At 28.9% G+C, this 72,089-nt stretch overlaps 8 protein-coding genes, 3 long non-coding RNA genes and 2 pseudogenes across 12 annotated transcripts; 5 read left to right on the forward strand and 8 right to left on the reverse strand.

The window, feature by feature from the left end:
* Nucleotides 1-2,590: 2,590 nt before the first annotated feature.
* Nucleotides 2,591-4,405, forward strand: LOC126554104 (zinc finger BED domain-containing protein 4-like). The gene is made up of 3 exons (XM_050209210.1): nucleotides 2,591-2,646; nucleotides 2,974-3,128; nucleotides 3,339-4,405. Exons 1-3 carry the CDS (start codon nucleotides 2,591-2,593, stop codon nucleotides 4,403-4,405), a joined length of 1,278 nt encoding a protein of 425 aa, XP_050065167.1.
* A 1,559-nt stretch (nucleotides 4,406-5,964) lies between these two features.
* Nucleotides 5,965-7,708, forward strand: LOC126554114 (uncharacterized). Its single transcript, XR_007606607.1, has 5 exons — nucleotides 5,965-6,063; nucleotides 6,156-6,276; nucleotides 6,980-7,270; nucleotides 7,400-7,522; nucleotides 7,582-7,708. It is a non-coding gene; the product is annotated as an uncharacterized LOC126554114 (long non-coding RNA).
* Nucleotides 7,709-7,798: 90 nt separating this feature from the next.
* Nucleotides 7,799-8,591, reverse strand: LOC126554112 (uncharacterized). The gene is made up of 3 exons (XM_050209219.1): nucleotides 8,367-8,591; nucleotides 8,101-8,298; nucleotides 7,799-7,999 (listed from the first exon to the last, which is right to left on the reverse strand). The coding sequence occupies exons 1-3, from the start codon at nucleotides 8,589-8,591 to the stop codon at nucleotides 7,799-7,801; spliced, it is 624 nt and encodes a 207-aa protein (XP_050065176.1).
* Nucleotides 8,170-8,821, forward strand: LOC126554113 (uncharacterized). Its single transcript, XR_007606606.1, has 3 exons — nucleotides 8,170-8,313; nucleotides 8,385-8,612; nucleotides 8,692-8,821. It is a non-coding gene; the product is annotated as an uncharacterized LOC126554113 (long non-coding RNA).
* Nucleotides 8,822-19,790: 10,969 nt separating this feature from the next.
* On the reverse strand, nucleotides 19,791-20,405 carry LOC126554103 (uncharacterized; annotated as a pseudogene).
* A 35-nt stretch (nucleotides 20,406-20,440) lies between these two features.
* On the reverse strand, nucleotides 20,441-22,096 carry LOC126554105 (52 kDa repressor of the inhibitor of the protein kinase-like). The gene is made up of 3 exons (XM_050209211.1): nucleotides 22,092-22,096; nucleotides 20,654-21,972; nucleotides 20,441-20,520 (listed from the first exon to the last, which is right to left on the reverse strand). Exons 1-3 carry the CDS (start codon nucleotides 22,094-22,096, stop codon nucleotides 20,441-20,443), a joined length of 1,404 nt encoding a protein of 467 aa, XP_050065168.1.
* A 3,671-nt stretch (nucleotides 22,097-25,767) lies between these two features.
* LOC126554115 (death-associated inhibitor of apoptosis 2-like) lies at nucleotides 25,768-26,259 on the forward strand. The gene has a single exon (XM_050209221.1). It carries the CDS (start codon nucleotides 25,861-25,863, stop codon nucleotides 26,257-26,259), a length of 399 nt encoding a protein of 132 aa, XP_050065178.1. The 5' UTR covers nucleotides 25,768-25,860.
* Nucleotides 26,260-28,239: 1,980 nt separating this feature from the next.
* On the reverse strand, nucleotides 28,240-28,582 carry LOC126554116 (uncharacterized). The gene is made up of 3 exons (XR_007606608.1): nucleotides 28,552-28,582; nucleotides 28,408-28,485; nucleotides 28,240-28,338 (listed from the first exon to the last, which is right to left on the reverse strand). It is a non-coding gene; the product is annotated as an uncharacterized LOC126554116 (long non-coding RNA).
* Nucleotides 28,583-30,685: 2,103 nt separating this feature from the next.
* Nucleotides 30,686-33,653, reverse strand: LOC126554108 (uncharacterized). Its single transcript, XM_050209215.1, has 3 exons — nucleotides 33,566-33,653; nucleotides 33,070-33,355; nucleotides 30,686-33,003 (listed from the first exon to the last, which is right to left on the reverse strand). Coding segments are annotated over exons 1-3 (1,764 nt in total). The 5' UTR covers nucleotides 33,567-33,653; the 3' UTR covers nucleotides 30,686-31,526.
* Nucleotides 33,654-39,974: 6,321 nt separating this feature from the next.
* Nucleotides 39,975-41,961, forward strand: LOC126554109 (uncharacterized). The gene is made up of 2 exons (XM_050209216.1): nucleotides 39,975-40,618; nucleotides 40,857-41,961. The coding sequence occupies exons 1-2, from the start codon at nucleotides 40,399-40,401 to the stop codon at nucleotides 41,624-41,626; spliced, it is 990 nt and encodes a 329-aa protein (XP_050065173.1). The 5' UTR covers nucleotides 39,975-40,398; the 3' UTR covers nucleotides 41,627-41,961.
* A 5,491-nt stretch (nucleotides 41,962-47,452) lies between these two features.
* On the reverse strand, nucleotides 47,453-48,858 carry LOC126554110 (uncharacterized; annotated as a pseudogene).
* Nucleotides 48,859-50,016: 1,158 nt separating this feature from the next.
* LOC114119840 (uncharacterized) lies at nucleotides 50,017-51,150 on the reverse strand. The gene has a single exon (XM_050209212.1). It carries the CDS (start codon nucleotides 51,148-51,150, stop codon nucleotides 50,017-50,019), a length of 1,134 nt encoding a protein of 377 aa, XP_050065169.1.
* A 17,453-nt stretch (nucleotides 51,151-68,603) lies between these two features.
* Nucleotides 68,604-69,258, reverse strand: LOC126554111 (uncharacterized). Of its 2 annotated transcripts, none has more exons than XM_050209217.1 (2): nucleotides 69,012-69,258; nucleotides 68,604-68,951 (listed from the first exon to the last, which is right to left on the reverse strand). In XM_050209217.1, the coding sequence occupies exons 1-2, from the start codon at nucleotides 69,241-69,243 to the stop codon at nucleotides 68,698-68,700; spliced, it is 486 nt and encodes a 161-aa protein (XP_050065174.1). In that variant the 5' UTR covers nucleotides 69,244-69,258; the 3' UTR covers nucleotides 68,604-68,697. The 2 variants fall into 2 exon arrangements, with proteins under 2 accessions (XP_050065174.1, XP_050065175.1); XM_050209218.1 differs by having other exon boundaries at nucleotides 68,604-68,729; nucleotides 68,809-69,258.
* Nucleotides 69,259-72,089: the final 2,831 nt, after the last annotated feature.

Raw genomic sequence — 72,089 nt, forward strand, 5'->3', positions numbered from 1 at the left:
TTAACCAGTTGCATTTTTAATTTACCAATTAATCTATTGGTAAATTTTTCAATATTCACATAAAATGGAAATAACTGTTTCGACTTTGGTTTTTTTCTTTTTACTGTTTTTTTTACTACTTCTTGTACCGTGTTAATACTGCACGGTTCAATAGAAGTACTATTATTACTTTCAACCACGTACTTAGACTGAGTAGAGTCCTGATATTTTTTTTTTCGCATAGCTCGCGCCTTTTGGAGTTTAGTTCAGGGACTGGAACCGAACCGAAAAGAACCGGTTCTGGAACCCAAAAACCCTTAAAATATTGAGAACCGAAACCTCACCGGAACCGAATTTAAATATTTTCAAATAACCGGAACCGGAACCGGAACCCACATTTTTTAATTAAAAAAACGGGTTTTATAAAGATAAATTATTTTGTTTTTTCCTCCGTGGATTATGCTCAATTAATCGGTTATAATGGTTATACCACAGATTGAAATATGACATATATATTGATAAAAAAAATTTAGTTTTGTTTAGAGCTGTTTATTTATTGTGAAAATCATGATAAGGAATGTTATTAACTCTATTTTTGTATGTATATTAAAGTTAAAATATAAATAATCTATAGGTACTAATAAATAATAATTAACACTAGAATATTTTTATTTTATCGACTGTTGTTAATAAATGACAAACGCACACAATGACACAAAATCACAAACGCATAAGTTATTGACGATATAAATATAATAATTAATAAAATAATATTTTATATTATGTGGCTTGAGTTTTGTTCCGAGAACAAGTATCAGCTGCTCGCATGTATTATCAATGTTATCATACCGAATGTTTGAAGTTTATTGTTCTGTGTTTATAATGATTTTTATCTTCTTTTTTTCCAAGACATTGAGTTTATATTTAGAAATTAAAACAATATAATAGATTACAATATTGTAAATTACTCGAATTCACGGTTGACAGTTGACTTTTTGGAAATTTGTCATTTACGTTTACTGTAGTGACTTGTGTACTTGACTGTTGTGTAATTCATTAATTCGAATAAATAAATTGTAATTATGCCTCGAGGATCTAAGTCTGTTGTCAACGAATATTTCGATTACAACAAATTGGAGAAAGTGTCCACATGCAAAAAATGTTTGACCAAAATTAAAGTAAGTACTTGGTTTATTTTATTAGAATATTAAAGAAATTATTTTAAATTTTAAGTTTTTTACATTAATCTAAGTGTAATTTAATTAGTAGTTAGTAGTACAAGTTTACAACACTGATTGTACCTAACTATTTTAAAAGTATCTTTTTTTATTGTAATAATTTCAAGAGGTAGTTAACAGCTATTTTATAACTTTTATTTTAATAAATATAATTATTTTAATGAAAATTTAATTTAATTTGTTAAAAAATAATAAGTACATATTATAGGCATGTATATCATATAATAGTCATTCATAATTTCATATAGGTATTAGATATTTTAAACATTTATAAAATTGACTAATTTAAATTCAATATAATTTAAGGTTTATTCATTATCAAGCTTATTTAAAGTTTAAAGTCAATAAACTTAGGTACTATATATCAATAAATGTTTACAATTTTTAAATAATGTCAATAAGTTTAAGCATTGATTAAATACCATAAAATGGTTCAACCTCTGTATAACTATAGTTTATATAAAAAATTGTTGTTGAATTTTAGGGTAATCATGGAACAAATTTAAAAAAACATTTAAGTACTCATACTGAGTTATACAATGAGTATGAATCTAAAGAAAAAAAAAATATAAGTTTAAGAATTCAAGTCATTGAAAAAAATAAAAACTGTGCATATAAAGAGTCAGAGACCATGTTACAATTTCTACAGCCCACTATAAAAGTTAATCTTGACAGCAAGACAATTATAAACGGATGCATAGAACTTGTAACAGTCAATGGAAGGCCTTACAGTTTATTGGATGATTCAGGATTTAAAAAAATATTAAATCCTGTTTTAAATGGCTTAAGAAAGAAATTAACTATGAACTCAAATACTATTAAGTAAGCATAAATACCTAATTAAAATATATTTTATTTATTAAATATCATAGGTATTATGATCTTTTTTATTTGAATAATCTTATTTTGTTATAGGAAATATGTAAATGAAGAATGTACTCTTTTAAAACATGAAATAAATAAGGAAATCCAAAACAAACTTATTTCATTAAAAATTGACGCCGTTACAAGACTGAATAGATCCTTTTTAGGAATACATTTGCAGTATGTAATTGATGATACTATTAAACTTAGGACTATAGGACTTCTGGAACTAACCGAGTCACATACAGGTATCTATAATATTTAATTACTTGTTCTTCTATTTTATAGTTTCATACTATATAATGTATAACGTAATTTACTTTTATCATTTAGGTGTGTATTTAAAAGATGTGATTCTTAATGTGTTGAATAAATTTAAGATTGAGCCATACCAACTGTACACAATAACATCAGATAACGGTGCAAATATGTTAAAAGCCACTAACCTAATTGAAGAACATATTTTATCTGAAGTGTCTATATCTGATAATGAATCAGAAACTGAACGCATGGACATTGCAGAATCAGAAGCAGGATCAATTATTGAGACTGAAGATGATAATAGGTATAACTTACTAAAGATGATTTTTAAATTAAATAACATTAAAATGAAATAATTAACTTTTGATTAAACCTACATATAAAATTAGGTAACATTTATTTTGTTTTCATTATAATTTCAAATACTGCCGTTATTTGGTTAACACACATGACAACAATTAAAAAATAATTTCTATTTAGTTGTATGAAACTTTTTTTTTATTTCTTATAGTAGGTACCTATTATTTTATTATTTCAATTTTTATTTTTTATTAAATAATTATTTTATTTTATTATAAAAAAATTTAAGATTAGTTATCAGTTATTAATATAAGTAAGCATTTGTTAACAGTGAGTTTGAATTGGACCAAACTGTACTTGATGATGATCAAATAACTAAATTATTAAATGAACATGATGATACTGTTGATAAAGATTATGAACAATCAGAATTTATAATTAATAATTTTGAATCGCAAAGCTTCAGTGATAACTCCATATTTTCTGGTAAGTTTTAGTGAAATGTAAAAATTATTGTATTATTATGAAATATTTGAAAAACTACCTAACACAAATGTTTTATGTAAAAATGCATATTGTAGTTTGACAAAGTTTTCATGAATATTTACTTGTAGTAATTTATATTTATAATTATATCTGAAATTACTAAAATGTAATGTTATTTAAATTAATTAGGTTTTGAATTTTATTTTAAAGGAATCCGTTGTGTAGCTCACACCTTGCAATTAGCAGTCATAGATTGCTTAAAAGATGATGACATCACTAAACTGTTAAATAAAGTTAGATTTTTGGTAAAACGACTGAGAAACCAAACTTATACTTATTTAATTAAAAAAGAAAAATTAAAATTACCAATTCTCGACTGTTTAACTCGTTGGCATTCTACATTGGACATGTTAGAAAGAATATTATATTTAAAAGAATTTATAAAAAACATGTCAGCAAATGACCATAAGCTTAAAAAAGTCAACCTTAATCATTCGGACTGGGAAAAAGTTGAAACATTATCAAAAACACTATTGCCTTCAAAAATATGTACAAAGAAACTACAATATGAACAACTTACATTGACAGACTTCTATGGTGCTTGGATAACATGTAAGCTTCAAACAGATGCATTAAATACATCAATATCTAAAAAATTGCTTCAACACATAGTGGACAGGGAAAAGCATATAATGGACAATAAAGTATTATTAGGAGCAATTTTTTTAGACCCTCGATATAAGATAACTTTAAATGAAGACAAATGTAATACCGCAATAGAACATTTAATCAAAGTTTGGGTTCATTTGAAAGGTGTTGAATTAAAAAATAATATACAAGAAACAACTCCAAACATTGAAGACGGACAAGAAAGTTCTAACTCGTCTACAGATTCTACTGATGAACTAGAAAAATTCCTTCAAAATAAAGATAACAAAAATGATTCAGTATCCTTTGATTTTAACATACCAAACTCACAAACATCTACAATAGCAACAAGAATTGAAACACTTCTCAAATCATATCACATAGATCAAAACAGATTAAATTACAAGGTTAATATCCTACAATTTTGGAAAACTATGGAAGCTTCAAATCCAGAACTATCCCAACTAGCTAAAGTTGTTTTTAGTGTTCCAGCTACGCAAGTAAGCGTTGAACGTCTTTTTTCTGGATTGAAATTTCTATTATCGCCATACCGCAGTAATATTTCCAGCAAGAACTTGGAGAATCAGTTATTAATTCGTACCAACAGATTATTTAATAATAAAAATTAACTGTATTATTGTTATAATATTATATGTTAATAAAATAATAATTCAGTAGCCATTGGTATTTTATTTTATTTTAACAATTTAAGTAGCTATTGGTATTTATATTTTATTTTTTACTATTTAGGTAGCTATTGATATTTATATTTTAATTTATGTTAACTATGTGAATGCGTATAGCTGTTGTTATTTATATTTAATTTTTATGTATAATTACTACTGTTTTAATATTTTAATGTAGGTACCTACCTTTAAAACATTTAATCTGAATTTAATATCATTTTTGGAATCATTTAATACTGGTTTTAACTAGAATCCTAACTTCAACTTTTTAAAATTAATTTCCCAAAACCGGTACCGGAACCGGAACCTCTAAATAAAATAATTAAAAACCCGAATCGGAACCAGAACCTCTGAATAAAATAATTAAGTACCGGAACCGGAATCAGAACCTTTAAAACCAATAGGTACCAGTCCCTGGTTTAGTTACCATTTTTAATGTAGACAAAACACAAGTCACGCCTAACGTGAGACGAAAATAGCAATTTTTAGCCACGTGGACGTGGTGCACTATTATTAATTAATAAAATAATAATAATAATAAAATGTTCAAAGACGGATAATCCAGACGGCCGATTGGCAAATATAAATTATAATGTTTCTGATGCCACGTGCATTGAATAATGTAGACATTGTAGACAAAAGACAACAAGCTCGCGCCTCGTACACCGAACGCGAGACGATTATCGATTATCGTAATATTGTTATCGTCTATCGATAGGCGATAGTGAACCATGTCACAGACTTCATATTGTGTTAGGCCCGGTTTTTCAATTGGCATAATAACTGCTAGTTAGTTAACCATCAGATTAATTTAACTATCGTTTAAAATGGCAGTTAAATACTAAATAGTGCACTGTTTATCAAATTAAATTTATGTGCCAGTTAATTAACTAGAGGTTAATCGTAAAATCAAAATATCTTACGAATGGTCATACTGTAAAATATGTGTTATCTTATTTTGCTTTTGCTATTATCAGCGATCGTGTTTTGAAAATGCCGGTTGTTTTTACTTAATACCATGAACTAAGATATATCTTAGTCCGTGCTTAATACGTTTGTAGTGTTTTAAAAGTAAATTGTTCTAAATCTAAATTCTAGTACGAATTTGAGATTCGTTGCACAAGTTTTCTGGCCCTTCAGGGGGATTCAGGAATGGTGTGACAATATGCATACTGCATAGTGTTGGCATAACCAGAATCTGCCACTATTAAGCTATTTCCCCAGTTTTGAGTAACATGTAAATATCATTATTTATTTCATTTTGTTTTATTATTGAAGTTTGTACCTTTTACCGTTCTACCAAATACGTAATGCCATAGTGAAATCATTATTACAGAGTGGGCATCGCTGTGCTTCTAAAAGCGTTAAGCAGTCCACACATAAAACCCTATGACCACAAGGCACAAGTGCGTGTGTCCTTGGAGCTACTCTGCATACAGTACAAATATTTTGATCATCTGCTTGAGGATACAGTTCATGCAGATTCTGAGGAACTTGAACAAAGGGGGTTTCTTCCTCATCAGAGTCATCCGTCAAAAATTGTTGCCATATATCTATTTCTCTGTCTTCAGGAATGATGAAGTCGGTTTCATCATAATCTAGTAATAATAATAAATGAAAGATATTATTTTGTAGTCAATATTATAAATATTACCTTCTATTATATTGATTTCTGGTTCAATATTAATTTCAGGATCTTGAATTACATTTAAATCATTTACATCTATAACATCTTCAATACCTGGATTATCTACTATTACGGCAGGGATGGCAATCTGTTGATGAACTTGTATTTCTTCTTCAGAGCCTAATAAGTAATACTATATTATAATTTAATCAAACACATCAATGAATTACTAATAGTAACTAGAGCCACTTATTGAATTTAAATATTTACATTTAAACGTTTTTTTTTTTTTTTTTAATATTCATTTCTTAGTTACATTATTCAGTCCGTTATGACTTAAAACAAATTTATAATATTATCTTAGACTATTATGCAGTCATTATTGAACAATATGCAAATGTAACAAGTCCCGAACCCTATGAGTCATGTTACAATGTTTATCAAAATAACATTCATATAGATACATACACATCTATGAGCAGAGCTGGATTAAGACTGAGGGTCTCTGGGCAATGAATATTGGAAATTTAAACAATTAACATGGTGTGTTTATAAATTACATTTTGTATATTACAAAACAAAATTATTAGTATCAGTAGTTTTTAAAAATTTAAAAAAATAATAATAAAAAAAAAAAAAGTAGTTCTCAACTCAGCTCTCATGTTAATTGTTAGGTACACCAAAAAATGCATACATAAAATTGTTTTGGGTATTTAAAAATGTGTACAAGTTCTCTTAATGCCCACTGATTTTTAGAGTATTTTTTTACTGTATAAAAAATTAAATTACAAATTTGTTGCTTTAATTGAACATGCCATGGTAAAGATATATTGAGGATATAATCAAAACATCCTTTCTAACTCTTTATATTTTAAAATTGTTTTGTTTAGGTAACATACTTTCAACTTCATCTTCCCAATTCAACTCTCTTGCTAAATAATGTTCTGTGGCATGAGAGCACTGAAGAAGAAATTCTCTTATTGTAATGGCACCTGTTGTAAATAACGCAGTGGAATTTTTGATTCTCACCGAATTTAAAATATATTTCATTTTAATGGATCGAGTCGTTGGCAAGCCCCTAGCCAGTTGTCCAACAATGATGTGCTGCTTGATAGAAATTTTGTTGAGATGTTCTATATGACAAACATTTTTATTAGTTATTTAACAAAAACAAATGCCTGGTACCTAAACCTAATACTTTAACAAAAATGATAATAAAATATAATGTAAAATAATCAACAGATAACACTTAGGTTTTAAATATAAAACACTTACCAGGTTCTTAACATATTTTCTATTTTTTATTTTAGATTAATCGAAAATCTGTTACATATAGTTACAAATTACAATAAGAAGATGAGTGGAGTGTACGTAGTAGCCAGTAGGTGAACATAGGCATGATTGAAGACGATATTCATTGATTACACTTCGAGGTTTTTAACATAATATTATAGTTACATAATTTGTATAACTAACCTAGAAATATCCACAGGTTTGGATGCTGGACCTGAAAAGTTTGCTTAAGGGACGAATGAAAACTTTCCACATTGTTATTAGTACGGCGTGGTTGGCCATGTACCGAAAAACATTCGGGTCCCTTTCTGATAATCCAAAAGCTATTTAAATTTAAATATAATACTAAGATTAGTAAGATTAAAATATGTTATTCTTCACTTCACATTTTTTTTATATTTAGTACTAACTGTATTTTACCTATAAAAATATGTAAAAAACCTTGGTAGCTGAACATTATTAGCTTGAGCATATGTTTTAATTTCTTCAAAACCTCTTTCTATTTCATGTGATGGTAATAGTGCTAATGCTGCAGTCATTTGTACACACATTTTTGCTGCCATGTTTATTTTTACATGATGTGTGTACCCCAATTTTTTAATATTCTTCTGAAGACTCTAAAAATATTTATGAACATTTAATTTTTCTTTAAAAAACTCATTGCTATAATTATATTTAAAAATGAGTGTGTCACTTCAATAAATTTTAAATTTCAAACCTGTATATAATGAAACCAACAGGACAATATGGTTGCTTCTGGGTATATTGCAATTAAAGCATTTCGAAGGCTAGTCTCAAAATCTATCATAATTGTTGTGGGTCTTACTGTAGGAAATTTAATTTTAAATCGCTCAAACACCTTTTTGTAAGAAGCCTCTGTTTTAGCTTCCATCATTACAAAGCAAACAGGGATGGACTAGGTTAAACAAATGTTGGTAATCATATATTAAATTTTATTTTTTGTTAAAATAAATGTATTCTCACGTGATTTTGTAAAATTAGATGTAAAATGAGAAGTTGTCTGCAGCGTGGATTAGATGGCACAACTTTAAATGTTCCATCTGCGTGTAACTCTGTACCACCCTCATGAAGTACAGAATTTATGAGGTCATTACAAGCAAACATAACATTAAATTTACCATCATTATCGACAATCCATTCCTGGTAAAATGGCTGATTGCTACACTGATATCTGTTAGCCATATTCATTATATTAACCAAACACAATTAGTAAGTGCCAATTACATTAATTGCTATTGATAAATCTTTAATATTACTTGTTAATATTTATGTCTAAATATTCTCCAAGTTCACGTAAAGTGGTTGGTAGAGGTGGAACGTGCTGTCTGCGAGCTTGGCGCATCGAAGATTCTGCGGTAGGCCATGTATAAATTAAAGCAGCATTTGGATTCCTATAATAATATTTTATAAGTACATCAATTAGTATATAAACAAGTAGTTTGTAGTATACAAAAATTATTATTACAAAATTTCATTGTAAGTCATGTTTTAACATGTCATTATTACAACTACAAATTTAAAGAATTATACCGAATTGATTCTTCATCATAAATAGATTTAAGTTGATTAGTTTCCGATTTTGCCCTTTCTACCAAAACACTTCTAAATTGGGTTTTTAACTCATTGTTAATGAAATTTATGTCATTTGCTTCATGAGTGTGTGGCTTTTTTGTTATTATTGTACCATTTTCCAATTGCATTGCTGTCCCTTTGCAATACACATCAGGAGTTGCACATACATAATATCTGAAAATTAATAACAAAATTTTATAATTAAATAGTGATTTTAAGTTACATCCATTTAATGTTAATTTAAAATGTCTTACCGTTTGCCTTCACGTGTACTTTTTGTACATTTGTAATGGAATCCTTCATGATCCATATTAATATTATAATAATAATTACTAATAAAATAATAAAAAAAACTAAGCACAGCACATTAATATAATATTAATCGAGGGTTGTACAAATTTAATAAAAAAACAGATGGCAAGTGATAATTTGTCAACGCATAACACATTTTTTTTTTTTTTTTTTTTTATTAATTTCCCAAAATCTAAAAATAACATTTTGTTTGAGTTATTTGCATAGAACTAAGGTCTATGGTTATGTGAGAACACTAAAATGATAACATTGTTATCAGTAAAAAATTATAATATTATAAATTATAAAGCATCTTTGCACCATTGCATCTATGTTTCAAAAAGTAATTAATAAACTATTGAATATAGGTAATAGCTCAATGTATAAATTAAAGTAAATCATACTTGCGAGCATGAACTAAGATTAATTAATATTAATTAATATTTATATTTATTTATTAATTAATCTTAGTTCATGCTTGCGAGTATAAAACATATTGAATAGATGATACCAAGATTTATATTTTAGACTGAACATAGGTACATAGATAATGTTTCTAAATCATACTTAAAATTATCACCTACAAATTTACTAATGTCTATAGGAAACACTATGGGTATTAATTTTAGTTACCTAATATTAATAATATAAAATCAAGTAACATGTATAAAAAACAAGTTTGTTTGTTTGACTACATTATATTGTTATATTATTTTCATCAATATCGACATATCGTCCATGCAGTTAGTGTGATTGGAAATTAATGATGTAGATGATTTTTTTTTCATTCTTAAATTTTAACAATCACATCTTTTAAATATAGGCATTTATTTCCAGTTATTATAATAAGTACTGCATTTTTTTTGACCCACTTAATTTCATGAAATGCATTTAAAATTATGTACATGTGAAATAATTGTAGAAATGATGAAGCTGGTTTACGTTTTAGATTTAAAAAAAAAAAATTAAGCAAATATTATCATCAGGTTTTAATTTATTTATGCATTTTTTTAAAATTAAAAAAATTATAATAATTTGCCACCTATATATACGGGCTACTTAGCTTGGGGCTCGCGTAAAAACCTGGAATGTTAAAATCTAATCTGGATTAACCTAATCTGGAATTTTAAAATTCCAGATTACTACAGTCCAGATTTTTACGGTGCAGTTTTGTCCAGTTCAGATTTTTACGATTTTCAAATTTTTAAATTCCAGATTTCTACGGTCCAGGTTTTAAAATCCAGATTTTAGCATTCCGGGTTTTTACAGGTCACCCTAAAAGCTTTTGCCTTTATAAAATCTCTTTTCCAATAGACCTCAATTACTACAGTGACTAAGGTGAATTATTATTTTCTATTTTGTTCTGATTAAACTTACGATTACAATTTATAAAGAACATACCTAATAATAATAAATTATATAAATTTATAATTTAAATTAGGTACAAAACAAAAAATCTCCTAATAAATGTTGTTATCACCGATACACGTTACTACGTTGGCCTTGTTGCCGAAATGCAATCACCACTGAACGTCTGAACACCACATCAGAAATTCAGAAACCCAAATAGGTGGGAAATCCGAAATTGTCAATTTAAGTTGATCAATTTTTCGAAAGAAAAAAAAATACGGTTCATAATTATTATTACTTATTTATAATAAATAAACCACCGCATAAAGTTTTGCTTTAAATTTTAATATTAAATGAAAAAATAATCTTGGGAAATGGAATAAACGAAAAAAAAAAACGAAAAAAATGAAAATAGAAATATGGGTTTCGAACCGTCCACCTCTGATTTACTAATTGTCACGCCTTACCCATTGAGCTGTCGTTTTCGGATAAAATACGGTTCGGACGCAATACATTTCGGATGAAATATTTTTCGGCTTAAATACGGTTCGGATGATATATTTTCGACTATAATATTTTTCGGATAAAATACGGTTCGGACGATATATTTTTCGGCTAATTAACGTTTCGGATAAAAAATGTTCGACCAATATATTTTTGGTTTCCTTATTTTCGTGTATAATATTTTCTGATTAAATATTTTTCGTTTATTTTATTTTCGTACTTAATAATTTTCGGATAAAATACATTTCCATTGAAATATTTTTCGGATACTATAATTTTCGTAAATTTATTTTCGGATAAAATATTTTCGTCTGAAATATTTTCGGATGTTATATAGCCCCTCTTTGTATTGTGTGTTTATTTTTTTTTTCTAATAAAACAACGTTTCAAATCGTTTTACTGCATTAACATACCTAGTTATAGTGAGTTAAGTAAATCTTTAATCTTAACAAAATCCATTTTTGGAAATTCCAACTTCTATGGACCGAGAACGATTGTAGACTATAATTATCAGAGACGTATTAAGGAATTTTACGCCAAAGGTAATAAAAAAAACGCATACCGTATTAATCTTATTATATCAAAATGCTCTCCAAAATTCAAAATTCACCACCCAGGATCTAAGCCCCTCTGACCCCTTTAAAATATGTCATTGTAGTAGTTATGTACACGGCATGTTCATTGATCAGGATCTACCTATATCTAATTAATTATCAATTACAGTCGAATACTGCTGTGGTGTTAAATTCAGATAACCCATCTCGACTTTAGTAATGATAATAATAATTATAATGACAACGAAGGATCTCACGAGACTTATTGAATTCCGTCTTGTAAAATTATTTATATCAATATAATTAATTTAAAAATATGGATCTCGTATGGCATTTGTTTTGCCACAGGCCTTTAGTGAATAACTTCAGATATTATTATGTAGGTAAAATACAAATTTGTACAATTTAAAAATTATATTCGTTTGGTACTGTTAAATAGTTGTAGTGAACAGTTGGCAATGGCTACGCGATGACCAATGATTGGTTGGTCGGCAGCGATGACGTTTTATACGACACAATGAGTAATTATCTTATTATAGACGGATCTCGCAAGACTCATTGAATATCGTAACATCATGTCCTTTGATTAATAAACATGGATCTAGTATGTATTCCTATTTGGATAAAAATAAAAATTTTACAATTCAATAATGCTAGGTACTTTTTAAATAATACTATTTAGGTTTTATCGACGGATCTCGTAAGACTCCTAAAATGTTTTATTTTTAGATTTTATAAATAGATTTAATTGAAAAACAAGGATCTTGTATGGAAATACGCTATTATGTTTGTTACAAATTTGTTTTAGATTATTTCTGAGTTTTTTTTATGTATGTAAATAATTGTTGTCTGGATCTCTCGTGGTATTATTAATAAGTAGGCTGTCCGATAAATAAGGTACAAAAATATACTGAATAATGAAAAATCAATTTATTACTTTAAAATTTTTACACAATAAATTAGACATATTTTTCTATTTTTCTACATAGTCATCATTTAAATTGATGCATTTATCCCAACGATGGAGTAATTTGAAAATGCCATCTCGGAAATACGCAGCACATTTTCCATCGAAGTACTCGGTAACTGCGTTCATGACCTCCTCCTCATTTTGAAAATGAGTTCCTCCTAAGTGTTTTTTTAACGGACCAAACAAAAAAAAATCCGAAGGTGCCAGATCAGGACTATATGGTGGATGTTCCAATACTTCCCACTTGTATTTTTCCAGCCAAGCTTTGGTTTTTCCGGCTGAATGTGGGGTTGCATTGTCATGCAGCAGTTTCACATTTCTTGAGCGTAATTGTCCTCTTCTCTTGAAACGAATTTTTTCTTTCAATTTTTTTAACGTTTCAATGTATCGGTCAGCATTTATTGTTTCATTTTTTGATAAAAATTCAATCAGTAAAATTCCTTGTGCATCCCAAAACACTTCTTGCCTCATCTTCCAACACTTTCTCGACCTGAATTAAATTTTGTACACCAAACCGATACACTTTTTCGAGACATTACTTGTGGGCCATTAACTTCGGTTATTTTTCGATGAATTTCAGTCGGAGAAATATTTTGAAAATTAAAAAACCGAATGACGGCGCTGACTTCTTCTTTTGTGCAACATAGATACTGGTTTTCCATGTTTATAATTACGTAGCTGACGGAACACTAAACCATAATAGTTATATCACATAGAATATGTCGTTTTTTACCTAAATTATCAATTCTGGAAATTTCCGGCCGATATAAATGGTTTACGCTAAAAATAACTTTGTACTTTATTTATCGGACAACCTACGTAATATAGTTTTACAAGTGATTTAGTTTTGAATATAATAAACAAACTCTTGAATATAACTGATATAATAATACTTTGTAGTGTATCACATCTGTTGTTACATAGAGTCTATAACCTAACCTATACGTATAATCAAAAAGATACCTATTTAAAAATGATCCTGATCTAATAATTATTATGACGATGAATGTCGATAATAATTTAAAAACCTCAAAGAGTGTGATATTATATTATGGGTACGTGTAATTTTATGAAAATATAGTATAGGATTATAATTTTTAAGTGTGTTGTTAATTTGTTATATTCAATGTTACTGACTACTGTTTATACATACCTTAAGATATCCATAATTCAATACTAGTTATTATAGTTTCATTTAAAAATAGAAGCAATAAAATAAAATCACATACGCACTACACACATTTTTAAATATAGTGGCATATGAGATCCCCATAATTTATAGGACCAAAATTTAACACGTTAAAATATGTTCCGCGTACCTACTACTGTATTGGTGTACGCTATGAGTTCTATAAAGATTAGAAGCAAGTAACACATTTTAAGATCTCACAACGTGTTGATGTTGAACAATTCAACTCAATAATAATTCTAAAAATAAACGGATCTCATATGATGCGATTGTCGATTAATAATTTTTTTTTGTGTAAGGCACAGCGTGTTCCTAAAAATCATGCGGATCTCACAAGCCACTAAATTTAAAGATATTATAATTTGTATTATGTCATGTATGTGTGATTTTATTTTATCGTTTCTATTTTAAAATAATAATATAAGTACCTACTAAAATACTATAATAAGTAAAACAATACATGGAATTGTGGATCTCGTAAAGCGTACATAGAATATACAATGAAATCTTAATACCAAATTTGTATTGATAGCAGTGGCGGTTTTGAGGGTGAGGCAAGTGAGGCGGTACCTCACTTATAATTTTGTAGTAAAAAATACTCTAAAAGTATAATTCTTAGCTCACTGATAGCACACATTTCGCTTACAATTTCAATGTATTTATGGGTTTATTTGAAAAAAATTCTTCATTACGAAATTTAATAATATGAATATATCTTTTATTTTACTATTGTATAATATTATTCCGCGTTTATTACCAAAAATAGTGATAAACCGATAAGAAATGTACGAAATTACGTAAACAAACCCTCAAATTTCAGCCGACAATATTTCAATGACGTCAGAGAGGGAACCGTTTAATATCACCTCTGCATTGTTACTTGTGTACATTAATTACACACACACAAGCGTAAATACACGAATGCACGTGACTAGAGAGCCTAGATAATAAATATTATATAATAATTATTATCTAGGCTCTCTATACGTGACTATTAAATAAGCAAATCGCGCATGCGCAATGATCATCGTGAGGCTCGATTTTTCATCGCCTCTAAGTACTAAAAATAGATGAGTAGGTATTATGGTTAGCCCGCGGCTGTGATAGCGGCACGTTCAACAAAAACACATATAGATATAGATAATCATAAACCATTAGTATTGTCACAGAGCCTAATAAAACCGATTTCAATATTAGTTTAATTGTTGTTATGAAGGGAGGGGAAGTATTGCAAAAGTTGCCTCACTAAAAAAACACAACCAAAACCGCCACTGATTGATAGCGCACACTAGCTAATCATTCTGCTTAATATTTCTATAGTGACAACGAACAAAAATAAAAACTTAAATATTAATTTAATAAAAAAACAAAATCAATGAATTAAAAAAAAAACTATATAGTTTATGTAGACGTAAATATTTTTTGATAAATCTCTTGTATGATTATCAATACAAATTTTACAAGCGATTTAGTAAATTTATAAACATACCTAGGTGCTATAATAAATAAAATTGAACAAAAAATGAATGTATATTTTGCACTTAAAGCAGTGCGTGTTGTTATAGAGCAAACTAAAACATTCAAAAGTAACTAATGACGACCTAATGAAACATTTTTATAATTGCAAAATTATTTAAGTGATGGAGATTTATATGATATAGTTGCTTGTTGCTTCTGAATTGTATGAAGAGTTACTAATTTTTCGTTATACAATGTAAGAAGATTCTACACCTATAGAAGCACTCAGTTTTTTTAAAACAATGTCCGGGGCTTTCACTACTTTTCCTAACAAAGTAATTTCACTCAGAATTTTGTTAACTATACCAATAACCTCAGCGTCGACAGAAAGAGTTTCTCAAAGCCCGAAATAATTAAAAATTACCTCAGAAACACAATATCTCAAAAACGATTGACTAAATTGGCTACGATTGCAATAGAACACGAAAAAGCAAATACCTACATTGGATTTTAAAAAGTAATAGAATTGTTTGCGTCCAAAAAGTCAAGAAAATTTTTAAAATTCATTATTGATTTGTTTTTTTTTTTTGTTTAAATTTATTATTATTGTATTAAAATATGTAATAAATAAAATATGTACCTAAAGAATAATTACCACATTTCTAAATTTATAGTAATTCAATAACTTTGATTAAAATTACAAAAACGATGTAACATACTTTAACTTTAATATATATATTTTGTAATTGTGATAGTTTATAAGTACTAGGTAGTTAATCAATTACTAAGAGGGCGTCCCACCCGCATGTGTTGTATCTGTCTTACAAGTCCGTAACATAGCAAATTTACGCTCAGCAGATCACGTATAACTCCGTCAGTTTAAAAATTAGAATGAATCGACCTATTATGAAACTTGATGGTAAGACAATTATCTGTGTTTGTAATTTGTTTTTTACGATAATTCAATTTTTTTAGCAAGTTATGCGTATATAACATAGCGTAAATTAAAAATGTTCATAACTCACTTAAAAATTTAATAATCGTAAAAAGCCAACATACAAACACAGATAATACCGCTAACAACCGCTTCAAGTTTACAAATACAATTAATTCCATTAAAATGTGTTATGATGAAAACGTCAATGATTATTGCCATAGAGTAGAAAAATTGTATTATTAAATTATATAATGCGTGTACACTTAATAAAGAGGAATCAGAAGCAAAAGTAATTCACGAAACTTTAAGAGAACAAATACTGAATATTTTTATAAAAGGATTAATAAGTCCTATAAGAACAATTGTAAAAGCACGAAATCCTAAGACATTAGAGGTAGCTAAGCAATTGGCAAAAGCAGAAGAAATAGAATATAATTCAGAAAGAGATAATAGGTACAGGAACGATTTTTCTAATAATAGAGATAATTATAATTTTTCACGACTAAATAATAATAATTTTCAACGTACAAATAATACAAGAAATTATAACACGAATAATCATATCAGTAACTTTCAATCAGATAATATATACCAAGGAGGTTGATCAAATATAGAATACCTGTAATAAAGTGGAAACAATAGTACAGGACTTTACGATAAGTTAATAATAAATATAAATAATAAATAATAGAGTAGAATATAATTATGAATTAGGTTAATAAAAAATTTTGGAAATATGGTTTTATTTGAGGGTAATGTAAAAGAAACTATAGGTACACTTTTAGAAGCATAAAAAAGAGTATTATACAGTGACAAAATTACAAAACAATAAAATTTAACATTAGAAATAAAATATGAAATAAAACGTAAGTTAGGAATTAATTTGTTTTTACCGATTAGTAAAGTAATAGGTAATACACTGTATGTAACACAGAGCAATCTTTATATAATATTTCTATTAACATACAAAAATAAATAGTAATGAATAAACTAGGTATGAATGACGAGTTAGAATGTAAAAGTAAGGTCAATGTTACGATACATATTTCGTAAGACTAAAATCAAAATTATAGTTTACACAAATTTAAACCGCAAAAACGTAACGTAGCGGAAGAAGAAGAGAAAGTAACTATACTAAAACAATTTCATGATCTATGAGAATGGATGTAGAATAATATACCAAATATAATATATTTAATCATATTATCATAAAAAAAACAACGATATGAAAACTTAATAAAGCATTTTAAATATTAATATTAATTTTATACCTATGTGTAGAATGTAGATTCAGTTATTCAGTTATTTAATTTGGTATGTGGGTAGAACGTAACATTCGTGTGGTAATATTAATTAATTGTTCACAAATTTATTTTATTATTTTAATTGTATTATTCAAGGTGAAGGAGATTCAAATATTAAAAATATATATATTAATAATATATACTGTACTAACATACTTTATATTGTATTCTTAATTGATTTAAAATTTGATATAACTAATATTATTATTAAGTTACCAATGTAAAACTGAAATTGTAAGTGTAACTGAGTGCATTTAAGAAAAATTGTAAAGATTTCTGTCTTGCAGACACAAACCTTTTTTTTGTGGGGAGGTGTTATGGGCTACGAGATATCTATAAGATATCTACGAGACTACAAGGCTAAGTTAGTATGACCATGCCTCGTGTCAAGGGTAATGCGGATGCTACTATGACCATGACACGTGTCGGGATAGTAAGCGCACCAATAATTACAGTGCACTAATGATGCATTTGAGATGTTATTGCACATTCTCAAATTCGTGTCCGAATTTGCAACAACAACAACAAGGACACCTGGTTTTACCCAGAAGGCGAAAACACGACGTAAACAAGAGACGCACCACAATATATAAGGGAGCCCGAAGACCAGCAACGGCAGATGTACCAAAGCTATCAACAACTGAGCACTTTCACGTCACTCAGCCACTTATTTAATTTGTTACATGTATTTTGTTTGTATGCAATAAAACATATTACGTTATTAAGTTTAACTTTTATTCAAATTAACCATTTGGATTCAAATCTGATACTGGCACGCAACAGTATAAATCTTAATTATTAAAAAAAGTCAAAGTTCATCTTGCATCTGCAGATCTCATAAAGTACGATCGTGTTATGCGTGTTGAGTTTCGGTCACTTATTATTATTCCGATTTCACATGGCTCCAAAATTACTGATTTGTGTCTCGTGTGTTTTTGCGGGTTAGATATTTGTGTAGATTAGACGATGCTTGTCGCACAATGGTCTTGGACGACACATACACGCTTGACACCCGGCTGTCTATTGTAAAGTTATTTTTATTTTTGTTTGAAATTGTAATTGTACCCTCCCACCAAATCTCCAATAAATATTAGACGTCCTAAGAGATGCAGTGTTAAATTATTTTTATTTGATGATAGTTGCGATCTGGGAGTAAAGCCACTTATCGATAAAGATAATGCTGAACATGAAAAAGATGAATTAATTCTTAAGTAATGTATTGTTGTTGTTGATTTTAGTTGATTCTTCTGAAGCCTTTTGTGAACAAGACAATTCATCTCCACTATGCTGCTCAATTAAAAACCTGTTCATTATTTATGTAGGGTTATTAAAATAAAACCTACTAGATAGTATGAACATGTTTTAGATTTTGAGGATCTACAATGTAATATGAAGCACTATATTTTTTACACTTTCATATTTTAAATTCAGTTTTTAATATTTTTACATTTAATTTTAATTTTTTTATTCACACTACAATATAAATTTTTGTTAATTTCTAAGATCTATGAGTTGGCAGTGATGTTTTGGTTTTATTTTTATAATTTGTTATTTACCCAACAATTACAAAAATAAAAATATGCTTTTCATGTTTGTATGCTTTAATTTTTTTTTATAATATATATCTTTTTTTCTTATGGTACCGAGGACGGAGAAGGAACTATGTTTCCAATTCTCCTCCGGCCCCTATCATTTATTAAAACAAATCAAATACAACAATAATTAGCAGTGGTGGGCCAATCTCCCACTCACTACTATTAAAACTCATAATTAACTATTATATAATATGGTAAATTATATATATGTATGTATAACTCTAATTCGTAGTATAATGAAATAAACTGAATGTGTTTTATTTATTTATTTAAAATTAATACAACAGATATAATAGAATGCTAAGAATGTTTTGTATTAGTACTAGTTTTAATATTTGTTTTTTTTTTTATTTGTATGACACTAAATAAACTAATACTTTATATGTTTTTACACTGTGTTTCAGTGGCGTAGCCAGGTTTTTTTTTCGGGGGGGGGGGGGGGGGGGGGGGGGGGGGGCTTATCAATTTTTTACACAGCGGTGGTTTAGTAATATACAATAAATTATTTATTTAAAAAAAAACATTAAAAATAGTAATCAATTTTCTTTTCAATTGGACATAATTTAGTAAAATAACATTTTATATAATAAAACAAATTCGAATTTATAAACATGAATATAATATGATGAATAAAAAAAATTAATAATATTTATTTACAAAAAATTAAAGTGACAATTTTAACCTTCGAGCCTTTCCGCTGTTAGCAAATTTGTCCAATATTTGATCATTTGAAATGTCAATATCTCTATGAATGTCTATGTAGTGCGAGTCCGACAAGTCTTGACTCTGAAGTTGAATTTCTAAGGTAAGTTTTTAGTCTTCTCAAAGAAGAAAAACTCCTTTCTGCAGTAGAAGTCGATAAGTCGATACAGGTAGTACTGATATTAACTTTAGGAGTTGATACATGTTTGGAAACATATTGCTGTCACAGTTGGTTAAGGTTTCGATTGCATTTAATGGTCTGAACTTTGGTCCAACTGTTTTCCACTTGGACTGCCATAATGTAAATTCAGCTTCAATAATATCTTGATAACCTGGTAAATCGTCTTCATAAAATTGAACAGCCGGTTTTAAACACAAAAATGGGTTATCAACAGCCAAAGACGGAAATACATACTGTAATGATTTTATAGTATCTTTATGAGATAGAAAACGTTGTTTTAATGAGCAAAGCAAATCATCTAAGTATGGAATAAATATTGTGCGTCTGTAAAATTCTTCAATATCTTTAAAAGGTACATTATTTCGATTTTTTTGTCCAACACAAATACGTGGCATAGTTTCATTAACATTTAACAAAACTGAAATACTTTTTACTCCCTCATAAATTTCATGAAACTCGACATTTGAATTTTCTCTAATATCTTGAAATTTCTTGGAGACTTTGGATACACTTTCAAATGCGTTTACTAAATCTATATTCTTAGCTTGTAAATACTCAGATAAATTGTAAGTAAAACTCAATAATTTATTTGAAATATAGATACCTACTAAGAAATTGAAATTGCAGATATTATTCAAAAGACTGTGTGCTCGTTTTATTGATTCCTTATTTTTTGAACCATTTTCAATTTGCTCTAAAGCAGGAACTATTGGCTGCAAAAATGCTTTAAAAATCATTATAGCCTCGTGACGCAAAACCCATCTAGTTTCGCACAGTGATTTAAGTTTATGTGCCTGAGTTTTTGGATTAATTTCTAAAACTTTTTCTTTTAAAATGTGGGTTCTTTTTGCGGAGTAGTGAAAAAATGCACAACATTCTGATACAGTTCCAAAAGCATTTCGAATATCTTGAGCCTTAGAAGCATCAGACAAACAAAGATTCAAAGAATGTGATATGCAATGAGTGTATAACGCTTGAGGATATTTTTTTCTCACAATTGCCTGTACACCATTAAAAGCACCCGACATGGTCACCGCCCCATCATAGCCTTGACCACGCATTTTTTCTAAATTTAAACCAAGATTTTTCAATGTTTCTAGTAAAGTGTTAGCTAAACCTTCTCCTGTTACATCCTGAACAGGAATAAATGCTAAAAAGTTTTCCCGAACTATCATTGATTCTTCATCTAGGTATCTTATGCATACTGAAAATTGTTCAATTTGACTAATATCAGTTGTCTCGTCGGCAAGAACAGAAAAAAAACTGGATTTTGATATTTGTTTAACTATTTCAGATTGAATTAGTTCTCCAAAAATAGTAATTATTTCATTTTGGATTTGAGGACTTGTATACATAGCATTCAAATCACTCATTTCTAGATGCTCTTTTAAAACTATATCACCATTATTGGCTCTAAATCTTAGGAGACAACGAAAATTTCCATCATTCTCAGTAGGTTCATTAATTTCAATTCGTCCAGAGTCTGCATGCCCTCTTAATGCAATCTGTTGCCTTCCGCACAATCGAATAGTCTGAATAATAGGTTTCAAAGATGAACGATTTTTTAAAATGTCTTGCTTTTCCTTAGTATTTAATTGCACATATACATTATCCTGTTCCTTGTTATGTATTTTAATTACATTATCGGCATTTAACATTGCAGTTTTATGGAAATTGAAGTTGGCATGATTTTTTAAAGATTCTAATGCATCTTTTAATTTAATAAGAGGTTTGGTTACAAGTTTTCCTAGTTCTACGTGAGAACCTTTACCAACATTTGTTTGATGCAAGAAAAGTACACAATACATACAAAAGGCCCCTTCTTTCAGTTTTGAATAAGCCAACCAATTAAATGCATTAAGCCATTTCAACTGAAAAGTACGTTTAAACTTGCCATTATCTTGAGCTGGAAATTTATAATTTACATCAGGCACCCATAAATTATGTAAAATTGAATTTTTTCTGTATTGTTAGAGGTTTTGAACAATTGATATAAAGACCAATATCAAATTTAGAATCAGATTCTGATTCTGATTTATCAATCTGTTTTTTTCTTCAAAAACTACAATATTCTGCGTTACCTCATTTCTTCAATGATAGGATCACTGCAAGTTGACTAATATAAAAAAATATTTATTTAAATTAATAAATATTTAAAAATTATTTATTTATTTTCATATTGGATTAAGTGGTTTAATATTTATAGGTAATCATTTATTTTGGACAATATTATAATATTATATAATTCACGATACCAAAGATTATGATCGTAGATTAACATAAATTTATTAACATAAACATAAACTTATACTATGTAATGAATAATTACTAATGAGTCTGGGTGTGTATATGCGCGCGCGCGGGTTGACCGGTAAATTTATTTCGATTTGCTGTGTGTGCGTAATGTTATAACTTATATTGTTATAAAGTCGACGCGACGGAGGAGTATGCAGTCTTAAAAATGCATTAAAATAAATTTTAAAATAATATGTACAGTCCAGTAAATTGTTTTTTTCTTAATATTTATATGAACCTACAACGTATCTTCTAATACAAATTAAACATTTTACTTACATTTTTTGTTTTTTTTGTGAAAAAATTCAACAAAGTTTGATTTTTTCTTTTTTCTGCCATTTTCTCTGAGTACTCTAGTTGAAAAATTTAAATCCTATATCAAAATGACAAAATAATACGTTCTGCATTCACTGCGATACTGCCCGACTGCCTATCGGTTATAATATTTTCAGTCGCCCGTTTGTGTATATTTATTATTTATACATCTATTACATTATACGATTAGTGTAAAGTCATAAAGATAAGAACAGTCGTCGCCCGTCGGGTGTCTATCGCTAATCGCTTACAAATATTTATTTATAGATTTTGCACAATGTTATATAGTAATATATGCATTAAATACCTACTAGCACGGCCGTAGCTATAGAAAACTAACTAAATAAAGATGACAATTTAAAATTAATAAAATGTAATTTAAGACTTTTTGATCGAATATCATAGATTAAATTTTCTTAACTTTTCGGGGGGGGGCTGCAGCCCCCTCAGCCCCCCCCCTGGCTACGCCACTGCTGTGTTTACATAACTTATTTATACCTATTCAGTTCTAAGTACAATTTGAACAAGTTAAATATTATTTTATTTAGATTGAAAAATGAGATAGAGAATTGTAAAAAAGACAATTATGATTTAAAACAATATATTTCTTTGGAAAATTTCCGTTTTGAAAATCGGTTTTTTGAAATTCTTTCAAAATATTTTACACCAACTCAGGTTAATATGTTTCTTTACCCTACAAAAAAAGTGTACCGGTGGACACCTGAAGATATTTCAAGTGCCATTACATTAAGGAGTGTTTCTCCAAAGGCATACCGATATTTGAGAGTCAAAAAAAATTTTCCGCTACCAGGTTAATAAAATGGTTTAGTTTCTTACTTAAATTTTAAATTGATTTACATATTTACATATAACATAAAGAATAATATTTTAAGGCCTGTCTACGCTAAGAACGTGGGCTGCAAGATTTTGTATTGAAGATGGAATACTTTTTAGTGTTCTATCCTTAATGAAAGCAAAGGTAATAATATATTAACTTAAGTATTTATAATAATAAATTATTCATTTTTTCTTACTGATTAAAATTTTTAATGTGTAATATTAAAATACACACCATTTTAATATTTTAACTGAATTACTAAATACATTTTAAGGAGAATTCATGAATGAAACTGAAAAATTATCAGTTATATGTTTCGATGAAACCTATATTTCAAATAGAATATGTTTCGATAAGAAACATGAACGTGTTATTGAACCTCACAAATGTATTCAAACTGTTGTTCGTGGTATATATAACATTTCAATACTTCATCATAAATAGATGATCATATATTTTTATTACTAAGATACTATACATTTTATTTCTTTAATAGGGTTAGTTAATAATTGGAAACAGCCAATATTTTACGGCTATGATCAAAAAATGACAAAAGAGTTACTATTACAAATTATAGAACTATTGCATAATGTTGGGTTTAATGTGATTTCTATCGTTAGGGACATGGGTTCAACTAACATGAGATTATGGAATAGTTTAAATATATCTGTAGATAATACCTCATTTGAACATCCTTTTACCAAAAATCAAGTGTATGTCTTGCATTGCAGATGTACCACATTTGCTCAAATTAGCAAGGAATCATTTACTTGATAAGTATGAAGTTAATTTTAAGTCAGTAAATTTAATCATTAAATATCTAAACGCTAATATTTATTCAGAGGTTTTATTCTTCCTAATGGTAAATATATTGGGAAAAATATATTTGAAGAATTAATAAACCTTACTCTGGACATGACTATAAATTAGCTCATAAAGTTACTAGTCGCCATTTATTGGTTGAGGGAACAGGTCGGATGAACGTGAAACTTTCAACGTTGCTTTCAAATACTGTAGCTAAAGCAATAACATTTTGTGGAGACAGGGGAGATTTAAATACATATAATGGAGAGATGTGAGTATTATGATTTTTTGATTGGGTAACAATGTTTTTTGTGGATTAAGGGAAAGCTTAAGCTCATACATAGAACAGTATAAGTATTATCATACTATACACTAAATACTAAATTAGTTTGCTTACCTATTAATGTTTATAATATGAAATAGGCTGCAAATATCATTTCATTATTTAATCAATGGTTTGATTTATTAAATACTCAAAATAAGTATGATAAAGGGGTAGAGAGTTATGGCCTTAATGAACAAACTAAAAATGAGCTAATTAAAAAAAGGAACAATTTCATTAAACATATGCGAGTTCATGGCAAAAAATCACTACTTCCATTCCAAAAGGGTAATATTATTTTTTATAATTTATACCTAATAATTTATAATTAATTATATATTTTTATTTGTTAACCCTGATATTATCCATTATACTTGAAGGAATTTTAGTTAGCAACATATCCCTCAAAAATTTGATGAAAGACTTAAAAAATTTATATGGAGTTCAATATGTCTTAACAAGAAAGCTAAATCAAGATATTTTAGAAAACTTGTTTAGCTTTTTAAAGGGAATGGCCGGGAGTGCCAGTAACAATATAACCGTTTTAGATTTTAAATACTGGTAAATACTTACATTATGTAACAAATTTAAGTAAAAATATAGGTATAATTATGACAGTAGTATAAATATGGGGCGTCTGGCTCCATTTTTCAGCGGAGATGAAAAAAGTTTGAGGGGGTATGGTCCCCTTGCAGTGTAAGAAATTCCCGCTGTAAAATGGAGTCAGACGCCCCATGGTTTTTCTGAAAAAAAAACCTAGGTAAGTAATTCTCCCTTCCACACGTTATTTGGTTTTATTTCACATGCATTTCAATTTTTTTAATATAATCAGTTTAGTATATAACTATACATGCACAAGTAATATACTTAGTTTATAAATATGCGTTGAAACGATCATATCTGTGTAAATAGCATCTGTGTTTCACGTTTATTTAAGTAATTACATTTATTTCTATTCGTGTTTAATTTAAAACATTTAGTTTGTTACTAACGGTTGAACAATAAAGTCGTGTTATATTTTTTTTATTATTTCTCTGATAAATTAGCTTATTGATTTGTTTTTTTAAGTATTTATCTTGATATACATCTTAATTAAGTCTTGTTATATTTTTTTATTATTTCTCTGGTAAATTAGCTTATTGATTTGTTTTTTTTTAAGTATTTATCTTGATATACATCTTAATTAAGTATTGTTATATTTTTTTTATTATTTCTCTGGTAAATTAGCTTATTGATTTGTTTTTTTAAAGTATTTATCTTAAGCTTTATTGTAACCATGAATTTACAGAAATTTTCCAACGATTTTCCATCTTTAGTTTATTTAGTGCGAAATAATTCATATCCAGTACATTCAGATTATACCACATTTATGTCAAGATTAAAAACATATAACTCATATCCATCTACTTCATGTCAAAATAAATATTCGTTAGCTGAATCTGGTTTAAAATATACCGGTGTAGGTGATATAGTTGAATGTTTTTTCTGTGGACTTGTCTTACAAAAATGGTCAAACGATGATATACCATGGGTCGAACACGCAAAATGGAATCCTAAATGTATATTTGTATTACTATGTAAAGGAAATGAATTTATAGAAAATGTAAAAAACGAATATGTAAAAGCTAGCCATGTTTGTGATTGTAAGTCTAAATCAAATGATATTACTTGTTAGTTTACTTTGATGTTTCTTATTACTTTTATAATTTATTTGTATTTCAAAATAAATATTGAATTAATCAACTTAAATGTGTTAATATTTGATTTTATACCTCGTGAACTTGTTGTCAAGTAAGATAACGCGTCTAATTATAATTAAATATATTAGATTTAAAAAAATTGCAGTTTCGGGTTCGACAGATCAGGTAAGTAATTCTCCCTTCCACACGTTATTTGATTTGATTTCACGTTCACTTCAATTTTTTTTAATGTGATCAGTTTAGTATATAACCATACATGTACAAGTAATACACTTAGTTTATAAATATGTGTTGTAACGATCATATATGTGTAAATAACATCTGTGTTTTACGTTTATTTCAGTTATTACATTTATTTCTATTCGTTTTTGAAAATTATCATCAGAAATCGTCTGTATCAAAAAGATCACGTCGTCATACAATATGATTTCATCAATTGTTGTCGCAAAATCAATATTCAGTATTAGACCTTTTAACAAGAAAAGTGTAACGGTTGGATTTTTGGTTAATAAAACGATTTCTGTTATTGCAATACTAGAATGTAATGTTACTAAAAAATTGTTAACCTTCGATTTACTTCAGTGGTGTACACTAATGTGTGATAGCAATTATAGTTCAATAACTAATAATCTACATACTAATTGTAAACGTGTGAAAATAACTGATAACATATATTATTCAGTCAATTTAAATCAGTTAACTATTAAATTGCATGTTAATGATCATTTTATTACCTTATCATATACTGATTTACATCGTTTAAAACAATTACAACACAATGTATCGATTCACATATTGTAGAAAAGCAGAAAAAGTTGGTTTCATATCAGTTAACTTTTGATACCGTATATTCATTAATTAGAGCAGACATCAATATTCTACCATCATCTGTCAGCGAAATGATTTTACTAATCAGTATATTCAAAATTTTGACTTTAGCATGTGTTGTATACAGAACGATGATTCTTGTTTTATATATGAAATACTTCAATTCCACAATAATTCACTATCAGATATGATATTATATGATTTAATGTCGATTTAAAATAAAATTTGTATTGAACTTTATACCATTATAATTGTTATAATTACTCTAAGAATTGATTTCAATATTATAGTAAAAGAATAAGATTAATTAATTTTATCAATTTTAATAATTTTATTAAATGTCATAATTTATACTACCAATAAAAATTTTTACAAAATAATATATTTGCATTTTTATTTTTTACTGTTTTTCACAATCTTCCGTTTCGGATCCGATGAACATCGATTTAAAATTGTGCGAATAAGTTCATTTATTTTGATCGATATTTCGTTATCAGCAGGAAAGTTATTGCTGGTGTACAACTTTACATTAGCTTCAGAATGTTTTCATCTATTATAAAAAATCATTATTTAATAATATTCGTAATATGTTTTATTATTTAATCATGTTATAGTTAAATATCAACGATAAAATCCTCAATCTTATTATTTTAATTAGAATTTAATAATTTATTTGTGTTGAATAATAATAGGTAACGGTCAAATTAAAAAAATAATCTGGTGATCAATAAATGATTGTATCGCTGTTGTTTAACTATAGTTCATCATTTAATCATTGTTTTTTTTTATTATGGTTTTTACCTTTCAAGTGACGGAATGTCCTTTATAACACTAGTTTTATAATGTTGAATGACGTAGTAGTCATCGCATTTTGGCGCTACTGGACACTGAATCGTATACGTGTAATTTCCTTCCGTCAATGTTATTGAGTTAGAAACGTTATCTTCAATATTTCCATCGAAATTACACTAGCTAAGGCATCCTTGTACGTCTCTATTGATTCTGTTCGCTGCTATACATTCATATATATTTATATTAAAAATGAAATGTGTGGTTGTGTGTGGGTGTGTGTGTAATATTTAAAAAAATAATACAATACAAATTATTACCTTTCCAGCCTTAGACATTTTAACAACTTTTGGTTCAGTATCATTTTTTCTTTTTTTATTCTGCATTTTTACCGGTTTTAAAGAAGATGATAGTGTTGATAGCATACTACTTTCATTCTATTATTTAATAATAATATATTAATATCATACACACACATACATAAACAAATAGGTATAGGTACTTACATCATCATTTGAAGAGCTTTCGCCTGCAGATACATTAGTATAGTACGACATATTATTTTTTATATATATTAAATATACCTTAAATAAAAATGATAATCAGTAAGTTTAATTTTTAATATAACAGATTGTTTAAAAAACATTTACCTGATCAAATTGTGTTACTTGGTTGTTATCGACTTGTAGCAAACGTATATTACGGTATGAAACGACGAAACATAAAATTTATAGACAATGTTGAGATTTAAACTAACTATAATCAATGTCTACTGATCACTATATACAGATTTGTAAGGTTGTGGTATCATATGGTGTGATCATAGTTTTACCTAATCTATAAAAAATTACTGTAGTCAAAGTTTAATATAGCGTGATCATATTTTTACCTAATCTATAAAAATATCTGTGATCAAAGTGAAATATGGCGTGATCACATATCACACCACTGGATCAGACTATAAATCTGGTTCATAATCATTCAATGTTTTTAGACTTATAGTCATTTACAAAGTGCTCTTGAGTAGGTTATAGTCTATTATCCTCAGTCTTTCAGTACTTGTGTAAGTCGCTGACTTTATTACAAACTATCATCAAGCAAGGTTTTTGATATTAGTTAAGTTTTATAAAATTAATCTAAATTAAATACAATATTAATTTGAAGAAACAGTTTGATTCTTAATTCATTTTTAATTGATAAACTAAAACCTACTTATTCAACGCAACAACATGGACCGAGGTATTCATCAAACTATGCAGCAAAACAATAAGTAAGATAAAATACAAATATAATTAATTATAAATAAATATGTTTTAATAATTTACAAAATGTCAGTGAAATAAAAAATCAGATGAATAATGAAATATTTTAAATATAAATTAATACATACGTATAATATGAAAATATAAATAAAATGAATAAAATATAAAAAAATAAAATTGGTTGAATTCAAATTCAATATTTAATATATATAATAAAAGTTGTAAAACACGATCAGATTAAAAAATATATGATATAAAATCAAAGTTAAAAATTATTATTTTATTTGAATATTGTTTGTGTCATTATAGATTAATTAAGCTGCATGGTGAATCTGCTAGTCTTAGTGAATAAATATAAAAGATATGATTGTTTTTATTTTTTTATATATTTTTTAAAAAATAATAAGTTATGTGACTATAAAATATTTATATTATTGATTATAAAAAAAATATGTTTTAATATTTTTCAAAATTTCAGTGAAATAAAATCAGATGAAGAATGAAATATTTAATATCAAATAAATTCATATTACGCATAAATAAAAAAATAAATCAATAAAATATTTAAAGTACATTCAATAATCTAAATTTTATATAAAATAAAAAATTATGAAATCAGTATTTTATTTTTATTAAAATATATTTTAGTAACATAGATAAAAATAATACTATGACACTATTAATTGATGTTGTTTAATTACAGGCAAAAACCAAAAATAAAATAATTATAATTGATTTTGAATTCAGCAACTATCAACGTACAGATTTAATACTTATTTCTGCAGCTATATCACAGACTCACGTAAAATCTGAAATTATTCGTCTACGAGGTCGACCTTTAATAATATCACCTGATGGAAGAATAAGATTAATGAATAATTATTCATATATAAAAACTAGAGATTTGCTACTAAAAATTTTTGAAAAGAAACCAGATCAGCTTCAAGTTATATTAAACGAATTACATTTAGCTATGAAATCAAAAACGTCGAACCTAACTACAAGCTTTTTAAAAAACTATCTTATTTTTAATAACCAAAATGCAATTATTTTACTATGGAATGGTAATTCAGATAAAAATATTTTACAAAGATTAGGTTTTAATACAAATATAATGTTGAATATGACTGCATACGATACTGATAATAATAGAGTATTTTATTTAAAATTAATTAATTTTAAAAGTAATGAAATTATATTAAACCATAAATTAGGTTATATAATTAAAAATGGTAGATTTTTATCGTTGAAGGAAACTCATGATTCAATTTGTAATCAAAACCATGATATAACTTATATACACGACGCAGTTAGTGATGTAAAATTAACGAAATGTATTTTCAACTATTTATGTATAAAAAACAATTATCAGTTTATATTAAGTAAAATAATAAAATAATATAAGTTCTTACATTATACTAATATTGAAAAATTAACCTCATCCGTTAAAAATAATTACAATCGATTTTCATTTTAACAAATTAACATGTCGATTTAATACCGTAAATTGGGGTGACATTGATAAAGTTTGTTGATTTTTTTTCTTCTTTTTCGCATAGTTTTTTTAATACTCATGCTACAGATCTAAAAATAATGTCGTCGTATCAAGTACTATTTTACCAACATTCCTAATTTTTTTTTTTTTTTTCTAATGAATAGTTTTTTTTAAAAATTTTTTTTTAAGTAGCTATCAAAGTCAAACGGAATTTGGGGTGACTTTGATACCCCTATTTTTTTTATTATTAAACTATTGGTAATGGTATGAAAGTTAAAAATCTCAAATTATTTTAAATTTGGTCAAATAGTTTTTGAGTTATAACATAAAATGTGGTATGGGGTGAGATTGACATGAATATTTAATTTGTATAAATAAAAAAATACATAAAATAGCATTTAAGTGAATAACAATTTATTAAGTTGACCAACTCAGTCTTGTGAAACAGTAAAAATCTTATAATAGTTTCAAAATTAAAAACAAAATAAAACAAAGTATTAAAATATTAAAATATAAATAAATTCATTTAAATACATTTATATTGGCTTGACTAGTTACTAGGAGTCTTGAGGTTAGGTACAATACTTTGTAACCTGTCTGAACACACAGGATAATATAACAATTTTTAAATAAAAATACAAAACAAAACCAAGTATATATAAATATTAGTCTTAACAAGTATAACAGTTTAAACATAATAATTTCTAAGTAAAAAACAAAACAAAATAAAATAATAAATATGTACATCCATTTAAATATGTTTAAATTGACTTAGCTAGGAACTTACTAGGCAGTCTTGAGTTTATAATATATTGGTAGGTAACAGACTGAACGTACAGTTTAACAGTTCAGTCATAATAGTCTTCAGTTACAATGCCTCTCTGACATCAGAGAGTGGCTGTGAAAAAATATAATTTGCTTCTTTTGTCAGTTTTGGTGTTTTTAAAATTGCAATAATATGCATTATATCAACATCAAATACATCATCGTTTTGGATTTTAAAAGTTTGTTTTATGCCATCTAATGATTTAAGACCATTGAGTGTATATACATTGTTCACAATATTCTTGATAACAGCTGCATATACATAAATGGTCTTTTTTCGTTTTCCTAACTGAACGTTCACTAACACAAAATTACCAATGCTTAGAGTCTCTTTAGTTGGTGTTTGATAATCTGGAACCTCATCTTCATTTTCTAGCTCATGTTCAGAATCTGTGTCTATATATGGGATAACTGCATTTGGTGAATCATCATCACTATCTGCCTTATTTAAAATGGCCGAGGTCACACTCTGCCCTGGAACAACATTAATTTTTTTTCTTTTTCTGTTTTTGTCTGTTTTTTCAAATCGTTTATCTTTTAAATAATTAACAACAATATCATTAATATTAGGATCATCTTCTTTTGGTAACTTTTGTAAAATAGCATTACGATCTAATGGAAAAATTCCAGTGGCACGAAATGCAGATTTTAAATTGTTTGATATGCTTCCAACATCATTTATTCGTTGAAGACAACTACTTACCAATGCTGGAAACGATGACTTTGGAATAGATTGCATACTTGTATTACGGTTTTTCCATTCGTTCAAACAAAATCTCCAACTTTGTTTTAAAGGCCGGAAAAAACACACATCTAGTGGTTGAGTTAAATGTGTTGCATTTTTGGGTAAACATACAAAGTCAATACCAGATTCCTCACACTGTTGTATTACTTCAGGATTAAAATGAGATGCAAGGTTGTCTCCAATTAATACTTTTCGCCCATTTAAACGGTTTGCGTGAGGCAAAAATAAGGTGAAAAACCATTCTTTGAATGTGATACCATCCACCCATCCGTGTGATGTACAATTATATCTGGTTCCTTTTGAGCAGCAAGGACTCTCACAGCATGGAGATCCTTTGGGTCCTTCATTAGTCCAAGACTCCCACAAACTTTTAGACTTATAAATTATATATGGTGGTAATAGAATACCACTTGCTGACCCACATACCATTATTGTGGTGGCACTTTTAGAGTGGTTTTGAACTTGTATGGGATATTTTGTACCACGCTTGAATAAAAACTTTTTTTTACCTGGGTCATCCTGGAGGTTGGTCTCATCGTAATTGAAAATATTATCAGCAGGTATATCTTTTAATACTGAAGACAAATTATCAAAATATGAATTTATTGTAGCAGGGGAGACTTCAGCGCGACATCGAGAAATGTTTGTAGTGATTCTTTGAGTCATTGTATTGTGTCGTTTTAACAAACTCCTTGCCCAATCATCACCAGGAAGGTTATCCTTAAATTTTTGAACTATTATCCCTCTTTTGTCTAGTGACAATTTTGCGATTAATCTAAAACAAGATAATTTTAATTAATTTTAAGACTAATTGTAATACAGGCAAACTGTGCATATTTACCTTAAATCCATTAAAGTTAAAGGGAATCCCCAATCACCACATTTTGATACAGCTGCTATCATATTTTTTTCATCCTCATCACTAAATATTGCCTGTCCTCCAGGTTTTTTACCATGTTTCCCATTAAAACGATTGTATAATGTGCCATAAGGAATTTTATAAATTTTACTTGCTCTTAAAATTGAAAGTTCCCCATCAGCAACTTTTTGAAGAGCTTCTTCCACAACTTCATCTGTATTATTAGCATATGGGCGACTGCCCACTTTTTTTTTGTACACACGAACCACTAAAATAATTTAAATACATGAAATATAAACATAAATAAGATTATCAAAGTCACCCCAACAATACTATCAATGTCACCCTAAGACAATAAACACTTAATTGTTTGCAACATAATGAACGAAAATCGTATAACATAGTATGATTTGAATCATGATGATATGTATATATAAATTAACTTACAAAATTATAATTAAATAACATTTGTACTTACTTTGCGCAGCTAATTTTAAAACGTTGTTATTTTACATTTCAAATAACGTTGAGATTGAAGATAACACACGTTTAAAATAATTGGTGATAAATCGTATCATAACCGTTATCATTATAAGACTATATTTCTTTAGGAGCGTCTAAACCATGAAGACTAGAGATAAGGAGGCCAAACTCTACCACAAAAAACGTCCCGTAAAACATAGCGCACTAATTTCTCCACCAGTCTGCGTGGCGGTCAAATCCGAGGCTGGCTCGGAGTATAATTAACCCGTATTAGATTGGGACATACTCGACTTTATTACATTTAAAAAATTATAATTAAAAAAATAATAATCGTATTTAAATTAGAATTACACCATCGTATTCAGCGCAAATTTATCTTTAAGAATTTTATATATTTACGTAATATATGTACATATAAATAGTAAAAAAAAATTTTTAAAAAATGTAAACTGTCACGTTTACATAATTATTATATATAATTAGGTATTTTACAATATAATTTATACATATTTACATTTATACTGGTGCATATTATTTTCTATTTTGACGATACCGATTGATTACATCAAATTGAGGAATTATTGATAAAAAGCTTAAAATAACTATAAGCACTTAAAGTTTTCGATATTTTTACGTGTTATGTTCTTCATTTTTTAAAATTAAATTAAGTTTTAGATATTAAAATAGATAAAAATGAGTCGAAATTGTTATGCCCCTGGGTGTTCAACTGGCAATTCTAAAGAAAAAAAATATAATTTGTTAAATGGCATTCGAAATAAAAGTATATTTAAAGCACCAAAGGTAAGTAATTGTATTATTTATACAAATACCCATAATAATATCCATATTATTTTTAGGACCCTGAGCTTTTAAATAAATGGGCCAAAGCGATCCCAAGAAAAGATAAGGTACTTACCCCAAATTGTGGAGTATGTGAATTACATTTTTTAGAAGGTGATATTGAAAAATATTATGAAATAAAGCTCCCTTGTGGTAAGGTTGATAAAATAGAAAAAGGAAAGCCTACGTTAAAATATAAAGCTATACCTACAATCTTTCCCAATCTACCATCTTATTTATCTACTGCCCCAGCAAATAAAAGAAAGTCCCCACAAAAAAAACCTGATAATTTTATTTGTTCAAAGAGACCCAAGCTCCAATTGTTGGCTATAGATTCTACCAAAGCAACAGGAAATACTCAGGTACAATATTCTGAAACATCACGTTTAAACTTTAAGTTACTACTGGACCTTAGAGATAAAATACATAAACCTGACAATAAATGGACATGTGGCTTACTACCAAACCACATTTATTATGTACGTTGGGAATTAGGGTCAGAAAAAAAAATTACTATAGATGAAAATTTAAAAATCCAGGTAATATTTTTAAAAAATACTGTACCTTATTAATTTTTAATTAATTAATCATTCTGATGACTATATTTAGTCATACCTGTATATCTACATATTAAGTATACATATTTGATTGCTAATGCTAGTTATGTAGTAATATTATTAATGGTGGGTTGAACTGCTTCGACATTTAGATTTTAAGTTCGACCCACCTTTAAAAATAATAGATCCCTATTATGTTTAATCCAACATTTTTGTTTTGTCCAACAGATTTTTTTAAACAATAGTGAAATCTCTTTACAATCTTTAAATTTTGATGAAATAACATGTATAAAAGATTTAAATGCATGTATTAAAAAAGTTCACGATTTTATTATTTGTCAAGGGACGTTAATGCTTCCAAATAATATGATTGGGTAATTTAACTAATATTTATATTTTTTAGTAAATACCTACATTCAATTAAAATTGTGATTAAAATTACCATTTGTAGAAAATCCAATTTATGCAAAGGTTACATCATAAGACAAGATGGCCAACGTGGCTTTCTTAGTAAAAGTTGTTTTGAATGTAGATTAGATAGGAAAAGAATGGCTGATAAATACCGTAACAAGATTTTGAAACCATATTTTAAAAAAAATAAACAAAACCAAAATACAGCTAAGTCCCTGAAAAGAAAAAATGCAAGACTTAGAATAAAAGTAATTACAATAATAATATTATTTATTATTATTATTATTTAATTGTTCAAATGGCATACTTCAATCACTATAGACATTAATAATGTTTCATCATATAATAATAAGGTATTAAATGTTTGTGTCTTATGAATGTGTACTTTTTCAGGTAAACCAAATGAGGTCTAATGTAGACTATCTGAAAAAAGAATGTGCAACTAAAAATCTTGAACCAATAATGGAAGCAATTAAACTATTACCAAATAGTCAACAAGAAGCTGTAAAGGCATGTTTAGATGCATCAAAAGTTTCTAGAGCTAATGGAAGAAGGTACACTTTGAATTGGATTTATGAATGTATTCTAATAAGAATTAAAAGTAGAAAAACATACGAACACCTAAGAATTCATGGCATTCTACCATTACCTACCATAGAAACTTTACAAAAATATTTATTGCACACAAAAGGTGTTTATGGATTTCAGTCTAGCACTTTTGCTTCTCTAAAAGAAAAATCTTTCCACATGAAGCCTGAAGAAAGAAGAGGTAACTACTAATTGTGTTTTACTTATAAGTTGTAGGTAGTTATATTTTATAAATTATAATCTTTTTTTGAATGTATGCATTATAATTTGTAAAATGTTAGTTCTTATTATTTTATTATAGGAACATTACTCTTAGATGAAATGAAAGTATCAGAACAATTGGTGTTTGACAAAAAAACATTGAAAATAAATGGTTTTACTGATCTTGGAAAGCACACACCAGAACACCAAAAAAATGTTAGAGGAGATCATGCATTAGTCATCATGTTTCAACCTTTTCGAGGGACGTGGGTTCAAGCTGTGGCATGCTTCCTAAGTAAAGGTGCAGCAAATAGTTCTGTTTTACATCAAATCATTATAGAAGCCATCGTTCTTCTTGAGAAGTCTGGTTTTTTCGTTGATGTTGTTACCACAGATGGAGCTCAATGGAACAGAAGTATGTGGAATAAATTTGGTATAACAGAAAGTATTGTAAGCTGTGAACATATCTGTGATGAAAAAAGAAGATTGTGGTTTATGTCTGATTTCCCACATTTGATAAAAAATTTTAGAAATTCTCTTATAAAACGAAGAGAAACTTGGGTAAATATTTAAATTATGTGCACAACTATCAGTGTTTGAAATTAACATGATCATTTTTTTTGAATGCGTACATTTAATTTACAATCATTGATTATAATTTAAAAATAAGACTATTTAATATGAAGTAGGTATAAACTAATAAATAATATAAATAATCTTAATATAATATTAGACACCAGAAGGAGGCATTAAAATCAAACATTGGGAAGCAGTAGTTGATGAAGAAAAGTTGTTTGATTATTCACTAAAAGTGTCAAAATTACAACATGAAGACATACATCCAAAATTTTATCAAAAAATGAATGTTGGTCGAGCATTTCGCGTAATAAGTTTAGATTACACAATTGCAATAAAAAGTATTTATAAGTACAATAGTATTTCAATCTTAATATTCTTTAGTTTTTCAGTAATGATACAGCTATAGCTATGGAGCTATATAGTGCAACAAATGTAAATCTAAAAGACTGTAATAATAGCATAGTTTTAATTAATAAAGTAAACACATTAATCAAAGCAATGAACTCTCGCACTCCCAGACAAGCACTAAAAATAAATTCAATAGAAGAAAAGGTAAAATAATTAGATAATATTATATTGTATAAATTGTAATTTCCTATTAAATAATTGGGAAAAATGAATATTCTTCAATATTTTAGTGCATTAAAGATTTCTATATCTACTTGACGGATTGGGAAACTAGAGCCAAAAGTTTAAATTATGAATTTATTACTGATAATACATGTTATGGACTTAAAGTTTCTTTAAAAGCGTCATTGGAGTTATTACAGTTTTTGGTCAATGAATGTGGGTATACATATCTTATGACTTCTCGCTTGAACCAAGATGCTCTTGAGGTACCTAATAATTTAATATTTTATTCTGTTATTCTTAAAAGTTTAAATGCTGTCTACTGCAAAGTTTATTTTTGTTTTTAGAGATTTTTTGGTATGATGAGAAGTGCTTGTGGTTCAAATGATCATCCGGATTCTGTCTTATTTATTCAAATGTTTCGTCTCATCAGCACATACTCATTAATTAAACCACCAAAAAATAGTAATGTAACTGGTGGAGAAATGATTGAAACATTAATAAATATTCAAGATTTATCAAATGTGAATGTAACAAAAGATACACTAGAAGGAGAGTTAGATTCAATTATAGACAAAGGCCAGTTTGAAGAACTTCCTGACGTTATAGCATTAATGCATGACCATGATTATAGGTCTACCAGTACTTCAAGTCAAGTATTATCATACTTAGCAGGTTATATAGCTAGAAAGGCAAACCGATTTACTAAGTGTAAAAAATGTCTCTCTAGTTTAAGAAACGATTGTTTGTCTTCATCTAGAGACAAACTTATAGACATGCGATCAAAGGGCAACTTAATACATTCATCAAATAATCTATTTAGTTTAATTTCTACTTTAGAAAAATCGACACTAGAAGCATTAAAAAATGAAGAACTTAATATGAATACTTTACTAACTATTACGGAAATGATTGAACAAGGGGATTCAATCCAATTGGTCGGTTGTGTAGATCATAAAGAAGAATTTTCTAAAGCCATTGTGCGATTTTTTTTAATAATGCGCATGTGTTTTATTGTCAAAAGAGCCAATTATAAAGATACGATGACTAGCAAAGAAAAAACAAAAAAAAACAGGAAAGTATCTAAACTGTAAATAATAATAAAAATTATATTGTAAAATAATTATGTAAACGTGACGGTTTACATTTTTTTTAAATTTTTTTTTACTATTTATATGTACATATATTACGTAAATATAGAACATTCTTAAAGATAAATTTGCGCTGAATACGATGGTGTAATTCTAATTTAAATACGATTATTATTTTTTTAATTATAATTTTTTAAATGTAATAAAGTCGAGTATGTCCCTATCTTATACGGGTTAATTATACTCCGAGCCAGCCTCGGATTTGACCGCCACGCAGACTGGTGGAGAAATTAGTGTGCGATGTTTTATAGAACCAATTTTTGTGCAGGCGGCCAGCAGTGTTTGGCCTCCTTATCTCTAGTCTTCATGGTCTAAACACAGGAATGCACCTCACGCATTCTGCTCATGCGCGTAATTTATTCACCACTATCATTATGTTAGACTGTTATCAATATATCATATCAAATCATTATAATACGATAATAATTAATAATATGAATTATGAATCAATATATCAAAAAGTTAATAATTTTGAATTTGAATGGAATGACGAAAATCCAAATGTTATTTAGAATGAAAGTTACAACTTAATGAATAATGTTTTTATTACGAATAAATAAAGTACATGTAACTAATATAATAAGTGGTTGAGTGTCGTGAGAGTTCTCAGGTTTGATAGTTATCTGCCGTTGCTAGTCTTTGAGCTTCCTTATATATTGTGTGGCGTCTCTTGTTTGCATCTCCATCGTCACGTTGGGAGACACATTGATATCTCGTCGCCCATAACAATATTTTACTGTAGAAAATATTATTGTAAGTACTACGTCTCATATATATAATATAATACAATAATGACAATTAAAGTGTTAAAATAATTATATAATTTTTTTTTTAGCATTATATTATAGGAGATGTTCAGTTTCAACACTAGTTGGTTTTGATAATTCAAACTTGTCTACAATGGAAATATGAAATCCGACTGCTCAACAATTTGAATTATGGTTACCTATATTTTATGTAGTTTAAGTATTTACAATTAAGATAATACCATTTATATAAATATTAGATAATATTGAATTTGTATGTTTAAGATGTTTGTGAATTGTATTGTTAATACTCAATAAAACATTTAGTAAATAGTCTTTTGGTAATAAATTTTGATAAAATCTGGTTTATGACATGTTCAAATAGGTAATTGGGTAAAATGTAGATATAAATAAACATTATTAAAAGCCATCTCAGTATATTAGATAGTTATTGGTGTTAATGACAAATATAAAGTGTAATGATTTTTCGTTTTATATAATATTTGACTACAATTATTTTAAATACAATAAAAAATGGAATTTAACTGTGATATTTGCAAAAGTCAATTTTCTACTAAGTTTACACTTACAAGGCATTTGAAAAATAACATGATATAACAATGAAGTAAAACAAAAATCATCTAAATGTATTACTTGTCCTAATTTAACATTTTCTAAAAAAGTATTATTAATTAATCATTTAAATGATCATCATGGAACATGTATTGAAAAAGAAATTATTAACTTTTCAAATGTATCTGGTATGTATAATGGTTTAGTTAGTAAAATTATGCTTTTAATCATTTTTAATAATATACAATTCATTAAAATCTAGAATTTAACAGCTGGTTAAAAGAGTATGAATCAAACAATAAATGTGAATATGTCCTTCAGACGGGGAAAAAAAAGTCAAAAGATGGCCATAGGAGTTATTATGAGTGTGGTCGATCAGGTGTTCATAAAGAAATTGATAGTTCTAAAAGATCAATAAAATCACAAGGCAGTAAAAAAATTAATATCAACTGTACAAGTCACATAATATTATTTGAGCATTTAAATAAAAGTAGTTGTGATGTAATATTTTATAAATATCACTATGGCCACCAAGAAAGTGAACTTCAACATATTAGTTTACCAATTACAAAAAAGCATGAAATTGCAACTAAATTATCACAAGGTGTGACAATGGAAAGAATATTGGATGATTTCAGAGGCAATATAGGGAGTAACTTAAAAAGAGAAGATCTTATTACACGAGCCGATTTGCACAATGTCAAACAAAAGTACAATATCACTATACAGGATGGTCAATTACATAAAAATGATGCCACAAGTGTTGATATTTGGGTAGAACAGATGAAACAAGAAGGAGAAAATAATCCAGTTATATATTACAAAAAACAAGGTTAATAATATAACAATAATTTATTTTAATATTTTAATACATAACATATAATTTATATATTTTTAATTATAATAAAATATATAGGTAATTTAATTATATGTTGTAAGTAGATACAAGTAGATATTATTTAAAACAAATAGATGTAGGAAGGGGGACTTTTTATAGTTTTGCACACAGGCCTATCTTTAGGATAAACCACCATTGAATATTAAAGTAGTTTTTTAATTTTTTATAATAGGTGAAGTAGATGGAAACAACATATTGGACTTAAAAGACTTTTGCATTATATTAATGGACCCTAGTCAAATGCATATGTTAAAACAATTTGGGAATGGAAAAATAGTATGTATTGATGGTACACATGGTCTTAATGCTTATGATTTTGAGTTGGTTACATTATTAGTGATTGATGATTTTGGTTCTGGATTTCCATGTTGTTTTATGTTCACAAATTTAAAGGATACAAAAATTTACACAGTTATGTTTTCAACTATAAAAAATAAAGTAGGTATAATAAGTCCAGATACTTTTATGACTGATATAGTTGAGACGTTTTATTCGGCTTGGGAAAATGCAATGGGCTCAGTTCCCCATCGTTTATTATGTTCATGGCATGTAGATAGAGCTTGGAGACAAAACATTTGTAAGATAACTGGACCTACACGAAAGGAAAAACAAGAAACTATATATAAATCTCTAAAAGTTCTTCAATCAATGTGTGATGAAAATGAATTTAACAATGCTTTAAAAGAATTTAACCATGAGCTAATGAATGATCCAGACACTAGAGACTTTGGTATATATTTTGATCGCATGTATGGAAATAGAGTTGGTTTGTGGGCATATTGTCATCGGAAAAATCTAGGTGTAAATTGTAATATGCATCTAGAATCTATGCACAAAACAATAAAATATCACTATTTAAATGGTTGCAAAGTTGGGCGGTTAGATAAAAGTGTAACAACTATTAGAGATATACCCGTGATAAAAAAGTTGAAAGAATTATAAAATTAACTAAGGGAAAAACAAGTACAAGGATACAAGAAATAAAAAAAAGACACAATAAGAGTACATTACTTGACCTTACAATCAATCAGGATAGTGCTAATAACTGGAGTGTTGAAAGTGAATATACACCAAGTCAGTTTTATAAAATAAAAAAAAATAATGATGATGTATGTTGTCCAATGATGTGTTCTAATTGTAAGGTATGTATCCACACATTTCAATGTTCTTGTCCTGATTATCAGATAAAGTCTATGATATGTAAGCACATACATTATGTTGCTCTAAAGACAATGTCAACAGAAAATTCTGTAGATATTACTATTTTGTCAACAGCAGGTATAGAAAATAATAATTTTGATGCAACTTCAAATAAAGATGATGAAATACAAGTTCATATTAAGACATTGGAGAATAAAAAAACAATTAATATGCAAGAACAATTTAAAGAAAAGGCCATTAGCCTAGCCAATAAAATAAACAATATAAAAAATAGTGAACATCTTAAACAAGCATTAAAACAATTAAACTCTATAGAAGCATTCATTGATGCAACATCAAATGACGAGACACTTGAAGATTTTAGTAAGACAATAAATGAACCACCAAATAAAAAACTTAAAACACAAGACACATTCTTCTCTACAAAAAAAAAAAAACAAGAAAAACTAAATGAATTATCAAAACCAACTAGAGTTGAAACTGAACATCTCAATAATATATTACTACAAAAAAAAAATTATATTCTAAGTTGTGACGAAACTGAACATTCTTATTTTAAGAAGTAAAATTAATTGAAACTTTTTGGTTATTATTATTATTATTATACTTTATACATTTAACATGTTTTTAACAACTAAAATGGAATGACAAACTGTTAATTATTTTAACACTTTAATTATTACTATTTTATTATACTTTATACATTTAACATGTTTTTATCAACTAAAATGGAATGACAAACTGTAAATTATTTTAACACTTTAATTATTATTATTTTATTATATTATATATTATATGAGACATAGTACTTACAATAATATTTTCTACAGGAAAATATTTTGATATATTGATTCATAATTCATATTATTAATTATTATCGTATTATAGTGATTTGATATGATATATTGATAACAGCCTAATATAATGATAGTGGTGAATAAATTACGCGCATGCGCAGAATGCGTGAGGTGCATTCCTGTGTTTAGACGCTCCTTATTTCTTTATCAATATATACAATAAAAATTATTTTTTTCCGAACAGTGTAGCCATAGTGTACAATTTAATGAAAAAAAACAACATTATCAAAGTCACCCGTCATTATCAATGTCACCCCAATTTACGGTACTTAATTTCTACAGCTATATCGCAGACTTACATTAAATCTAAAATTAAACGACATTGAGAACGACCTTTCATAATATCATTTGATGGATGAATAAGATTAATGAATATAATATATATATATATATATATACAAACCAGAGATTTGATACTACACAAAATTTTGAAAAAAAAAACCAGATCAGCTTAAAGTTATAGCCTACTAAGTTAATTATTTATGTATAAAAAAGCAATATTATCAGTTCATATTAAATAAAATAATGAAATAATATTGACTTATCTTTAATAACAAAAGATCGTAATTAGTAACACAGTAATATTTTAAAAATTAACCTCGATCGTTCAATGGTCAACGCTATTGATTGTAATAATAATAAATAATGACTTAATAAGCATAAATGGTTAATACGTTTTTTTTATTTAGTAATAATAATTTATTTATTGTTATTTAATGGTAAATTTTATATTATTATTATTATTATTATGTATTTATTTTTAATTACAGTAAAATACAACGAAATGTAATATCAAAAAGAACACGTATGAACGTAATTAGAAGCGGACTTATTCAATTAAATCGATTTAAAAAATGTTCAAAAACGTTTGTTTTAAAAAACGATTATAATTTCATAGACTTTAATCAATTTTTTGACTACGGTTTTGAAATGATTGTTTGTAAATTAAAAAAAATGACACAACAAACTAGTATTAAATTTAACTTATATCTCGACTGTGTTTATGTACATGTGTTAACACAGGAATACCGAGATATTTCATTTAAAACAGTGAATGTGTTGGCATATACAAATTCAAATTTCGAAAATTTATTAAAAAAAATGTTTGATAAAATTAACAAAGAGGAAAGTAATTTTGTAACTAAAGGAAGTGGTTGGAGTTTATATTCAATTGATGCATTACAATTAAGAATCAATATTGTAAACCCTTTAACCGGATCTTCTTATGTAATTTTACCAGAATGTATAAGGAATAAGAAAGCTGTTATAAATGTAAAAAATAATGATAACAAATGTTTCAAATATGCAATTTTAACAAAATATAATACTCGTTCAGATAAAACTAAATTAGTAATCAATATTTTAAAATACTTGAAAAAAAAGTAGATTAAATTTTCATTGTATCGATTTTCCGACACCAGTTAATCAAATTAAATCATTTGAACGTTTAAATAATGTATCAGTTAATGTTTTTAGTTTAGATAATAAAAGTGTTGTTTTCCCATTATATATGAATAATGTGGAAAGTAAAAACCATTTCGATCTGCTTTTAATTAATAATGGTATAACGTCACATTATTGTTTTATTAATGATTTTTGTAGACTTATTCGTAATCTAAAGACGAAACATAAATCTAAATTAATTATATGTAAAAGATGTTTTACAGTTTTTAGTAATATTCCTTGTAAATTCAAACTATGGGGTATTGATGGGTTAAAAAAACATAAAAAAATTTGTGGAAAACATAAACTTGGAAGACCTGTAATGTTTGATAACGGTGATGACGAATGACGATACTATTTATTTTAAAAATTTTAAAAGATCTCAACGAATACCTATAGTAATTTATTCTGATTTCGAATGTTATTTAAAACCTATAATAAACAATCAAGACATTAAAACTAAGACATTGATAACTCATAAACATAAACCTATAAGTTATGCATTTTACGTAAAAATAGATTATGACATTAGGTATACCTAAATATTTAATAAAAAAATATAAAATTCCAACAAAACTTCATGTTTATAGAAATCGTAATGCAGCAAAACATTTCATAAAGACAATGATAGATATAGGTTCAAAAGTGTGAATCTTTATAAGATAAATATACCCATGGACAAATTAACTGTTGATGAAGAGCATAAATTTCAAAATGCTAGATTATGTGAATGCTGCTTCAAATCATTTAAAAACGATAATTTATTTAAAGTAAGAGATCATAATCATTTTACAGGACGTTTTAGATCAGCTGTTTGTTTAAATTGTAATTTTGAATTAACTAATGTTTCATTTATTCCAATATACTTTCATAACTTAGTCTATGACAGTCATTTTATTGTTCGTGAACTTGGTTGTAATGAAAATGATATTCATGTAATACCTAATTCATCAGAAAAATATATATCATTTAGTAAAAATATTCAAGATAAATTCAATATAAAATGTATTGATACATTTCGTTTTATGTCAGAGTCTCTTAGTTCACTAGCTGATAATTTATCTGAAGACAAAACTAGATTTAGAGAAACATTAAAAATATTTTCTTTGTCGACATTAAATTTAGTTACACGAAAAGGTGTGTTTCCTTATGAATATATTGACCATCCTAATAAATTAAATGAAACTTGTTTACCACCAAAACAGTTTTTTTATAATTCATTAAAAGATGAAGATATTAGTGATGAAAATTATGCGCATGCTCATAAGGTTTGGAAAAAGTTTAATATAAAAACATTAGGAGAATATAGTGACTTATACTTAGCAACAGATGTATGTTTACTTTCTGATGTTTTTGAAAATTTTAGAGATCTTTGTTTACAAACACTTAAACTCGATGCTTCACATTTTATGACCACTCCAGGATTTGCATTCGATTGTATGTTAAAACATACTAATGTTAAATTAGAACGTCTTAAACAGTATGATTTTCAAATTTTTCTGGAGAACGGATTACGTGGTGGAATTTGTCATTCAGTTAAAAGACATGTAAAAGCTAACATTCCTAATATTCAAAATATTAATTATGATTCAAACAAACCTGTAACGTGGTTAGCTTACTTGGACTGTGTAAATCTATATGGAAAATCAATGCTATCTGCTTTACCTCATAAAAATTTTGAATGGTTTAACGATTTGACAATAGATATAACACAAATTGAAGATGATGCTGAATATGGTTATATTTTAGAAGTAGATGTTATTTATCCAAAACAATTACATGACAATCATAATGATTTCCCATTTTTACCTGAGAATAAATGTCCTCCCAATTTAAAAGTAAAAAAACTATTAACAACATTAGAATCGAAATTTAATTATGTAGTTCACTATAGAAATTTGAAACAGGCCATCGTTAATGGTGTAACGTGCCACGTACAATCAGTTGAATGATGTCGATTTGGAAAAGGTTTTGTGAAATAATTGAACTCTCGAAATTATTCTAAGTGTTTTTTATTTAAAATTGTTCTAAGTCCAATTAATTAATTTAATAAAACTTGTGAAAAATATTCTAAGTCCAGGAGACATAAAATATTAAACTGGGTGACGTGAAGGTGCTTGCGCTAACTCTGGTGGATCACGTCTGAATTGTGCCTAATCTGGGCCCCCTTATATATCGTCCAGGGACTCCCGCGGTACCTTCAGATCCCTGATGGTCATCTGCACCTGCATCCGCTTCTTCCCACGCTTTGCATTATCTGAACGACGACGTGCGTCATTTTGACATCTATATTATTCTATCGGGTGGTAATTATATTTCTATATTATCCTACCGGGTGGCAAGCGTACGTGCGATGATCTGCCTTTGACCCTGCACGATGCCGCCGCATAATATAATTGTTATAATATAATATTTTCGTTGCGGCTAGCGTTCTCACGCCGTTCCGCCGCCGCTGATGATCGACAATTCCTACGTTAATGTGTTAATCGTTCACGGTTAGGAAAATCTGTACTTGATATCACCTGCTCACTTTTAGAATCCAATTATAAGAATAATTGTTACACCCTCATCAAAAAGTGTCTGTTGCACCCCCAATGTTAGATTATTGTCGGCTACAGAATGTAATTTATATATTATATTTAATATAAGTATCAGAGCACGTTGCACCTCCCCACGAAAAAAAAGGTTTATGTCTCAAAGACAGAAATCTTTCAAAGTTCAGTACAAAATAGTTAAATTACAAATTATTACAATATTATAGTGTTTACAATAATCGATTACAAGTCATTGATATAAGACATACATTACAATCCTCTGTATGCTTTTACATTTAAAGTATTTTCGTTATATAATATGAATATATGATGTATATGTTGTATATATAATTTTGATTAAATATGGGTTGATTACACTTACAAATGGTTAAATAGTTTGATTAAATATTCTGATTATAATATAATTAATGATTATATGGTTGGATTAAATATTTTTAAATATGTTGGTTAGTTTTCTTATAATTTATAATTGTGATTACAATAAAATATAGTGTTAGTAAATAGTACAATATAGTGATTATAATTGATTTGATAATTCCAATAAAATATGTGGTTAGTATAATGTGTTGATTACAATAGTTTCTTATATGGTAAATTAATTAATATAAATAATATTTTTTTTTTTTTTTACTTATTATAATATATTAGTAGTACAAAATCTATAAAGTTCCCCACAATTCAAATTTATTTCCATATCCCAATAGTAACTTATTCGTACAGTATGTTTTCTTAAATCTAAGTATATATATATATATTTATTATCATTCCAGTTTGTATGTTTTTTTTTTTATTTTATTTACTCAATCAAGATTCGCTGCCCATGGAATGACATACTAATCATTTGAAGTACGTCGTCCACATTGACAACAACCCTAATTGATTAATACGTTTACTTGATCACTCTTTACTCATTGGGGATGCCATAGAATCCACCCCATCGATCATATGTCAAATGTTATGTCGATAGGTGTTTCGTACAGCCCCAACCACTTCGTTTTACCTGATCAATTCATTCTAGACATACATTTATCTACTGTAATTCAATATATCTCGTGGATTCTGTATTATTTCGAGGTAATAGTTTAATTCATAACAGTATGGTTCACCAAATTCTCTGTCTAACGCCATATCATACAAAAATCTTTTGGCTGCCTCAATCATTTCCAATATAGTTTCATCCTCGTAAGGTACGAGTATATTTTCATTAGCGGTAACTATATGAAAATCAAAACAAGCTGTGTAATTATGCCATTCTCCCTGTGTTGGATTAATATGAAATTGCGTTTCTATGGTAAACGATATTGCCGAAGCTAATTGCTCCATTCTATCCATTATTGGTTATTATTTATTTCGTAGAGTTGATTTGTAATTTATAGAATTATGAATTTCTGAAAAAGAAATTTTACGTTCGTATTTCGATTATTAATGTAACCGTTGTTTTTGTTTTATTACTACTTTTATTGTTATTGTTTATATATTTTTTTTTAGAAATGTTTTATTAGATTTTCATATCGCTGTTTCCGTATCACATAATCAAATATACATTTAGTATACTTGACATCCATTCTCGGATCATGCGCATACGTAGTATGGTGTTTCTTTTTACATATTATATCATGGGTCTCTACTAAATTAAGTAGCCTTCCTGTTTTATTATATGTACCGATATCTACTTCGAAAATTATTTCTTTATTGCCTAATTTTTCAAACTGATATAGAAATTTTTATTAAAATACTTATCGTAGCACGTTATGTTTAACATTGGATAATGGTCTAAATCTAATCTTTTTAAAATATTTTTGTCCGAATGTCCGTTCCATACTACTATCACATTCTCTTTATTACCTCTACGTATATAACTGTCAATATATCCTCGTGTTAAATTATTTTTCGTCGAATTCAAACTCTGCTTCATTTGGTCCAGACAAGCATCTCTCAGATCAGTTTTTACTCTGAACACTCTTTTTATCTCTCTTATTGCCACCTGAAGCTCCGTCTCACCATAGGTCGAGCTTCTTCGTTAAGTGGTAGCAAAAGAGGTCGTCCCTCCAGTTTCCTAATCTTAAAACGGTCTAAGCTATTGGATATAGCTCCGGAGATGACAACCATGCTTGTCTTGTTCACCATTGAGAACTCGAAGTCCATAATTATGAATTTATGTGTCTCTTTTCTGTATAATTAAACATTTTGTATTAGTGATTGTTTAGTGCTCTTGCGTCGCATAACAGCGATAACATCACGGCCGACCAAACTCACACACACACACACACACACATCACATAATTAATGTTTTTATTTTTGTATAATTGTATTGTGAATTATTATATAATATGCAGATTAAATCGCTATCGCACGCCGCCGGATCGGCTGGCGACTATTATTTATTAACGCGGCCGGCGAAATTATAAGGATTCAGGCCGGCCCAGTCGTAATATAATATTATAAAAGTCTAGTCTTTTCTCCAGCGTTGTCGCAATAACGTTCACCCGTGCGTTAATCGTCTTAGGCGAAATTGTATTTTGTAGGTGCAAATCGCCACTTTTACTATTTCATTGTTGTGAGCGCGAATCGCCACCTTTTTTATATATATAATTTGTGAGCGCGAATCGCCACTTTTATTATTTTATTGTTTGGCGCTAATCGCTGAATTTTTTATTATATTTTATTGGCGCTAATCGCTGCAAGTGTTACCATTTATTTATTAATTTTGTTATTTATATTCTTGTTGTGTATTATTTCAATTATTATTTTTGTGTTGTGTGTGTTAATTTTTCATAGGTTAGTTTAGGTAGCGGCTGGCCAGCAGTGCTCCACAAATTGTGAGTTTTTTTATTTATTTATTATTATTCTTCGTATTAATTTATTATTGGTATTTATTTTGTCACAATTATTTTATTATTTATATTGGTTGCGCCAAGCCGGCAAGCTTTAAATTAATTATATTTTTACGTGTTGGGCCAGAAGGGCCGTAATTATTATCTCTTTGTTTATCAAATTATTATTTTATATTTACATGTTGCTGTGAATTTTTTACATATACTTATATCAATTATTATCCTAATACAGCAACGCCAGTTACCACATTTTGTTTACCATTTTATTATATTATTAGTTACCCCTTTTCCTTTAGTATTAAGTACACACACCCACAATCATACACACCTACACACACCACCGCACACTAGCACTCTTTGGTCTTGCTCGGCGACCCCGTCCACTTCCTTAGAGTCGCTATACCTACACGCACACACTTACACAGGTCGGTCGGTGTGTGAGTGCAACGGCAAGCATTTTGGTGACCGGGCGCCACGGCCTATTATTGTCCGTACCCGGCCCGTACATTTTGGTGACCTCGACGTGATTCTCGAACCAACGTTAATCTGTTACTCACTGTTGCAGCCTTGAACTTGTCACACCTAAACAATTGATGACTACCCGAGCATTGCGGACATCTAACACTTCCTTCCGTTACAGCCAAACTTTTTTTTGTGCTAAAAGATTTTTTTGAAGCATCATTACTGCTGGGAACAATTATTGATTTCCTCATACACGCCTCTGAATTCTCAAACGCATTAACACGAATTGAAAGAAACCTTTCGAGGTCTTCGTATTTTGGTAAGTCATTATTGATTCTTCGTAATTCCCAATCCTGTGCAGTCGCACCATCCATGCATGAAGCAATAATGGTCACCAGCCAAGCATCCCATTGTTCGACGGGTTGATGTAATGCCTGGAGTGCAGCAACGTGGGTACACACATGAGCATGGAGTGCTTGAAGTGCTTTGGCTGACGGTGCTTCTACCTTTGGACTGTTTAATAATTCCCTTATGTGGGCCTGTATCACAAGACTTCGATTATCATACCTTTGTTTTAATCGCTCTATGACAACCTTATAATTGCTATCGCTTATAGGAATTGATTGCACCAGTTCCGATGCTGGTCCCTTCAAACATGAACGCAAATACATAAGTTTCTGCGCTGGTGAGTACATATCCTCATCGTGCACCATAACGCGATATACGTCATAAAATGATACCCAATGCTTTATATCACCATTAAAACTCGGCAATGCGATGGGCGCTAAATTTGGCTTATTACTTCCAGTGGTTCTGAAGGAAGAATTTAGCGCCGTCGAGCTCTGAGGCTTGGCTGCATTTATAATTTCTTGGATCCTTGAACGAAGGTCAAAGTATTCTGTCTCAAAACAATCACGTTCTTCTTCCTCCTTCTCGGCATCCTCGGCGATAAGCTCTAACTGCGCTTGTATATCTTCGAATTTCTTACAAATACGAGGAAGCTCCTCCTGACGAAACTCTAACAGGGATAGAGCTTGCTCCAATGGATTAAAATTATCCACGAACTTCCGCACGCGCGTGAGAGACGCCTTCACTACACCTCGCGACCTTCGAAGCTCTGATAGCACTCTTTGCGTAGACTCGTCTAACACCATCTTCCTATTAGCAACTCAACGACGAAAGAAAAAACAAGCTCAAAAAAAAAAAAAAAAAAAAAAAAAAAAAAAATGTACGGGCCGGGTACGGACAATAATAGGCCGTGGCGCCCGGTCACCAAAATGCTTGCCGTTGCACTCACACACCGACCGACCTGTGTAAGTGTGTGCGTGTAGGTATAGCGACTCTAAGGAAGTGGACGGGGTCGCCGAGCAAGACCAAAGAGTGCTAGTGTGCGGTGGTGTGTGTAGGTGTGTATGATTGTGGGTGTGTGTACTTAATACTAAAGGAAAAGGGGTAACTAATAATATAATAAAATGGTAAACAAAATGTGGTAACTGGCGTTGCTGTATTAGGATAATAATTGATATAAGTATATGTAAAAAATTCACAGCAACATGTAAATATAAAATAATAATTTGATAAACAAAGAGATAATAATTACGGCCCTTCTGGCCCAACACGTAAAAATATAATTAATTTAAAGCTTGCCGGCTTGGCGCAACCAATATAAATAATAAAATAATTGTGACAAAATAAATACCAATAATAAATTAATACGAAGAATAATAATAATAAATAAAAAAACTCACAATTTGTGGAGCACTGCTGGCCAGCCGCTACCTAAACTAACCTATGAAAAATTAACACACACAACACAAAAATAATAATTGAAATAATACACAACAAGAATATAAATAACAAAATTAATAAATAAATGGTAACACTTGCAGCGATTAGCGCCAATAAAATATAATAAAAAATTCAGCGATTAGCGCCAAACAATAAAATAATAAAAGTGGCGATTCGCGCTCACAAATTATATATATAAAAAAGGTGGCGATTCGCGCTCACAACAATGAAATAGTAAAAGTGGCGATTTGCACCTACAAAATACAATTTCGCCTAAGACGATTAACGCACGGGTGAACGTTATTGCGACAACGCTGGAGAAAAGACTAGACTTTTATAATATTATATTACGACTGGGCCGGCCTGAATCCTTATAATTTCGCCGGCCGCGTTAATAAATAATAGTCGCCAGCCGATCCGGCGGCGTGCGATAGCGATTTAATCTGCATATTATATAATAATTCACAATACAATTATACAAAAATAAAAACATTAATTATGTGATGTGTGTGTGTGTGTGTGTGTGTGTGTGAGTTTGGTCGGCCGTGATGTTATCGCTGTTATGCGACGCAAGAGCACTAAACATTCTCCCCCCGTTGAAGATTCTTATTTTCAACCACTATGCTGTCGGCTTCCGTTGGCAGGACGCACAATTTTACAACGGGCCTTTTCATCTGAACCCCCGCTGCATTCCTAAGAGTGACTACTCTAATTTCTCCGTCTTTTCCTGGATGCACGTCAACCACGACGCCCAACTTCCATCTCATCGGTGGTGCAGCTTCATCCTTTATTATAACTACATTTCCAATTTGTATAGGTGCTGTTCTTGAGACCCACTTTCCTCGTACCTGAAATTGAGGCAAATACTCCGATTGCCACCTCCTCCAAAATGTTTGCATTAGCAGCTGTACATATTTCCACCTTCGTACCTGACTAAGGCTCTCGTTGGCTAAGCACGGCTCCGGCGGAAGGGACATTGCTCTGCCAATCAAAAAATGAGCGGGGGTCAGTGCCTCTGCATCCGATGGATCACTGCTCATTGGCGTTATCGGACGGGAGTTGAGACATGCCTCGATCTGACACAGTAATGTACTTAACTCACTCAAAGTTAGCTTTGCCTCTCCCATCATTCTCGTTAGATGATATTTAGCACTCTTTACTGCGCTTTCCCACAAACCGCCGAAATGCGGCGCGGATGGGGGGTTGAAGCGCCATTCAATTCCTTCCTGAGCCATTAAGCTTCCAACACCCTGGACATAAGAACTCAGCTCTCTTTGAGCTCCAACAAAATTAGTGCCATTATCGCTATAAATAGTCTTACAATGTCCTCTTCTAGACATAAAGCGACGCAGGGCTGCAATGAAAGCCTTGCTGGTGAGATCTTCTACCGTCTCCAAATGAATGGCTCGTGTTACAAAACACACAAACACCGCTATCCATGCCTTGATTCCCACCACCCGGCGAACACCACTACGAATTATTAATGGTCCGGCGAAATCGACTCCAGTAACAGCAAATGGGTATGTGCCTTGCACCCTTTGCTTCGGCAGAGGAGCCATGATTGGCTCTGTGAACCGTGGTCTTGAGCGCACGCATCTTACACATTTTAATACGATAGAACGAGCAACCGCTCGCCCTCGTAACGGCCAATACTGTCTCCGTACTTCAGCTAACAACGCTTGAGGACCGCAATGTAACTGTTCCGCATGCTTTTGCCTAAAGATTAGCTGCGTGACCTTGTGCTCAGCTGGTAACACTATCGGATGCTTATACGTCTCCGGAGCCTCGGCCTATTATTGTCCGTACCCGGCCCGTACAGTGATTGTATTTTCATATTTATTTTTTTTATACATTTAATACATACTTATACTTTTATGTGATTGTTAATAACTTATATTATTACTTTTAAGTTATATTATATTATTAATATTATTCCTTATTATATCTAAATATCTATATATTTAATTTATACATTTTATTGTTCTTTTAGTAAGGGCGGCATATTACTTAGGGCTAGCCTATCTGGTGTGTCACCTAGTAGCTTTTCCTTAACCCCATTCCCTTTTGCCGATGACGTCATATGTATGACTTCTCTGTCTCTATTCGATATGTCGTTATCCGTAGTTCTTGCTCGATGGCCTATGGCCCTCATAGTGGTCAGTTTGCATTTATAACTTATGTATATGAATGCCAAAAGAAACATGGAGAATACTAACAATGCTATAATTGCATACATCATTAATGAGTGGTTATTACTTTGTACTTCCACTCCGGACTGTCTGAGTATTTCCTCGTCTATCATTCTTTCTACATCGTCTAGTGAGTGGGCCATTTCGTGTATGTTATCGAGTTTGCGTGCGTCGAACTTATGTCTATACTTTTCTATTTTAATGCCCTTGATACTGTTATTGATCTTATACGATATACTCCCTACTCCGATTTTAGGTATGAAATTTGTGAAATACTTTGTTTTGATCTCCCTTGTCGGATTTAGCACTACGTGTTCTGCATAAGCTCTACATTCCTGATTTAATTTAATTATCCCTTGATTTTTAATTTTTTCAATATATGGTTCTTGTATTCCCTGACACGTAATTGTTAATGTATCTTTCTTTTTTGTTGTATATCCATGTGTTGGCATACTTAAGTTTGTGGTATATATTTTAGAAATAATGATTACTCCTGATTCACAATTTTGTGGTAACTGGTCTGGATTTTTAAATAATGAACTTCACACGGTTGTTCTTTTGATTCGTGTTGTATTGGTTGGAATTCCGGGCAAATAGTAAAAGTTTCTGTCTCGGTACAGTGTAATAATTCTGTTTCAGTAAACGTTGTAAATTGTCTACGATTTTTAGTTATCCCTACATATTGGTATTCTGGTTTCAATACAATACTATGTGATTTGTTATCCGGTCGATCAATGTCTACAGGATGTGGTATAGGTATGATTTTAAATAAAGTTAATTGAGTTTCCGTTATCAACGGTATTTTAATCAGAAATACTATTTGATCACCACTATAAAATACTGCAATTTTAGTTATTTTTGTAAATTCGTGTATTTCGCTTGGCAATGTTCCCATTGGTAAATTCAAGTTAAGTGGTAGGTTTAATTTTACTTCTACTAGTTGTGCTGCAAGTTCTCGCGGTGTTACTAAGCTTGGGTGTAAAACACCTGTCCTAGCCGCAGTTATTATGGCGCTTTAAGTTTGGGTTTCGTAAGAGTATTGTGTCATTAACGCTGTAAATATACTAAAAATTCTATTTGACAGTAACAAGGTTTCTAAAGTATACATATTGTTTATTAAAGCTTTTATGTTTGTTTCTAAACTTAGTTGCTTTTGTTTTAACTCGTCATATAACTGGTTTAGTTTAGTTGAAGCACTGTTTATTCCTACTATTGAAGATTTGACTACAGTGGTCTGGGCTTTTATAACATGTATCATGCGTTCATTGGTACCTTCGACTTTGTCTATGTGTCGTAAAGTTTCCTCCGCACATTCCTCATCACAAACTCCGAATAACGTTTTCATTGCCGAACCTATCATATTTACTAACCCTCTTTTCATTCTAGCACTACGTAGGGTGGTGTGTTCCCCTGGTGACAAATATCTACCAATAGATTCATACATTTGTTTCCGTTGGACGGATATTTCATTAAAAGTTGTTTTTAATACATTATCGTATTTTGAGCACATCTCCCGATCGGTCATATTTCCCTTACAATGCTCGTCCATATTTCTTATTTCTAACTCTAATTGATAATGTCTTAAATCATAATCGCTTAACGGTATATAAGTTACGAGCTCCCAATGAGTCCTATTATTCTGATTTCACCTTGGTTTTCATAAAATATACTTGTTTCATTTTTAAATTCTTCTATGGTGTATGGCGACTGTCCTTGCACCATCATTATACACAAAAACCTATATAATAATATGCTAATTAGACATATATTTACCTTAATTAATTTAATAGGTCATGTTACGTTATTATTATTTTATTACTTAAACATAAATTATCTTATTAATTCTAACTAAATACTACTAGCAATTATTTTTCATTTATTTTGTTAAAAAATTTCCTCCGACGTTGTCCTCAGAATTTCTCTCTTTCATGATCCAGCACATAGGTCTTGTATAGGGCTCATCGCTTTGTATGATTCTCAAGAGGTCTGATCTCAAAGTTGCAATAGATTGCTCTATTACGTGAGGACTTAACGGATAAGGCAAAAGTGCTGCCGCAGAGTGCACATGGTGGTCAAAGCAGGCGGGGATTTCCCTGTCCCCCACTAAAAACAGTTTTTGGCGTTTTATTTTTCTACCCAAATTTTTAAGGAATCCGATTTTTAATTCCCATCTGCTAGCAAAAAAGCTCACGCTTTCCAACAAGTTCATGGTAGGCAACCACATGTGCGGCCTTCCATACGTTATCGGTGTCAAATGTATCCTTCGGTTCCTTCACATCGGAAGTGTCCAAAATACATTGGCAGAGTACCGATTCCTCTGACAGCGTTTCATGTGGTTCATGCCAATCCCAGCAGATTTCGTTATGTGCACCATATATGTGCGAGTACACAGGGTTTCTTTCAAACTCCATGCACCCCAGATACGTGTACAACTGCATTTCCCCAACATTTCATCTCCCTTATTTAACCGGAGAGTCACCAGACGTCCTCCTGCTGTTTCTTTTATTTCCAACCCGAATTCAGGAACTACGTCTAATTGTGCATTTTCCACCAATGGCACTATGCGCCTATGCCCTTCCGTTGTCAGATATATTACTTCAATTTGTCGGCTCCTATAATATAGTTTAACTCTTATAGTACGTTTTGGTTATTAGTGTAAAATTTGAAACTAACTACATTTGTATCTTAATACTAAAATAAATCTAATTTACTATCTTTATTCATGTTTTTTTTTTCTCTTTTTTTTTTTTATTTTCTTATATTTTTCTTATATACTAGTCTCCCTCATCGTGTTTAACTCTGTTCCTTGTTCGTGTATTAAGTTTACTACATATCTGTATCTGTATCTGTTCACACATTTAAAATTATGGTGTATACTAATAATTAGTAGTACAATGGTCATTATTAGAATGCTTACTCCTACACATATTATAAAATTATAATAATGTATTTAAATTTAGGATTTTCTAGTTTTGTTACGATTGTGTGCTGGTGTTATTAATAATTATTTTACTAGTTATATTTGTTCTATCCTCTATTCCTTCTGTAGTATCTGACGTGATATCGCCATAGTCAAACTCATTTACTACATTTGTGGAGTCTATCATTGTTAAGTTTGCTGTGTAATCATTTGCGATATTATTTCGTAATGGGTATTATTTGTATTTTTGTTATACTCGAAATTATTCAGTGTAGTTAAATTATAGTCATGCTCACTTGTCATGATAGGTTTATTGTAGTTGAAATTGTCTGCAATGTTGGATTAGTTATGTTGGTTTTATGTAGTAACTTTGAATGTATTACACTTAGGTGTCTAACATTTTTCGGAAATAATATGAATTTTTCATTGTCTAATCCTATGTTTTCAATGTTAATTCACACGTTTTTTCGATAGTAAATTTTTTAAAGTGTTATTTAATACAATAGTCGTAGGTTTTATGGAGAATATACACCCTAGGTTCATATGTACCCGTGTGTTGTTCTCATCATTCAAAGCTAAAGTTATACGTTCCGTTGTTCCCCAAGTCGTTCGTTGAAGTTCAACACGACTATTGTTACTTCATAAAAAACTATTGTTTCTTCATGGCTCGTTACTCCCTTTACCGTCATAATGATTAACCTATAATTTCATTACTTATTACTTATATTATTTATTATTCTATTACTATTACACATTATGCTCTAATCTATACTTAATATATTTTTTTTTTTTTATTATATTATTATTATTTTTTTATATCTATTTCTGTTCATACATTTTCAACAATTGGTCCATTCTGTCGCTTCTTTTACGACTTACCATCACCTTCGTTTCATTTCTTTTCTATTTTTTTCCTGTCGTGCTCTAACATTTCGTCAGCCTCCGGCATTACGTCTAACCAATCGTTTATTACTATACAAAATTGTTCTCTCAAGTCGTTTTTTTCATAAACGTCATGTATATAAACCGTAATGTTTTCGTAAATATCTCTAATTCCGATTGCGAATATGGTTCGCTCATTTCTTATTAGCATTTTCCATATGTGACTTTAAACAACTAGGTGCTTCGTCCTTCTTAAGAAAGTAGTAACGTTATGTTTTTCCCGTTTGATCATGTCGTATAGATAATTATGAATTTGGTTTCTTTTCCCTAAAATAAATACTTAATCTTAAACTACACTCTAAGTCTTATTACCTTATTTATTAATACTTATTTAATTATATTTAATTTCTACCTAAACTTTCGTATCGGATTTCTAATCATCCTTGTCTAGTTTGCTTTTTCGTAATATTTTTTACATCATTTTTATGTACAGTCACCTTCCTTCTACCTCTCTGTATTACTACATTTTCGGTATCCAAAACCTCTAAAATTTCAAAAGGTCCTTTCCATAACGGACTTAATTTGTTTCTGGGTTTTGTCTTTCAGTAATACCAAATCTTTCACATCTAAATCTTCGCTAAATTCCTTTTATCATACTGTTTTTTAGATTTTATCTTCTTATTAATTAATCTTTCTCTGGCAATTTTATGTGACTCCTGCATTTTTTGTTTTAAATCGAATATATAATCATCGTAATTATACCTAGGTTCAGGGCTACATTTAACTTGACTGGTATGTCCAATTCTTTTCCATATAATAACGCGTAAGGTTGGTAATTAGTCGAACTATGTTCCGTTGAATTATACGAATAATGCATATGGTAATAGTTGATCCCAATTATTTAAAAATCTTTGTCTACATAGTGTCTCAAATATTCGGCTAAAGTTCTATGTGATCTTTCTAAGCTACCGTTAGTTGCGGGGATGATAAGGACTCGTATTTATTTTATTAATCTTTAGTAGTTTACACACTTCTGTGAAAATCTTACTAAGAAAGTCTGTACCTTGATCAGTTAATATAGTTTCAGGTATACCGTGCACACATACGAAATTTACTACAAACGCCTGGGCGATAGTGTTTGCCGTATGATCTGGTAACGGAACACCTAATGAATATTTCGTTAGATCGTCCTGCATAGTCAATATATATGTGTTGCCTATTGCAGTAGGTATTAGAGGTCCTACTATATCCATAAATATTTTTTCAAACGGTCTAGAACTTGTCGTAGTTATAATCATCGGACTACGGTGATGCCTATTAGTTGTTTTATTCGTTTGACACGACGGACAGTTTTTTATATTCCTTACTTCTTGTTTTAACCCTGGCCAGTTGAATTGTCGTTTAATTTTCTTAACCGTTCTATTTAATCCAGCATGACCCCTAGTAATGAGTCATGAAATTGCTTGAAAATAATTAATTTTTCCTCATTAGTGTACTCTAATTTAGTACAGATTATTTTTCTATATCTGTATTTCGAAATATATACCTAATCATTGATCTTGTTTTTGTCCAGTCCAACCCGTCTTTCTTTCCTAACTGGTTCATGGCTAACTTATTCAAGGAATTTTTAATGCAAAAGTACTTTAAATTTAATAATGCAAAATGCATATTTTCACTTGTGGTTAATGTTTTTCTTTACTTTTAGTTATCAAAAATATTATGTATCTTTCTTCGTAATTAAAATATACTACGTCGCCTATTTGTTTATTTGATTCTAGCATTTTATTCGTTCCAAATTTTCGTTTTAATTCGTAGTTTATTCCCGATTTAAAGTTATAATATTTTCTATTTCTGATACAATATGATATTCGGGGTGATTCTAGTATTCACCGTTCACCTCTTTTCACATTACTATTCGTTATTATTGTTGTTTCCGATTTTTCTAGAAAGCTCGTATAACTTTCGTCCTTAATTTCTTTTATACTATACATTCTACTTAAAGCATCTACGTTCGAATTTTGTACTCCGGTTTTATTTTATTTCGTAATCGTATTCCTCAAGCTGTATGCGCCATCTCGCCAACTTTGATAACGGATCTTTTAAGTTAAATAACCAAGATAATGGTCTATGGTCAGTGAGTATCACGAATTTTCTACCGTAAAGATAGGGCCTAAATTGTTTAACCCCGTATACAATCGCTAAACATTCTAGTTCAGTAGTTGAGTAATTCATTTCACTTTTATTCAAAGTTCTAGATGCGTACGCTATTGGTAGGTCGCTACCTATCGTTCCTTGGGATAGTATAGCTCCTAGAGCCTTACCACTAGCGTCGGTTGTAAGTATAAATTGTTTCGTAAAATCTGGATATTGTAAAATCGGTTCTGCACAGAGTGCGTTTTTAATTTGTCGAAAGCTACCTGACAATTTTCGTCCCAATTAAATTTAACATCCTTTTTTAATAAGTGTGTCATTGGTTTAGCTAAACATACTATATCCCTGTATAAATTTCCTGTAGTACCCCGATAAACCTAAAAATGATTTTATTTGCTTTACAGTTTTAGGCACCGGAAATTCTAATACTGATGTTATCTTTTTCGGATCTGGTTTTATTCCGTGTTCCGAAATTATGTGTCCCAAATATAAACATTCGCGTTTTAGAAATTCGCATTTATCTGGTTGTATTTTTAAATTATGGGTACGTAGACGTTCGAATACGTCTATCAGTTATTGTTATGATCGCTCAAATTTTTCGCATAAATAATAATATCGTCTAAATATACTAAACATTTAATGCCTATTATCCCCGACAATACGTTATTCATTAATCGCTGAAATGTAGCGGGACTTGTTTTCATTCCCATAGTCATACGTTTAAAATGGTAATGACCTTGACCGGTCGAAAACGCTGTCATTTCGCGAGATTCCTTCGCTAAAGGTATTTGATAAAAACCATTTGCTAAATCTAAAATGGTAAAAAGCTGACATTGTCCCAATTGATCTAATATTTCCGTAATATTAGGAACGGATGAAATTCATTTAAAGTTACTTCATTGAGTGCCCTAAATCAATTACTATTCGAAATTTATCTTTACCAGATGAATCTGATTTCTTTTTTACTAACAACAAAGGGCATTAAAAGGTGACATAGATCGTTCTATGATATCGTTTTGTTCCATTTTAATTAATTGTTGTTCAATTTCCTTTTGCTGTGCCTGTGGCAATCTATATGGTCTTTTATATATAGGCGGTTGATTGGCGGGTAATCTTATTACGTGTCCGCGGCGGTTAGTAAATGTTAAATAATCGTTTTCCAAATGAAATACATCGGAAAAATGTTCGCATATTCTAATATTGTTTTACGTTCCTCGTTATTTAAATGGTCACTACGTATTAAAACTTTTATTTTATTTACGCGATCGTTATTGTCATTTACTACAGGTTATTTCGTGTAATTTATATTCTATGTCATTGTCGTATAATATTTTATTAATTGGTCCTCATAAAGGTTTGGTGGTAATTCAGAAATATTCAGTATACTATCACAGTGTTTCCATTCTTTACCGTGTTATTATATTAGCGCAATATACGTCCTGTATTAATTCTTGTTTCTGTATTAAAATATTTTTATTTTCCATTATGGATCAGCTATTGGGATAGATATTATTGTTTCCGTTCGCGGTTTTAATGTGTAACATATTTTATCTTATTTAATTCGCACGGAGTGTTATCATTTATAGTTAATATATTATTGCAACATCTATTATTGCGTTAGTTGTAACAGGAAATGGTGACCTAGAATTCCATCTCGCGGTATTGGAAATTCCTTATCGACCACATGAAATCCGTTTTTATTTTATTATTATTTAATATTAATATTATGTGTAATTTGCCTATGGTAGTTACTATTTTATCATTAAATGCTTTTAAATATTTTTTCTTTTTCGTTACTAATGTTTCGCCTGTAATTTATTTATTTTTATTAAATTGATTTCACTACCGGTTGTCTAAGAGATTTGCTGTATTGTTTTAAAGTTAGGTGATTGAAATGTAACATGATTTTCATTAATTAACTGATAAGATGGGTTGAAACATCGTTGGGTGATAACCTCCGTACGGCCGTTATTTGGTTGATCGAACGGACGCCGTTCCGTTCGACACTTGACCGTTTCCCGTCCGGTTTGCATTATTTACGCTCATCCCGTTGCCTACTATAACAACTAACACTATCGTGTCCTATCTTATTGCAATAACTACAAGTTATTGGTGCCAATTATTGTTTTAAAATTATTATTAGTATTTTGTCGTGCGTTTATTTTGATTTTGTGCGGTTGCTGATTATTATTACTATTCCGACGCGCAACTTGTGTAACATTACCACGACAATCGCGAGCGACATGATTAGTTCTGCCGCAAATATAACATCCGGGATCGTTTTGCTGTCTCCGATTATTATTATTATTGACCGTTATTATTACGCGGATAGTTATTATTATTATTACTATTATTATTGCGACCGAAATTATTAAAATTATTATTACGATTAACGTTATTATAATTATTAGGACCTTGTCTATTCTGACCACGATTATATTTTGCTTATAACCGAATTTCTGTCCATTTGGGTTATTTCCCTGATAGTTATTTGACCAACGATTTCCGTTATTATTTTTATTTCCGTTTTGATTTACTTTAGTCTCGTTATTTTGTAATTCTTTGTTAAAACTAAATTCGATTTCTAACTGCCTAGCCATTTGCATTGCCAGTTCTAAAGTTTCTGGGTTCCTAGCTCGTAATATCGTCTGTAAATCCATTTTTAACCGGTTATATAAATTGCTAGTGCCTGATCCTTTAGAGTTTGCCTTAAAATTCTCGCCTCTTCGGGCGTTTTATTTGCCAATGTTGCATTACACAAATTATAATATAACTGTTCTACGCGACCCGTATAAGTTAATACATCTTCGTCATTTTTCATACGAACTGAATTTAACCCTATTTGTAATGTTTGTGGTGACAATTGCTGTTCAAAAGCCCCCCTTAATATTTTTTTAATGGTTTCCCAATCACTGGTTTCCCTATACCGACATACTTCTAACGCCTTGCCAGTAATCCTAGTATTAATAAATTTCACTAATAAGGGTATAGTTTCTTTATCTACGGCCTCACATGCATAATCGCATGCCCGTATGAACGAACAAACGTCTTTTGCATCGGCACAAATTGGTATCATAGCAGTGACCTGCTCAATTGTAGCCTTTACACTAGACATTTTTGTTCTTTGCTTCCTCTTTACTGGTCCTAATTCTGAGTGGACTAAATTGGTGACTACGTAACCCTATTAATCTTTGTTCTAATCCGGTATTTGAGTCTTCTCTAACAGTAGTATCTAACAAACTTTTCCCTGTTGTTTTTTCCTTATTAATTCCCTGTGTAGAGTCGCTACCCTCTTTCGTATTTATACTTATGTTTACTAATTTATTTACTTCAATATTTTTATTTAACTCTACTTGAGTTCCGATTTCTTTTGTTGTATCTGTTTCCTCTTCCGAACTATTACTATCGTTTTCACTATAACTATTTTCTTCTTTTTCCTTATTCATACGTTTATTTATATATTCATTTATTATAACTTAAATTAAATACGCTTTATTTCTTAAAATAATTTTTTTTTTTATTTTTTTTTTCAATTATTAATCAAACATTAATTTCTTTAAAAATATTTATCAATATTATTTTATTATAAAATTCTCGTAATATTTTTATTATTCCCCCAATTATTTCTATCTATATTTTTTTTATTTTTTTTTTTTCTCTAGGATTTTTTTTCATCCTCTCTAAAATTCACAATATACGTCAAGTAATTTTTTTTTTCAACACGATAGGACTTTCTCGCCTATAAAATTCACAATTATCTTTTAATTATAACACGGCTTATTTCTGCCTAATAAAATCTCCGATTATTAAAATCGCTAAATACGGCTCTTCTCGGCCTAAATAAATTCACAATTATTTTTTCACAAAATACGGCTCTTTTTGGCCCAATAAAATTCACAATTATTTTTCAATATACGGCTCTACTCGGCCCAATAAAATTCACAATTATTTTTCAATATACGGCTCTACTCGGCCCAATAAAATTCACAATTATTTTTCAATATACGGCTCTACTCGGCCCAATAAAATTCACAATTATTTAATTCACAATATATATGGCTCAAATCCGCCCCAAAATAATTCCTTTCATCAACTTTTAAAATATGGCACTTTTTCAGCCTAAATAAATTCAATACTTTTAATTCTCAATATATGGCTCAAATCCGCCCCAAAATAATTCCTTTCATCAACTTTTAAAATATGGCACTTTTTCAGCCTTAATAAATTCAATATATATAAGGACTTATTACTTGCCTTCCCAATAATTCAATAAATAAGGTCTTAACTGCCTTCAATAAAATTTTCAATTAATATTCTTTTTAATTCACAAAATAAACTCTTTCTTTTTTTTTTCTTGCGTGTTCCTTGACGTATAATTCACTAATAATTTTTTTATTCAATAAATATTTATTTCCGTATTCTGCACGTATAATTCTCTCTAAATAAAATATTTTCCCCTTAATTATAAATTTTTTATTTAACAATATATTCCCTTTTTTTTTTTGTATTATTTTTTTAAAATAAATTTATTTATACTATTCTTACGATATTTATCTTAAATAATTTTTCGCATAAAAAAAAAAATTTTCTTGTAAAATATTTAATTTTAATAAAATAATTTAATTTTCGTAATTAAAAAAATGTTTAAAGTAATTAAAATAATTTTCTTTCTTTTTATATTAAAAATAAAATTATTATTTTTTTTTTTTAAAAAAAAATTATTCTTCTGCTATTATATTTTATAAATAAAATAATAAAATAAAAATTTGTTTTAAAACTTAAATTATTATTTTTTCCTGAAAAATTTTCTATGTCAAAATATTTTATTTATATTTAAAAAATAAAATATTTTTATTATTAATTTTTTTTGATTGATTTTTTTAACTTATATTTTTTTTCTGAAAGTTCTTTATGTTACTTTGTTGTATTTCTTTTTGAAATAATAAAATATATATATTTTTTTTAGATTCTTAATTTATTAATTTTTTCTGAAAAATTATTTATCTCTTTTTTTTTTCTAAAAAAAAAAAATTCTTATTTATTTATTTGTTCCTCGAAAAATTATTTATATTTGAAATATTATATATTTTATAACTAAAATAAAGTTGTATTATTTTATTATTGAACAAAAATGTTATGCGTAAAAATAATCTAAGTGTATTATTAAAATATTAAATTTATTTAATCGTTGCGTTTTTTTTTATTATTTTTTATTTTTGCTTATTCTAAATTTTTCCCTTTTTAAATTATTTATTTAATTTTATCAAGATATTTTATTTAATGTTTCACGGGGAATATATATATATACACCTTCACATTAAAAGTAACTTATACGATGGAGTTTTTAATTCCAAAGGAGACGCGAACAGAGTTAGACGCTTAAAATTATTCTACATTAAGAAAAAAAATTATGCTTACACAACGATGGTTTGAGTTGATGCTTCCATTCTTCTTGATTGCTGAGCCGTGGTGTTACTTGTTGATTCTTTCTCTTTCGGAGTCGCTGAAGTTGACGTTCTGCAGTTGTCTTCTTCAACAGTGATTCGTTGCCGAATGTGCCTCCGTGAATTCTTCGAAGTGGATATATTTTAAATTTTTTCGAAAAATTTTCGAAGTGGAAAAAAAATATTTTTTCCCGAAAATTTTCTAAGTTCGAAAAATTAAAATTGTTCGTCCAAAGAATTCTTATTTGAAAGAATCCTACCGACTGCGCCAATTTTGTAACGTGCCACGTACAATCAGTTGAATGATGTCGATTGGAAAAGGTTTTGTGAAATAATTGAACTCTCGAAATTATTCTAAGTGTTTTTTATTTAAAATTGTTCTAAGTCCAATTAATTAATTTAATAAAACTTGTGAAAAATATTCTAAGTCCAGGAGACATAAAATATTAAACTGGGTGACGTGAAGGTGCTTGCGCTAACTCTGGTGGATCACGTCTGAATTGTGCCTAATCTGGGCCCCCTTATATATCGTCCAGGGACTCCCGCGGTACCTTCAGATCCCTGATGGTCATCTGCACCTGCATCCGCTTCTTCCCACGCTTTGCATTATCTGAACGACGACGTGCGTCATTTTGACATCTATATTATTCTATCGGGTGGTAATTATATTTCTATATTATCCTACCGGGTGGCAAGCGTACGTGCGATGATCTGCCTTTGACCCTGCACGATGCCGCCGCATAATATAATTGTTATAATATAATATTTTCGTTGCGGCTAGCGTTCTCACGCCGTTCCGCCGCCGCTGATGATCGACAATTCCTACGTTAATGTGTTAATCGTTCACGGTTAGGAAAATCTGTACTTGATATCACCTGCTCACTTTTAGAATCCAATTATAAGAATAATTGTTACACCCTCATCAAAAAGTGTCTGTTGCACCCCCAATGTTAGATTATTGTCGGCTACAGAATGTAATTTATATATTATATTTAATATAAGTATCAGAGCACGTTGCAATGGATTAAAAGTGAAAAAAGTTCATAGGATTCTGCGTTTTTCGCAATCTCGTTGGATGGCACCATATATAAATTTATGTACAAATATGAGGGTTAAGTCAAGGAATGAGTTTGAACGACAATTCTGGAAACTGTTAGTGAATAGTGTCTATGGAAAATGTATGGAAAATGTAAGAAAACGTATGTCAATGTTTCTAGTATCTAACGAAAAAAAAGCACATCGATTAATGTCGAAAACAACATTTAAAGATTGAACTATATACACAAAAAATTTAATGGCTATTCATATGAATAAGGAAAAAATTAAATTTGATAAGCCTATTTATGTAGGATTTGCAATATTGGATATTTCAAAGTCGATAATGTATGATTTTCATTATAATGTAATGAAAATATGTATAGAAATAAAATTAACATGTGTATTCAGATACTGATTCGTTAGTTTACGAAATAAGAACTTCTAACTTTTTCGATGACATAAAACGAAAATTATTTTCTTACTTTGATACTTCAAATTATCCGAAAAATCACTATTGTTCTAGTGATCGTAGAAAAAATCAACCAGGTTATTTTAAAGACGAATTAAAATCTGAAATCTTATTAGAATTTATTACTTTACGTCCTAAACTCTATGCATATAAAACAAATAAAGATGAAGTAAAAAGAGCTAAGGGTGTTAAAAAATATGTTATTAATAATCACATGAAGTTTGACGAATATTTAAATATATTAATGCATATATCAATAATTCAGCTAGTCAACAATTATGTAAATCTATGAATTTTATACAATCAAAACACCATTTTGTTTATTCTAAATCTATAGATAAAATTGCTCTTAGTGCGAATGATGATAAAAGGATTATTATGCGTGATGGTATTAATACTATTGCATATGGTCACTATCGTTTAAAAAAATAGTTTATTTTATTTTTTTAATTATGTAAAATTGATATAGTATTCAATAAAAATAATAATATTAATAAAATAAAATATAGGATAAATACAATTTAAAAAAAACAAAAAACGTTATTTATTCATTATTTTTATTTTTATTACTAAAATGCATGTTTAAACAATTAGCTAAACAGTATAACATTTAATTTTTCAGAATGAACAAACCTAGAATATTCGTTCAAAACCTATAATTCTAAATTAGAAATCGATATTGAAAATCTGAGTGAACTCAATTTTATTTTAGACAAAGTTTTACATCGATTGCCAGATTAGTAGGGATATGGTAGTAAAAAAATTAACGGATTTAAAAATTTTATAACATTCGGTAATCAATTAAAAAATAAATTAACATAAAAATGAAATAAATCCAAACATTGTAATAATAAAATGGTTTATACAATTAAAATAATAAATATTGATTGATACATTTCGTTTATTTACTATTTTAAAGTATCGTTTACATCAATCCACGAATTATGACTGTTGTTAAAACCTAACCATTTAACATATAATTTGTTTTTATTTTTTTTTATAATACGTTCAATGAGAAAGGTGTCGGGAAAAAATGTTTTTTTTAATTCTTGTGTATAAAAACAGCCTAATATTATATTATTTGAACTATCTTTTAGTTGATAAGTTAATGGATCTGTATTTAAAATTTTAGAAATAGTGAACACTTCTGTTGACCAATTTGGTGTATAACCTTTACTGAAATTATGTTTATACTTAGATATTCTTACTTTGTCATTAATTTTAAATTTAAGTTTATTTGATGTATTAATTTGTAATGTTTTTCTTTTAATTGTAACCGGGTTGATCCGAGCTTCGTGTGGTGAACATTTTATTGTCGAATGTTTTGTATTATTATAATTATATACTATTTAAAAATTGAATTTATCCAATTCCATGAACCTGTTGATGTAAAATATTTGTAAATTTTATTTTTTATTGTTCTTATAACGCGTTCAACCATACCAGCCTTTATACTGCTGTATGTTGAATAATGTCTCATATGATACTTATTCATTATACTTTGAAATTCATTATTGTAAAATTCTGTTCCGTTATCTGTTTGTAATAATTTTGGTTGATTTTTTTTTAATATTTTTATTATACCTTTTGTACACTCCTTTGCTGTTTTATTTTTTAGTGCTTCTACCCACACATACTTGGTAAATGTATCTATAATATTAAAATGAATTTAAAACCATTATTTTGTCTAGAATGTGGTTGCATGTCTATTAAATCAGCTTGCCAGAGATCATCTTTAAACCGTGTTACTACGCTTCGTCTAGGAAATATTTTTCTCGCTGGTCCATGTAACTCCTCAGCTAAACTGGTTAAGATTGTCATTATACTATAATATTTCTCTCGCGTAATTCTTCTAAAATTGATATAATTTCATTATTGACACCAGTATTACCAACATTTTGTGATGATGTTAGAAGATTTAATCTAGTTACTAGTTCATTCGGATCGTCATAATAAACTAATTGTGTTTGAGGTATTACATCTTTATATAAACCAGAACCTCTCTTAACCTTTGGGGTTGCAGTAAAATTAAACATTTTTTCATTCTTTGGATCTGTAGTCATAGAACTGTTTGCTGTTGGACGAAATTCAAATGGATCATTTGGTATAGTTGTATTATTATGAATATTACTACGTTTAGCGTTAGATCTAGATAAATGATCGGTAATTTGTGCTAAACTTAATCGAGGATTTCTTGAGTTATTAATTTTATCTATTTCTTCGTTTAATTGCTTTTCCTCATTTTTCATTCTATCGTATAGAGGTTTTACAACATTCGTCCATTTATGAAACTTTGAGGTTTTAGGTTTCCCATCTGCTTTTAAATGAGCTCGTGAAGTTTTTAAAATGTCGTAATAAGATTCCATATCTTGTAGAGTTGTATTTTTGGTTCTTTCTCACATAGTAAAGACCATAGTCCTTCAGTCCATGGATAGTATTTATTAAATAACTGTAAGTTACCATGACTAAAAGTTACAGAGTAGCCTAATATTTTATATGAATCACTGGCTTTATCATAATACATACCATATGATTTATCATATCGTTTTGATGTAGGACGTTTATTGAAAAAAATTGAAAATGATGAATTTAATTCGTTATCATTATCATCATCACTAACGTCTGAAGTTTCCGGTTTTATTTCATCAGCCGGTTGTGTATTATTTTCTGTTTGGTTGCTCAATGGTTCTATTAGTGGTTTAAATGCTTCACGAAAATAGTTGTCGGAATCTATGATATCACGTTTCATTTCCATTATTTTTCGTTTTATATTTTTTTTTTGAGGTTATTAAATTTTCCAGTAAAACTTTTTCTTTAATCATTTCAAATAATAATGTGAATATAACTGTATCGTATGACTATTGACATCACAATGTACTTATATATAATTTCAGTTATACTTTATATTTATATTTATACTTACATAGTTACATTTATTTTATTTTAATAAAAGTATGAAAACCACATCTATATCTTCCTTCATTCATTTCCCGAGTTTTATCAATAACCATAAACCCATAATCACTGTGATTCTAACATAAATGGGAAATTTTCCGAAATTCAATGAAATCCATATCTGTAGACGAATGATCATTGAATATATGTCGTAAATTTGTATCGTCTTGTTTTAGTATTATTAAAAAATTTGAGTTATCTCTTACCAGTTGCTTCGGAATTTTAGAATATGTTTGTGCTAAATAGAATACAGAGCTAGCACCTGAATGTCTACACATTCCGAAATATTCTCTTATTATCGACTGCGGACCACATAAAACATCATCGAAAATTATTACAGAATTCTTTTTAGTTAAATTCGGTTTTATAACTTTATCAGCGTCTGAAAATATAAAAATGTTAGCACCTTTTATATCATCTATTATTTTTTTTAATAAAACATATTTTTCTTGATTAGAAGTTTTTGAGTATAAATAAATATTTTCAAATCTATTCCGTTTTCATGAGTGATTAGATTATACATTATATTTTTTTACCTGAACCACTAGGACCGACTATAATAGCACGTATAGTATCAGGTAATAACGGCCCATGTCTTGACGTTTTTTTTATTATTTGAGTATCAACGTTCGAAATATCTAATTTATCTTTCTGTTCAATCAAATCCATTTTTTTTTCTTATAAATACTCTGGATCTTTTAAATTTATAACCAGTGAAAGATAGTGTGCTCAACCTGTAAGTAGAAATCAGATAAGACTGGTGAAGGTTTTATAAACTTCTTTATAAATACTGAAATAAAATATGATGAAGGTTAAACAGAAAATAGGTATGAGTTATAAAGGTAAACATAAAAGTAATAAAAAAATAAAAAAGAGAACACTAGCTGCAAAAAAAGGAAAGGTTAAGAAAAATCCTAATGGTAAAAGATTGATTTTAACACCAGGTCAGACAGGAGGTGCGATTCCTCTAATTCCTATTTTCGCAGGGTTATCAGCTCTCGGTAGTTTAATGTCTGGGAGTGCTAAGAAATTCCCGCTATAAAATGGAGCCAGTCGCCCCACGTTGTTTCAGGGAAACCATGAGGCGTTTGGCTCCATTTTTATGGGGACACGAAAAATGTTTAAAGCGGAATGTCCTTCTTCAGTATAAAAATCTTCCTATTACTTTTACTGAAAATAAAACATGATTAGTTGTTAGTTAAACGAATCATTTTCGTTTAAATTTCTGAAATAAATAAAAACATTTTTTTTTTTTATTATTATCATTTTGTTTATTTATTTTAAATTAATTAATAGTATTTAACATCAAGTATTTTAAATAAATCAGTTTTTTAATATTATTCACACTAGTTTTCTTACTTCTCTAGTAAAAGGTACATATTCAACAATGCGATCATGAATTAATAAACAATAAGCAGTTACACCTGTAAGAGATTCCGATGCTTCAATTTCAATTGAACATCTACTGATGATGCTGTAGCCGAATCGTTCTGTTTTGAAGTATCGATAACTACAATTGGAGCGTTCGATAGAAAAGTAGAGGGACTTAATAAGGGGTTTCGTATATTTTTTTCATAGTACGATTCTTGAAACGATGTATACATATCATATAATAAGGTGAAATTATTTTTCGTAAAATCTAAATTCAAATTATCATATGGATAAGCTATTGAGTTAAGAAATACTTTAACGTTTGTTATATTACAGTGATCAATATACTACAATCTTTTTCTAACGAATTTTTACGTCCTTTTTGTAATCCTATTATGATAAATCGTGGTTTTTCTAATTTTTATGCTGTCTTCAAGTTCCACACTACTTTTTTGTGGTTCCGAGTTCAGGATATTCAAAAGTTTCAAAAGATCTGAACGGGATAAAACAAACTTTTTCTTTTTCAATAAGTTTTAATAATTTTAACCTTTCTTCATCATCAACAGTAATATGTGGAACCTTCCAAACTATTTTATTCAAATCAACTTTTCCAGAATTTGTACTTGCACTGGTTATTACCTTTAGAGCGTTTAAATCGTTATGACATCGAGTTAATATTAGTTCTAATCTAGAATTAACTAATATCTTTTTAAAGTCTTCAAATAGACCTAACCAATATTTCAACGGAATGCATGCACTAAATTCTCCATTATTATTTGCTGGGTTTGAACTATTTTAAAAATCCAACCAGCATTTTCATAACAATTATAATTATCAGGTGTACCTGATAGATAACCTTTTAACGAACTGGTAATACCAAGTACAC

Source organism: Aphis gossypii, unplaced genomic scaffold (assembly GCF_020184175.1).
Source record: "Aphis gossypii isolate Hap1 unplaced genomic scaffold, ASM2018417v2 Contig00432, whole genome shotgun sequence".
In the NCBI taxonomy this organism is placed as follows: domain Eukaryota; kingdom Metazoa; phylum Arthropoda; class Insecta; order Hemiptera; family Aphididae; genus Aphis; species Aphis gossypii.

Excerpts from the sequence above, each read along its gene's own strand:
- LOC126554111 (XM_050209217.1), bottom strand. The coding sequence starts at position 69,243 with ATGGAATCTTATTACGACATTTTAAAAACTTCACGAGCTCATTTAAAA. Across the intron at positions 68,952-69,011 it reads ATCTAGATCTAACGCTAAAC|CAAACAGTTCTATGACTACA; the intron begins GTAGTAATATTC and ends TTCGTCCAACAG.
- LOC126554104 (XM_050209210.1), top strand. The coding sequence starts at position 2,591 with ATGGACATTGCAGAATCAGAAGCAGGATCAATTATTGAGACTGAAGAT. Across the intron at positions 2,647-2,973 it reads GAGACTGAAGATGATAATAG|TGAGTTTGAATTGGACCAAA; the intron begins GTATAACTTACT and ends ATTTGTTAACAG. Across the intron at positions 3,129-3,338 it reads TGATAACTCCATATTTTCTG|GAATCCGTTGTGTAGCTCAC; the intron begins GTAAGTTTTAGT and ends TTTATTTTAAAG.
- LOC126554109 (XM_050209216.1), top strand. The coding sequence starts at position 40,399 with ATGGAAAGAATATTGGATGATTTCAGAGGCAATATAGGGAGTAACTTA. Across the intron at positions 40,619-40,856 it reads TATATATTACAAAAAACAAG|GTGAAGTAGATGGAAACAAC; the intron begins GTTAATAATATA and ends TTTTTATAATAG.
- LOC126554112 (XM_050209219.1), bottom strand. The coding sequence starts at position 8,591 with ATGAATATGGCTAACAGATATCAGTGTAGCAATCAGCCATTTTACCAG. Across the intron at positions 8,299-8,366 it reads ATCTAATTTTACAAAATCAC|TCCATCCCTGTTTGCTTTGT; the intron begins GTGAGAATACAT and ends TGTTTAACCTAG. Across the intron at positions 8,000-8,100 it reads GTTGGTTTCATTATATACAG|AGTCTTCAGAAGAATATTAA; the intron begins GTTTGAAATTTA and ends AAATATTTTTAG.
- LOC126554105 (XM_050209211.1), bottom strand. Across the intron at positions 20,521-20,653 it reads ATCAATAAAACGAGCACACA|TGTATCCAAAGTCTCCAAGA; the intron begins GTCTTTTGAATA and ends CGCATTTGAAAG.
- LOC126554115 (XM_050209221.1), top strand. The coding sequence starts at position 25,861 with ATGAATTTACAGAAATTTTCCAACGATTTTCCATCTTTAGTTTATTTA.
- LOC126554108 (XM_050209215.1), bottom strand. Across the intron at positions 33,004-33,069 it reads TTAACTTTAATGGATTTAAG|ATTAATCGCAAAATTGTCAC; the intron begins GTAAATATGCAC and ends ATCTTGTTTTAG.
- LOC114119840 (XM_050209212.1), bottom strand. The coding sequence starts at position 51,150 with ATGGTGTTAGACGAGTCTACGCAAAGAGTGCTATCAGAGCTTCGAAGG.